The sequence below is a fragment of the Sinohyriopsis cumingii genome, chromosome 5 (genome assembly GCF_028554795.1).
Source record: "Sinohyriopsis cumingii isolate HCF-2022 chromosome 5, ASM2855479v2, whole genome shotgun sequence".
Taxonomy (NCBI): Eukaryota; Metazoa; Mollusca; class Bivalvia; order Unionida; family Unionidae; genus Sinohyriopsis; species Sinohyriopsis cumingii.
The window spans coordinates 26,630,551-26,702,639 of NC_142965.1; the positions used below are offsets into that span (position 1 = coordinate 26,630,551).

At 34.6% G+C, this 72,089-nt stretch overlaps 2 protein-coding genes across 2 annotated transcripts; both read right to left on the reverse strand.

Annotated features, from left to right (window-relative positions):
• Window positions 1-3,545: 3,545 nt before the first annotated feature.
• LOC149798831 (transient receptor potential cation channel subfamily M member 2-like) lies at window positions 3,546-23,660 on the reverse strand. Its single transcript, XM_089957725.1, has 8 exons — window positions 23,493-23,660; window positions 22,226-22,382; window positions 19,875-20,080; window positions 16,429-16,552; window positions 15,286-15,415; window positions 13,725-13,787; window positions 13,150-13,257; window positions 3,546-9,388 (listed from the first exon to the last, which is right to left on the reverse strand). Exons 1-8 carry the CDS (start codon window positions 23,509-23,511, stop codon window positions 9,368-9,370), a joined length of 828 nt encoding a protein of 275 aa, XP_089813851.1. The 5' UTR covers window positions 23,512-23,660; the 3' UTR covers window positions 3,546-9,367.
• Window positions 23,661-24,023: 363 nt separating this feature from the next.
• Window positions 24,024-58,702, reverse strand: LOC149798832 (transient receptor potential cation channel subfamily M member 2-like). The gene is made up of 10 exons (XM_089958093.1): window positions 58,583-58,702; window positions 56,185-56,294; window positions 53,586-53,686; window positions 45,610-45,835; window positions 40,184-40,255; window positions 35,778-35,857; window positions 30,957-31,074; window positions 29,431-29,559; window positions 28,929-29,183; window positions 24,024-24,032 (listed from the first exon to the last, which is right to left on the reverse strand). Exons 1-10 carry the CDS (start codon window positions 58,665-58,667, stop codon window positions 24,024-24,026), a joined length of 1,185 nt encoding a protein of 394 aa, XP_089814219.1. The 5' UTR covers window positions 58,668-58,702.
• Between the last annotated feature and the right edge of the window lie 13,387 nt (window positions 58,703-72,089).

The following is a 72,089-nucleotide window of genomic DNA, read 5'->3' on the forward strand; positions in this document are numbered from 1 at the left end:
TTATCTGGACTTCAAGGTAGCATTCAAGGCACACACTTCAAAACATTGGAATATGATCGGGATTTATCCGGAATACCAGTGTACCATTCAAAACGCAAACTCGAAAAAATTGGGATATGATATGGACTGTTATCGGAACTGTTCTGCAGATACCCACAAGGCTGGTTGCACCTCGGCCCATTATGTACTTGTGTGTGCGTAAGTCTAATTGTGGGTTTGCAGGTAGCGACAGAACACATTCAGATAGGTATATTGACCAGTATTTGTATTGGTTTCTTATGACTGATAGAAATTGAAATCTTAATAATTATACATCAGTATAGATTATGGCACAATTTTGAAATTTTAGTTATTACAATAATGATGAATATATCAGTTCATTAGGCCACCAAAAAAACGTTATGTCTCATTCACATCCTTTACCTCAAACAATAAATATCAGCAACACGAACTTTAAATTCACACAATCAGTACGAAACCTAGGTGTTACTCTGGAGAGTACTCTCACATTGCACCAACATGTCATGAACATATGCAAGGCTGCATATCTTGACTTGAGACGCATCAGTTCAATTCGCAAATATATTTCAGTTGATGCCACTAAAACACTTGTACTTTCACAATGGTCAAAATGATCATTTACCCAACTTTGAAAAATCGTTGTTGTGAAAATCTTGGCCAAATGTATGATTACTAACCTATTTTTAATTTTACTAAACGCAACAAAAGCGAAGCTTCCAGAACTAGATATTTTTCCATACATTTGTATGGGGTAGTGGAAAAGATAAATTGAAAAGGAAAGACTTATGTAACGAGTATTTTGAAGGAGGTTTGCAAAAGTGAGATATAAACATTCTTGTTCATTCGCTTAAGCTCACATGGTTAAGAAGACCTCTAAACCTAAATTGAAAGTTATTTTCACAAATTCCGCACTAAATATAGACTTGTTTTTTCTTCTCCTTTGGAATCAATGTAAGAACAAAAGTGAGAAACACTTTGAATAAATTCAGGACTGACGTTCGAATTGCATAATAAATTTACGGTTGAGGATCTGAAGATTTTCTTAAAACTTAACTAATGATGATGCAGTGGGTGAAAAGGGAATTTTGTATGTAAATTATTTACTTAATAAAAACGGTTCAAGTATTACAATAGATGATGTTTGTAATAAGTTTGAAATGCATGTCAATATCATAGGATTTCAAAACATTGCTCAGGATCCTTCAGTTCTTTCCAATAAATTTCATATAAACCTTATGTCAAATATTTCTGGCCCGTTTTGTTTACAGTATGCTGTAAGGTTGCTCATTAAGAAAAAAGGCTGTTAAAGTGTGCATCAAAAACTAAATGCTAATAATTCTAGGCCAACATCAGTATTGAACTGGTGTCAGGAATATGAGCTGATAGATAATAGTGACTGGAAGAAATAATTTTGCTTTCCTTTTAAAATAACTATGTATCTTAAATTGAATGTATGTATGTATGTATGTATGTATGCATGTATGTATGTATTTGTATGTATGTAGGTAGGTAGGTAGGTAGTTATGAATGTATGTATGTATGCATGTATGTATGTATGTATGTATGTATGTGTATGTATGTATGTATGTGTATGTATGTATGTGTGTGTATGTATGTATGTATATGCGTATGTATGTCTGTATGTCTGTATGGAAGGACGGATGAATGAATGGATGGAAGGTTGGAAGTGTGTGAGTAGTTGTGTGTGTATGTGTAGGCATGTAGGTATGTGGCTACATATATATAGGTTTGTGTATAATTATATGTGTACGTGTTGAAAATGGTTACAATAAATACTTTCTTTTGTTCTCTCTCTCTCTCTCTCTCTCTCTCGTAGCCATTATTAAATTCTGTATTTGGTTTAGAACTAAAACTATAGATTAGTGCTAATCATTATGCCGTGTAAAGGAATGTGCACTTACACTGAAATGTGAGATAGTCAGTACAATAGTTCCGCGATCTACTGCTATCTATATACGGGGAATAATAAACATTGAAAACTACGTGAATCCACAGAGGGATTTTCGCCTTGTCTGTATTTGAAAATAATCAAAGTCGCCAAATAAAAAATGCAGATTATATGACAAATGGTCAAATCTTCATTTGCTTTGAATTTTATATGATGGTTGCGGTTTGTAAGTGTAATTGCATCCACTACATAGTCCAATCACGTTAGCTTGTAGAATCTTATATCATATAATGTTTTAATACAAGAAGTTTCCGGCAACTGGGCCAAAACAGAATGCAGCAACATGAAAAGCTGTGTAATTCTGTAATTGTATTTTACTTATAGAATTAATTTCTTTTTGACACATTTTCTAAACACTAGTTTAATCAGCGTAGCTGGTAAATTTAACCAATGTAAGATTGGATTATGTGTCAAATGATTGGCTATCATGTTTAATTCGGGTACCGATAGCCTACGGGCACCGAAAAGAACACAATGGAGCGACACTCAAGTCAAGAGTTTGCATGTTGATTACTATGCATATTTATAGAGTGACGCTATGAATAGGTTCTATGTAATTATATTTTGGAGAGTTCAGGGGTGAACGCTTGTTGCATTAAAGACGGACATTTCAATGGATGCCATGTTATGGCTATGACCAGAAGGAAAATACTCGGATTATGTTGAGAGTTGGTGTTGGTGTTGTTGTGGTAAGGAAAGGCTCTCAATCTGTCTTTACTTCATAGATTAATTTATTTTGGAATGTTAGGTCGGGGCATATTACTGTAAGAATGAAGTGATAGACAGTTTCTGAGTTATTATTTAGAAGCCACTTTCGAGGGGTTCGGGACGAAAATCAAGCGTCAATATGGTTCTTCCTAATTACACTATTATTTTATGCTTAGAAAGTGTATGTACCGGAATGCATGATTTGGATACCAATGGGTTTCAAGTTAGTAGATGTGTTTGACTGCAGGGGTAACGAGGGACATGGATGCATGATCTAGGAGCAATGTTGTTTACAAGAAATAACATGTAAGGGCAATATTTCCAAGGTAGATATAAAGATAGTTGCATGCTTTAATGTGGGTGGGCATAACATCCTTCTCAAATATACCGCTCGGATGGACTAGTGTTTAGAGCGTCAGCCTCAGATGCGGGCGGTCGCGGGTTCGAACCCCGGCTGAGCCATACCAAAGACTTACAAAAATGGTACTAACAGCTGCCTCGCTTGGCGCTCAGCATAAGAGGTTAGTGTTAGGACTGGTCGGCCTGGTGTCAGGATAATGTGATTGGGTGGGACACCATGCTACATGTCTGCGGCATGATGCTCCAGTGCTAGACATCAATATAAACTGTCACACTGCAGACATCGTAGCGATATGACTGAAACATTGTTAAAGCTACGTTAAAAATCTAAATCACACACACACACACACACACACACACACACACAATCCTTCTCAAATACATGTATATATCAATTAAATGGGTTACATTCCTCCTCCCCCGCCAATGTGGGATGAGATTTATTTTGATGAGGAAAGAGCAAATACCATTTCCTAAACATTTAATGAAGCATGTTTCATCAAATCCTTACATATATTTATATCTTTAACATTGGGTTGCCACCACAATACAGCCGCTGACAACATCATCGATTGTGATATGATGCCAGTTATCTGAATATAGATATGTTTCTGAAATAATCAATTTTTATGAAACAAAACCGAAAATTTAGTTACTGCTAAGTGATTTTATTTCATCCACAAGTTTAGTATTTAATGCAAAAACTGTTAGGTTTATACAAAAACTGTTAGTATGCCATCGAACATTATAGATCAGTTTATAGTTTGCTACACTGTTGTTGTAAAATGTTTAATTAGCTTGCATAACATTTTGTAAGTTAGTTCAAGTCATGACAAAATATAAACTGACCCATTTCGTTCAAGCCTTTAAACAAGGACATCGAGCAATAAAATGTAACTACTAAAGTCATCCAATTCAGTCAATTATTCACGAATTTCACTCTAGTGCTGGTGAATATTTCTATACATAATGTGATAATAAAACAGTTTCAGACAGGTACAAAGGTAATACTTGCTGACAAATACATAGTGCATCATAAATGTTGTGCTAGTTCTCTAGATCTGGTAACAAGACCATGCAGAGGCACTGACAATATACGGAATATGTGGAACAAAGACTGAGATGTGTAAATTGAACACCCCAATATCTATTGTAAATTAAAGTGCAACATTCTAAATGTTACATATGATAATTGAATTACATCTAGGTCACTGATATTTAGTCCTCAACCGGATTATTCAAAACAATTCTGAAAGTTCTAAAAAAGTTACAAATTATCAAATGATTAGGGCGTTGACCCTGAGCTAAAGGTTCAAAGTGAAAATGTTTTGAGATTAACAGTACAAAGCATCAATTATATGTAATTTAGTGGTAGAGACTTCCCATAAAAGGTGGCAAAATCCATACGAGAAGTCAAACCATAGCTGTTGTAAAGGATAGTCACTCTTTACTGCGATAAAATTGGCTGTTTGATTTAATACGTGTCATATGTTGACACATTTTTTGCCATTGGTAGAATAGGCCAATCATAGCTTACGTATCACTAGTGGTTCCAAGGATTTCCAACCCAAGTGGATGATCGTGGACCAGAGCCTTGGCAAGAAAACAAATAAAAAGGTAATGTTGAATGTTATTAAATAGGACGCAGCCAATCCACAAAAAAGATTTTAGTAGTTTGAAATACTAACCAAATATTATCAATTGAGCATTAGTATGATTAGAATCTGCGTACAAATTAAAATTGCGCAATTATTTTAAAGGACTTTAAGTTTTAAGGATTGCACCTTAAATTTAGAACCTGGTAAACTCGAAGAATGTGATATGAAAATTTTCTGGAATCTTTAAAAAAGGTATAAAATATTTATTAATGGTTAAATTTGAACAAAAATATTACAATGTACTCAATAGACTTCTTCTGAACCAACTGTCCCTCAGACACTGGTAATACATGGATTGGGTTAGTTATGTCCACATGAAACTTGTAGCGATCATAGTATTTGGAGAATGTATATTTTCAGACCTCATACGTTTTGTCTGATAATTGAGACCTTTTTTGAATAGACTGAATACGTCAAACTTAATTTTTTTAAAGTACTTATATTTCTGACGTTTCCTGTTTCTACTGATTTTATAATTAACATGACTGTTATTCGTTGATTGAATTCAGAGTACAAAATAACTAGATGTCGAATGATCAAAACACTTTCACTTCTGAAAACTAATATGGAGTGAATACTCTCCTCTTTTGGTATTACTCTTTCCCAGCATTTTCTTTATTGTAAACTGAAGAGGGGCTTGCATCTTATTAATAATTACTGTGCTTCATTAAACAACAAATTATATATACACCCAGAAGTACAGCGGGAAGTTGGTGCATACATAAATTATGTATACTATTAAAATTATATTTATTTTTGATTGACTCAAATATATTATCCAAGAAACAACAATACTAATAATACCACTACTGCTAATACAACAACAACAACAACAACTACTACTACTACTACTACTACAAATATATTCCTAAAGAAAGCATGTCAAAAATGAGTTCAAGCAATCATATAAAGGCTTTTGTTTTAAAATGTAGTCATAATGACATATCAATAAATATGTAAAGAATATTAAACACAGTCTGAATAGAAGAACTGAGTACTACAAAATATCATAATCCATAACAATACTTAAATTAATCTAAAACAATAATATACGGTATTTGCTTCTAGTTCTATGTTATCAAATAAATCAGCATATTAAGTATTAGATTTATGCTTAAAATAAAATTCTGGGATAAAATCCATAAAACAACTTGGCATAGGAATTATAACACAAAAGCATGCTCAATTTTAACAAAGAAGTAAACAACTATATAACTAGTACATTACGCAAGTAACATATTCATTTAAATGATGTTAACGTTAGAACATCCAGCATCTTTTTAAATATCGTTATGTATGCACCAGTGAACAATCTATTATTTAGATTTTCATACATGTTCAAATAATCAAACTATGATAGGTTTTGTTTTGTTTTCTGAGTACATTTTGCAAATTCTTTATAAGAAATATTTCTCTGTATCAAACAGTAGATTCAAAAAAATAATTCAAACGGTTATGGATTGATGATTGTTGAAAACTTATTAAGAAATACAGGATAACAATAGGGTTTGCTTATTTTTGGAATGCATCAATAAATTAGAGTGTGTAGCGAATTACAGTATGGGGAGAATTAGACAATGCAGAATAAGTGTATGACACGTTCGATACATTATATAATATCAATGGAAAAAGACACAAAATAAGAAAATAACTGTAAAAAATGAAATAGTGAAATTTGTAATAGCATACACCTTCTGGCCAAGAACACTTGCTCATAAAGCAATTTTATCCACAATGTTTTATTCCTGATCCATACTCTAATTAATGAGCCTTTACAAACTGATTACAATATTGTGTTCCTTGGTAAGTATTTTCGTATAGTTTATACCAAATATTGGTGACATATTTTTATAATACAGACAAGAGAAAAAAATATAAGATTGGTAACGACAGCTACATATGTATAAAACATGTATCAAGTACCCTCAGTACCAAAATATATTAAATATTAAAGATTGCTGAGAATATGTGTCTTGTCATTTGGACATATGCGCTGGAAAGACCTTATCATTATTGCTGCCACCACCTATGCTACTACATTTGGTATCATGCTTCCCATGGCCTGTGTATTTCTTTAAGAAAGGTTGGTTAAACGTATATTTACATTAAAACAAATTAAATAAACAAGACGACTTTTAAACCTAGAATCCTTGGGATAATTATGTATTTTGTATGTATTTGAGCAACTTATGCACATATCATCATGTGGCATATTAGTAAATGTTAAAATATTTAGTATTTCCCTGCATGTCTGAGAAACATTATAGTTAAACCTGCCAGAATGGACACATCTATAGGAAATATACCTGTTTAATAATGAAAACTTAAAAGCACCATTCTTTAACATAAACTCCAAAGCTAATATCTACACAAGGAATACATGTCCACGAAAAAAAAAATCTTAATTTCCCATGTATATCATTGAAAAACATTCTTCACCGTATAATCAGAATATCTAAATATAAAATGATCTGCATGATTGTATTAATCCTGTTATTGTACGATAAATAATGTTCACTGATGAGGGTTCATAGGCAGTAGTATCCTTTGAATTTGATAGGTGGCAGCACTAATAAACGTAATCCAGTATTATATCCTGTCCTACGGATAATGGATGTTATCTAGCGGAGTTTATAAATACGGAGAGCTGATTTATCTGAGCTAATGATGGAGTTAATCGATTGGTAAACAATATTAAACATCATCACATATGCTCATACGTTCATAAATTATGAACACATTTATTTTCACACAAATTGTTTTCTTGTCTAAAATATTTTGTTAACAGATGCATTTTCAGACAATTATATAATTCAGGAAATTATCAACGTTTTGGGGTAACGAATTCGATCGATATTTAATTGATGGTGGAATATAGGCTTTACACATGTTTTCATCTTTCATGAAACTGTTTATTTTGAATTAAATGAAATAACGTTTCAAACATTTAAAAGTGTTACTACATATTTAAATGAAGAAGTAGCAATTTTGAAATATATTTGTGTGTAAAGAGACAGACACATTTCGTTTTGATACAAAACCAACTGTAAAACTGTAAGGACTAGTTAGTTCTATTGCAGAGATTATCGGTTGTTGCTATATATATATTCTGTATAAGTACCTTTTGTGCACTTCCAGGCTTGATGTTGAAAATTATTATTTTTCATCTTCGATCCCAATACATTTTCGTGTTTCGTTTTCAAAGAAACGTTTCTTCAGCATAAGATAAATTAACAAATTAATGAATGTAAGAAGATATTGACAAAAGAATGTGCAATTTCATCAGGAAAGTAAATAATAATAATAATAATAATAATAATAATAATAATAATAATTCATATGAAACATTAAACAATATGTCTACTTTGTAGAGATTATTTTTACTTATTGGTGATTAACTTTTCAAGTTGTTGCAGGAATCATAACTTTGATTCACATTTTGAAAATGATTTAGGTTTTAGATTAAAAGGGTATTATTATCTTTAGTAGGAAGGTTATGTGTCCTTAATTAAAATGGGCATTTGACTTGATATTATGGCCATACATGCGTGATCTTAATAAATTGTATTGATTTGATTTAAGAGACTTTCAACGCATTAGAGTGTTTTTAGAACAGGGACGTAGAAGAACGATAAGGAGAAATCTGACTTCCCTATTCTTAATACAAATTGAGGATAAGAAAATGAAGCCATTAGCACTAAATTTTGATGTATAATAGATTGGTGATAAACTGGTAGCAGAATGACACAACATTATTAAAATATACTTTATTAAAATATACTTTATTAAAATATACTTTTTATTATCTAATGAGCTGAATTGCAATTTTAGTGGTTTCCAGTACTAATATAATGTTTATATTGGGTCTCTGAATAATATAAATAAAATTACTTGTTTTCGTTTATGTTTATATTATGAATCATTCATTCCTAGAGATAATAAATTACTTAAAATCTGTTCCTGCGAAAGATTAAATTTAAAGAGAGACCAAATATGTCGACCAGATGTTTTTGTGTATCCACCTATAAGGAAGATAGCTGGCCATGATTCGTCATTGTTCTTATGTATGAACAAATAAAATTATAATTGAAAAGAAACATACGCAGTAGTTATCAAACAAATGTCATAGCTGAATGACCCTTTGAGCGATGGGGTTTATGATCCACACATAAAATGCTGATGGGGTGACGGACACATAGAAAGAGTTACAAAACGATTGCATTATCTTCCGATACGCATGGATTTACTGGAGGAGAAGAAAATCACGGTGAGTCTGCTATGTCCAAAATGCTCTAGAGTTCAATAGATCACTTTGTACTGACTGCCTTGTTTACTCAAAGTAGGGCATAGTCAGTCAGCAGCAAAACGTAAATGGTTACATAGTTTATCACATAATTTGGAAGCTCTTGGAGCCATATTCTAATGTCCAATCGGTACTGGAAAAGTCGTCTTGGCCACCACTGAAAATACAGTTTCTCTAAAAGGAATACACGAAAATGCCTTCTATTCCAACCAATGTCTCATCATTATTTGACAGGTTCCCTGTGTAAGTTCTAATCTAGAAATCCTTGAAAGTTAAGACATCCAACGTTTCTGCCACCAAATTCGGGAAGTTATTATGATCACCTTGAAATGACAGCGCCCGAAGCAATCAATCGTTTTCCGATTGGACCTGTAAAAATAATAATAGTAAAAGTTAAAAATATTAATTGCAAATATTCACATCAACCCATGTCACATTATTCTTTCCTAAATATTATACATCTCACTAAGTCACTTGTCACCAACAGGCCAATACACAGGGTGATCTCACATAACTGGCAAACAAGACCTTGCTTTCATCTGCACCAGTGAGATCAAATATGCTTTTAAATAATATCTCAGGAAAAAAGTAGCTGCATCACATATGCAAAGGAATTAATAATTTCCAAAGTGTCTTTCTTTAAGTGATCCCTGTAGCATCTGTATTTGTTACATTCTGCACCTTCGTGTCATTTTGCACATGAATATTGGGGAAATTGTGGTAACACATTGTGAATGCAGCACACAAAATGACCATTAATGATGTTTGCAATCTTGTACTATTTGTTCCGATTATTAGACAACTTCAGTAAACCATTAAGAATCTTGAATTTAACAGCTTCTTAGTGGTTAACCTTAATTCATGCTTTGGCAGAGTTTGCCATAAGCGAGTCATTGGGTATAAAGGTATATCGAACACTTATCTGAATCCTTAAGTGAATATAGATTTATGACATATGATCCGATATAAATGCAAACCAATGTCGATGACATTGGTGTTCTTGCTGTGGCATGAAACATAACATTTCAATTTTTATTTCATTTTTGCAAGTGTGCAGCAATTTAAAATAAAATATTCATGATGGAAATATATGTATGTACGATGACTGCTTTGTCGCAATATTTAAATGACACGTATATTAAATAAGAATATGTAAAAGTATTATAACGCCATGCGAATAAGTAAATAAATAAGTTCGTAGGAAAATCTCAAACGCACGGATCCCTGACAATGAGAAGGGCCACCTAAATTCCACTTAAAGTTCAACTGGTTAGGACAGATATAGAAACCACTTGTTTTACCAGCAATATATTCAAATGCATGACGCATTTTGATAAAATATGAAAGTAGAAGACGCACGAATTAACAATGTCAAATTGTATTCAAGAATATTGAGTATCTACAAACAGGAACTTGTACATGCGACGACTGGACAATCCCGCAACGTCTCAGTGTCATAATGCATACGATGGGAGTAATTCAATGGGAGTGAAAACATAAACGAGGCCAAAATTGCAGAGGAATTATTCTGCACGGCCTGAGGCGAAGCCAAGATCTGTTAATAAATGCACATGCTTATCCCCGTACTGAATTTTCTAGAGGGACTATCAGTGTAGGTTCTATACAACTGACAGTTAAAATTTTCTTACAATAGTGAAACGTAAATGTCATTGTGGTTTTTAAGGCTAATCTTTGGTTAGATACATTTCACCACAAAAGGCTTCTTGTTACTGTACATCATAAGACATAACTGATATCAAATAAATAAATAAATATAAGTGTTTGTTCGTTAGTAAAATATGTGAACAGGTCTGTCATCTAGACGTTCTTTTAAAGAGTTTTAAAGTTAACTGAGCATCATGTGCAAAAGATCTACTGGATGTGAGAAGCACCAGGCTGCTGCACATGATAACAAGGAATACGCGAGGTATCTTCAAATCCGTCTTCGTGTATAAGTCTATGTTGCAGCCAAGAGGACAAAATCGTAAACCGATGAGAGTATATATTCAGTGACATTCAGCATTACGAAATGTGATTTTTTATAACACGGAATACTAATTGATACTGGCTGTGATACGTAATTTATCGGTGTCATAATTTGATGCCACAAATATCATAAGTAATAAAATGTTATAATACTTCATTTGTAACATCACAAAGCAAGCGTCCTTAGCAATGCAAACAATACATGTGAAGCTAGACTATTGGCACACTTCCACCTAAAAGCTCTATTCACTGCAGATGAATCCAAACTCTAAAATCACTGAACACAAGTGCTAAGCAATCACAAATCCTGTTGGCTAAATGTTTGATGTCTCCATGTGAAACACTGCATGACACATGTCGCTGCATTGTGAATGGATACATGGATCGGTTGTATCCCACAACCACATCTTTTTCTCAGAAAAACGTGTGGATACTACCTTTTGTAAATCTTGGCAATATAACATAAGTCTGAGCCTTTAAATGGCATGCATCTGTACAGGATTTGCATTGATCAGCTCAGGTAATAGGTGATGTCGCAAGGTGATTGGACGTGATATGTCACGGTATGACATGTGATACCAGGCCGTACAGTCCTAACACTAACCCCTTAATGCTGAGCGCCAAGCCAGTCAATCACTAGAACAATTTTCATTAGTCTTTGGTATGACTCAGCCGGGTTCGAACCCACCACTACGCTCTAGCCCTTTAAACCACCGAAGCGGTCCATAGAAAGGGAAAGGCAGACGTAGTGTGAGAAAGAAAAAGAGAAATGCAAATGAAGTTAGAAGAAAGACAAATGCAGTTGAAGTAAAAATAAGATAGATTGGACAGGTGGAGAACTCTCTGCGTATACGTATCAGTTCAGGTTTTGATGTGATCAGAAAAATTTGATTTTAGTTCCCATATTTTTAATGACAAAACAGATCAATAATATTCTCATTTGGATACAATTACTGATAATTTTAAAATCGACCTTATTATTACAATATATATATTTTTTTATCACACATCGCGAAATCCACACGTCACTGATGGTACTAGAAAGTGCAGATTATGCTATAGTTAAGGAATACATCTCAAAGAAGTATGAGCTGGTAACTAATGCATATCAACAGAGGTTTATGGATTGTAGAAAATAAGCTACCCACGCAGATGCCTAATTTGCAAGGGAAAAATAACCAATATTTGATAGGTGGTGCTCAGATAAGTATGTTGTTCAAGATTACGATAACCTCAGACAGCTCATATTTGTTGAAGAATGCAAGAATTGCGTTCATAGTGAGGTCAAGCCTTTCCTTCATGGACAAAATATAGAAACTTTGTAAAATGCTGTTTTACTGCTGATCATTATTGACTGATTCATAAGATTTCATTTGTCAGTAAGCCTTCCTCTGAGGAGATATTTGGTAAATTGCCATCTCAGTCTCGTACGAGTTCTTCCAAATCTTTATCTGTCTGAAGTGTTAGGAGCTAAACGTCTGATTAAACACATCTGAATTCCTTATCTCTTCCTACATACACATATTGTAAAACGAAAGGGCACATTATTTCTGATTGTTATAGGTTGAACAATAAGCAACAACATAAAGACATAGCTATATAAGTACTCTTACTTGTAAGACGCCAAAATCACGATGAAGCAAACTTCTAACGATTTGAAAACAAAATAAAATGTTATCTAAAAATAAAAGCATGACGGAAGGGAATATCTAAAACTATCATCATTATTTTGCCTTTTTGTTACGGACGCACTCAACATCAATCTGTTCTGAGATTCATGACGGTCTCAATACTTGTTAATCAGTTGAGATATTATTTTTGAAATATATGTATACTATTGGCGAAATGTTTCTTTGTGTTGCATGTTCTCATCCATATAGGTGGAGTAGCAATAAAAAGATTTTGAAGATGACCATTGTCGTGGCAATATCGGACATTAGATGAACACTTTATTGGCTGATATCTAAGCAGACAATCGGATTATTGTTTGTATAAAATTTATTGGTAGTAAGAGAGGGGTAGTGATAACAAATGTATGCTATATGAAGGACACACAACAGACGACGAATAGCAGACCAACCCACAAGATCTTCGGACATGTGATCAGTTAAATAATATGATAATATATTTTCTGCATCACTGACCTTATTAGCATCCCGCCTAGAACCAAGATCTTCTGCATCACTGACCTTAGGAGTATACCGCCTGGAACCAACAGTATGTTCCCTGAGTGAGTCCTTGATATACTGCATCTGTAATCACAAAACAAATAAGATAAAAATATGACATCACCTACTGTGTTTTCCTTCAAATGGAGTAGCCAATCTTTCTGCCCATTATGTTATGCTCTAATGTATACATGACCGAAGTACCTTCAAAATGTTTCCATGTGCATGTGTAATGCATACCGTGAAGGTAAAATTGTACAGATTTACTAAATACTATAAGGTAATGTGAGAGATTTTTAAGATGACCATTGTAGTGGCAATAAAGGACATCAGAGCGGCACCATCATTATTCGTATCTAAAAAATCTGATTACTGTTTTTATAAAGTTTGATGGAAACCTATCAAGTAGTGTAAGAGGGATAGTGATAACAAACGTGTGTTTAAGTAAGGGCAGACAAATGATGATGAATATCACACCATCCCACAAGGGTCTTCGAGTATGTGACCAGATGAGTTAAATAGTACTGTAAACTATCTTCCGCATCACTGACCTCAGGAATATTCCGGCTGGAACCAAGATTATGTTCCCTGAGTGAGTCCACGATCCACATAAACTGTAAGCACAAAACAAATCAGATAAAAATATAATGTCACCTACTGGGTTGTCCTTCAAAGTGAGCAGACAACCTTTCTACCAATTGTATAAATGACCAAATTACCTTCCAAATGTTTCCAAATTCATTTCTACTGCATAAAATAGGGCTAATATCGTAAGGATTTAGCAAATATTATATAGGTAATGTGAACTATTTTAAAACTAAGGGAATGCTATCATATTTTCTAAGGACATAATTTGTAATAATGTTGCACGAGAATAGTAAAGATATGCATTTCACAATCAGTAGTCCTAGACGATAAAAGATAAATTTTAAAGATGTTGAAAAGACATATGAGTAAGACAAATGAAGCAAAAATATAAAAAATCCAAATAAAGGGTGAACAGATTTTATATAAACTGCATTTGTTTAAAAAGGACACGATTGTCCCTTGTGGTATATACTACTGAAGATTCTTAATCGAGTTCACACATAAAATAAAAAGAACAAGACTTCAACTAACTGTCTGTATTTATTGCATGATTTGAATTGTAACAAGAAAACAATATTAGTTTTCACTAGAGCAAAATATCACAATACTGAATGGCAAATGGTACATATTTTTGGACACAAAAACATGCAAGAAATAATTAACATGATCATTCATAAATTGCATGCAAAGATAAGTAGGTAACCTGTTAAAAGCATTGAAAATTTTAGACATGATCAAATTATTATTTACTGGAAATAAAATGTAATACAATCAAATGCTGAGAAGAACTGTAAGGACTATTGCATATTGGAGCAGATAAGGACACCGGTTATCTTATCACATGTCAAAATAGATAACTGAAGTCCACGATATTGATATATGATGCAGAGAGAGCAAACGACAACGATCTATAAAGAGCGAATACTCCGCCAGTATAATGAGAAAATGCTTCGTTCAGAAGTCTTGTGAAGAGAATCTCAGTTAGAGGTATTTGTAAGATTGATTCACGGCATGCTTACTAGGTAAAAACAACAATAGTAGGCAGTAATTGATGGGACTTAGAACCAAATCCTAAACCCAAAGAGATATTACTCTCATTTCCCGTCCACCTCAACAAAACTATGCCATTTAGCTTCTCTTTGTGCTAAAACTAACCATAAGAGGTATTGACATGTTTATTTAACTGATATGACTGGCTTTATATGCTATTGGATAATCTCATAACTTATTAACATCAAGTAATGGATTTAAAGAAGAAATTAAGATTTCATAAGTTATAAGGTAACTGATTAACTATTTAACTGATTTGACTGGCTTTATATGCTATAGGATAATTTCTTAACTTATTAACATCAAGTAATGTAATTAAAGAAGAAATTAAGATTTGATAAGTTGTAAAGTAACTACTTTACTCACCTGTTTCTCCATACTTTCCAGGATAATCTCCTAACTTATTAACATCAAGTAATGTATTTAAATAAGAAATTAAGATTTCATAAGTTATAAAGTAACTACTTTACTCACCTGTTTCTCCATACTTGAATGAACATCCTCTATTTTTTCAGTCAATACTTGCTGCACATCCTCTATTTTTTCAGTCAATGCTTGCTGCTTCTTTTGCATCTTAGTAATTTTCTTGTCCAGCTGTTCGAATCTGAATTTAATAATAATAATAATAATAATAATAATAATAATAATAATAATAATAAATATCTAAGCATGGTAGCAACATACAGTGAAACCCGATGTGAACACCTGCCATTTATGAACAGAATCGTTATGATTTTGCAATACAAAGTTCATATTCGTGAGCCAACACTTCCTACTCTAGACAAGCGACCAAGATTGTTTGGAAAATATGTATTTGAACCCCTCTAGAGTAACAGTAGCATAACAATAGATTAAACCCTACATACATACATGTCTTGTGGGGGTCACGAGTGGCCGAATGATCTAAAGCGCTCATCGTTACGGATCACTGCCATCACCTCTGTCTGCGTGGGTTCGAGTCTTGGGCTGGGCCAATGTGGGTATGTGAGAAATCTTACCAGTAGCTTTTCGTGGGTCGGTGCTTCTCCCGGGTTTTTCCTCCATCATTTATACTGGCCGCTCTGTATAGCCTATCTTGTGCTGAAAAATGGCGTTAAACCCAACAACAACAACATGTTTTGTGCAGAGTTTGCACGTTGAGTGCAGATAGCTCCTGGACCTGGATGCGCACCAAAATGAAGCAACATGCTGAGCCTGGTAACTGGACTGATCTGCTTTATGATGTAAGCTGCAGACATCAAAGCACTTTTATATGCATGACACAATCATCCATTATAGTGCAATAGTCACTAACATTCATATTATGATACAAAGTTCAATATTTAAATAATTAACAATCATGAACACACAGTGAGTACCACGATTCACATTGCTTGTTTATCTGTTGTAAAGTCCCTCACAATATTGGCAATAAGATAATGAGAGATCAGAATTTTCCTCGAGTCGCTTGTCTTTGGAATTACTATACATATTGACCAGAGGAAAAAAATTTATGCCGTTTCCTCAGAACACGTTATGCAGTATTCTTTTTTGTTTTATCGATGTTATTGTCAGATCACCATATCATCAAACGACTCATGACTGATATTTGACATAGAGACAATGATCTTAACTTACTGCCAAGCTGTTGATTGGTCCGTATCATCTTCAGTTCCTTGTTTCCTGAAGTAGTGAAAGTTGTCAGCAATGCCATTTTCCCACTCACGTAGATCGCTTTCTTTACTCTCACTCATGTCGTTTACTATGAATAAATTTTATATTTTTAGAATGATGAGCAGTGTATATTTAATTAATCATTTAACTGTGAAATTTCAACCATACTGTATTTAATTATAAGGTGGTCACTATAAAGTAAATGGAAGGGATTTAGAGTCTTTCTATCTATCTATCTATCTATCTATCTATCTATCTATCTGTCTGTCTATCTATCTATCTATCCGTCCGTCCATCTGTTTGTCTGTATGTCTGTCTATATATATAAGGAAATTATATTTGTGGTAACTTATTGTAGGTGCTTAACGAAAAGTAACTATTTTAAGGGAGATGTAATTGTCTCACGAATTAAATTTTACTTCTCGTTCTTCAAAGGCACCTCAAATAATAATGTTAATTCAAAGTATCCTTTGAAGACTTTTACCTTTTATTTGGTTCACGTGCTAAATCAGTACGCAATATCTGTACCAAGTACAATTAACTCTACCTTGATTAACTGTATGATGATTGCAAATACTAAACCAGTATACTAATTACAGTATGATAATACGTATATGCTTGCCTACTTATATTGTTGCAATAGTAACTCTAGGAAAAAATGGACTTAAATTGACTTAGTTGAAATTTCTGTAGTTTTATTAGGTAGTGAACAGAAAAATGTCTATGCATTTTAATTATTCTCATTTATGTAAATCATTTTTGTGATAGAAAATGATAATGCAAATGTGATAAGGAAAGGTATATGAAACTGCAGTGATTTCTTATCTGATGTGAATCATCTGTGGAGTCCTGTGTCATGGTAAAACAAATCTCACCAAAACTCATTTTTGTTTGAATATGGTTTGAAAGGAGGATGAGATCCCTAATGTGTACACATTTTTGAGCTTAAAATACTCATTTACTTTTATTTCTGAAAAATATACAACATTAATAGTATGTTTTTACTACCGTTTTTATATAATGACCTTCTCGATGGGATATATATCAAGGTATGTGTTGCGCAAGAAACAACATACTTACACATATCCATTTTTTAACTTGGGTAATTGTTTTGTGCATATTGTGTATTTAAAAATTGTGTCCATGATTGTAGATTCTAATAATTATTCTGTAAACAACATATTACATAGCTAAGTTGCATTTGTGATTTTACAGTGTATTGTACTTAAGATAATGTAAATATAATGAACGCTGGTAGTAGCAGAATTATTAATTTGCATATACCGAAAAACAGGATAGTCTGCCTTGGCTGTGTGCAATTCGGAGCCGTCAAGATTGCTTCAAAACAACATATTCCTCTTATTATCTCGATTATTGTCGACGGCATAGTCAGCCTCTTATACACCCCGTGTAAAAGTCACCAAATGTGGGAGGTTGGCGCCGAAAATAATTCAAACAATGAGAGCAGATCAATCAGATATTGTCGACTTGAGGGCTGTATTTGAATAGGGGCGTGACCCACAATTTAAAATGAAACAGGCTACACTTGTACAGGTTAACTTCACTATTATTTTGAGACTGCTGAGAATTCTGGAATCATACAAAAGCGGGCGTCTGAGTTAGATCATAGTGTTCAAGGAAAAGGAAAATGCATGGTTTAAGTGTATTCTAAAGAAATGTCACTCCCATATTTGTGGTGTCTTATATCTTTAAAGAGAATTGAAATTTGAATTTAAAAAGTTGGTAAAGTAAAGTAAAATGGTACAGTAAAATGATATCTTGGCCGAAGTTTCAGCTTGATTTGATTCAAGTAGAATGTATTACCTCAATTACTGGAATTATGTTTTGGTGTGGATTGTATTTATTAGAATAGAACAAATGTGAAACAACCTTAGATTGATGGTTAAGCGAAGCTGGACCGTAAGTTAGATATATATGTTTTAGTTCTGATTAATATGCTGTTGGTTCTCGCATAGGATTATATCAATATTCAGATAGTTTGTCTGTGTGGGCCTGTGTGTGTGTTCGTGTGATTGTATTACCATATTCATAGACATCATATTATTCATGTGTAGTAGAGCAAGGCATATATGTGTTATGCAAACATATATTTGTGCTGCAAGTTTGACCTTATAAGTTTGGCAGCTCATTAATCTGACGGAAGGTATGTGACAGAGTGAAGAATTTCCAGAAGTTAGAGTAGGTGTGCAATAATATTGTCCCTATTGTATTTTTTCGGAACCCTCAATAGTGCACATACGGGGCGGCAGAATAGTAGGAAAAGCTGGACGTAGGAAGAATTAGAAGGAAGGCGAAAGAAAGAAGAATGGATGAATAGGAAGAAATAGTATGAAGGAGGACGGATGGAAACGGTAGAATGAAGGACGGTGAGAAGGTGCAGATAGATCGAAGCAGAGGAGTATGACAGGAATAGTGACTCTCTCACATGTAGATCGTGAAATTCCAAATGACGAATTAACTTATTAAAGGGGGATTGGGTTAACATTGTCGCTTACTGTATCAAATGTACTAGCAGGAATTGAAGATTTTTTTGTTAAATAAATTTATTTCTTTGATTCTTTACATTTCTATATAAAAATTGTTTTCACTGAGTTTTGAATTGCGATATTCATTCAGAGCGTCAGCTTTGGTTCCTGGGGTTCTAAATTTAATAATGCACATCTGCGATGTTATTTATAATACCGTAGATGTGTATTTACAATAAAAATGCTGACATGACATTTTGAATTTACCAAATTATAGAAGGTTTATTGCTTTTGGCATTATTTGCAAGATATAAATATATATTTTACCGATGATTGGTTAAAGATCGGGTTACCTGAATATATTATTGTGATACATGAAGACTATCAACACAATATCAACACATTAGGATATTCAAGGCCACTGACACATCAGCAGTTTCAATACTGAATTAATTCTCAAAAATATTTTAATCTAGCACTTATGATAGAAGATGTTCGATCACTTAGGATTTGATTCTTAATACTGTAAGTTCTCTCTAAATATTCCCTTTGGATTCTAGGGAAATACATTATTTCTTGAATTTTACTAATCTTGTACTAATCGATTTACTCTGTTCATAAGTTTAAGACCACAGAGTTGCAAAACTATGTAAACAAATTGCAAGCTTTTTAATATGTCAAACGCTCTAACATTTAATTAGCGATTATTCTTAATGAGATGCGGAATATTCAGCATAAAACTAACTTTTCTTCTTCTTGAAAAAATTGCGCTAACAATAAACAAACATACGCTTTATGCGTAACATTAAAAATTACTCATGAACCTCCTTACATGCAATGTAAATATTACAATAAATCAGAAATATTAATGAAAATATTCTTAATCAAGTAATACCCGCTTAATGTAATTTAAACACAACTTACAAAAGGGACCCCTTCTTGGAGCAGAAGAATTATGTTGTGAACACTTTTGACAGTTTTTGACGATGAATACTATCAGCCGGTACACATGCTCAATGACGGTAAACGGAGGGGGCAAAATTGAACGATTGCCATATTCATCAATCAGGTTGTTCAGTTGTAGATTCCAATACAAATCAGTTTTGTACTCCTGATCCCCGAATGCTTCACTGGGTTAGAAACAAAAGAATTGATATTGATTTGCATCATTATGATTAATAATGTTTGATAATAAGTTTAATGTAACTAGTCATGACATATTTAGTACATACTCACATTTAAGTTGCATTGAGTCCAGAAGTTTGAATTTGCATAATACGTCCTGCATTCCAAGTTTAATACTACACTTTATTTCCATATTAATAAAATCTATTGAATACGGAAAATTATAAATAAGAAAAAAGCACTTCTACGCAATGTTCTTCGTATGTTCATCACATTTGGTTGAAATGGCTTGAATGACAGGATAAGTAAGCTCGAAATGGACAGACATGTTATATACTCCTTCTGTTGCATACCGGTCACGTGGGACGAAAATAATACCACATGGAAAAGGGTTTCGTTAGGTTTCGTTGAGTAGTTTACGCCACAGCAACACAAATATATTTAGTGGTTAGAAAACCTAATCATCGCACGTTTCTTTCAGACTTTAATTTATAAAAATCAAAATGTAATTAAAGCATTTTTCAATTGTGAGATGATAATATTTTCCTGCGAAGGTATGCTGCTGCATCAGAGGGTTGATTATTTAAGATGATTGTTTCGTTTTCTGTGGTAAACAGTATTAGTCAGCGGTAGGAGTCCCTTGTCATGTAAACGAAATGAAATCTCATAGTAGTTGAGAGAACGTAACATGCATCAAAATCATTTTAACACAGCAAAAGCATAATGCCTCAGCAACAAAAATAAATGACATTAAAACCATTCTATAAGAATGTTCAATATAATATGATTCGTATACATGTGTGTTGTATTGGTTGATATCCCATGTTAGCATAATTTACAATGTTCCAAGAGATCAAAGACGAAGCTCTGAGATACAATAATGGGCCCGAAGATCCGTACCAAATCTTGACACTACGTAGTGTGCCAGCAGATCTAAAGATCCCGGTATGAAATAGTATTTTGTGAAGGCAGATTAAAAAGTTTTCCCAGATCTTACAATGCATGATGTGTCAGCAGCCACAGACGTAGATTGTGCACTGTATGATGTCGCAGCCGGTCACTAATCCAGATCTGATATTGTGTGTTGGAGGAGATTTGCAGTTAATTCTGAACACCAAAGACTCAAATCTGATTCCATGTAATGTAGGCCTACGTATAATATGAAGGAAATGTACCAGCACTCAATCATGAAAACCATGGATCCAGACATAATGCCACCCAATGCACCTTCATAATACAACTTATATCATATATTGTACCATTAAATCAGCGATCGATCCTTAACACTAACAATCCGAATCTGGTATCACATAATGTTCAAGTACGTTATACCCCTATCCTGAACATCCTTGACTTACCCGGATGTACTAGCACGTGTGTCAGCAGATCAGCACTTAATTTATATTCACCACTGATCCAGACCTCACATAATCAAGCCAGTAAAATAGCACATAGTGCATGAGCTCACGATTACAATTGGACACAGCTGACATTATATATTGTGTCAGCAGATTCAACAACAAGATATTCAATTGAAATTAGAAGCAGAATGGATAACGAAGATGTTTGTTCTGAAAGCACCATACGTATCGGCAGATCTGCGACTATGTTGTTCATATTAACGTTTGAATTAAAGTTTAATTCCATCGAATACAAATATTTTACCGACTAGTATAATCATGTTCTTCCAAGCTCTGAATTATTACATTTTCAGGATCAGACGATGATTCTGAGGTCAGCAATAAAATCCTCGTAGAGCGATATCATTGGAAAGCAATCAAATCATCTTAGAGTGCTATGATTTGACAACGACAGTATATTTTGTCTATACGTTAATGTGCCAACATGCTCAATTAATACTGTTCTGGTACCTCCACTGGCAATTGTTTAAATGCTGTATCACATACCTGACATTCATTTCCTCCTCCATCCCCAGCCCCACCTACATTTTGCTTTCTCCCCTATGTCCCACCCTAGTGTATATTTGTGTACAAAATGTTTCATTATTCTCTACTGGAAGAGAAAAATAATTATATCATACTAATATTGCAATTATAATTTGTTAAATGGTGCAATAGATGGTGCTTTAAATACGAATACAGTAACATATGCGGGTAAGGTAATAGTTTAAAGGCATCCATTATATTTACGTGAACACAGCGACCAGCAGGTTCAGCAGCAAGATGTTACAGATTAACATGTACAATCCCATCAGCAATGGTACAAAATATTTTCCAGAAACCGTTGGACAGCGAGAATAGGTCCCATTTCTATACAATTCTGCATCATTTGTACAGTCCGTAGAACCTTCCGAAAATATAGAAAACATTGTTTAATTTCAATTTTAAATATTTATCTGTCTTAAAATGTGTGTAGACTAATAAGCATATTTAGCATACTTGTAAGAATTATATTGAATGATAAACGTTGCTGACATGAATATTTATTGCAGACAATTGTTATGACATGCAACAGCTTAAACAACGAGACAAAATAGGTCATGAATAAGTGGAACTTTGACACATAAATTAATATATAAATGGAGACCAAAAACACCAGAAAAGAGCTTCTCATTAATGCAGTAGTGGATTTTCCGTGTGACCAGTTTACAGTATAGTATAACAAATGATCAAGTACTAGTGTCGACGATTTAAAAACATTCATTAATAAGGCTTGAAAGAGTGGTCTGGTACTGCAAAAGCAACATTATGTTCAATGAAAAAGTGTATAAGCACACTTTGGTTTTAATGAAGTTCTGTTATTTTTAAGAAACTGCAGTTCTAAATCAGGTTAATGACATCTGAACTAGAGTTATTGTCATGTCTTTGTTATTTAAATATGGGCAAAGAACATGCGTCCTATTATGGAAACAAACTAGCAAATACATGACACGAAGTACAATAAAGTTATTTCTCATCTTTACTGTTTTAGGCGCGTAAGGCCAGACATCTCAATACACTTTGTGCTAATTGTGACGGTTTGGACGTCTTAAATGGCTGAATTTCCGGATCGACATAAACATGATTTTAATATTTTGGATAATACTTTCAGAAATGGTATCATTTAGGAAATATATGCGTGATCACATGGGTAGCGTAAGGAGTCTCGAGTATTTCCGTGATGATACCCTCATAAATTGAAGCGTTTAAGGAAGCTACAGTAGAATTTGGCAGAATGAACCGGTATGGGTACTTTAGTTTGGTTCTCTGACCAATGCTACTGCAAATCCTGATCCGGTCCAAAATACCAAACTTCATAGTACCAAATCTATTTTATATTATTTATATTGCTCCAAATGTCTATACTGTAAGAGCCATTTCAATTAACCGTACGGTAAAATCATAATGGTTCCCAGGTATGTGTTTAGGTACACGGTTCTGTAGAAAAATGACAAATAGGAAATAAAAAGAGCAATACCGTCAATTTCCTCCAACATGAGTTCTCCGTAAATATTCCAGTACGGCCGCCGGAATATAGCAATCAAAGAGTCAAGGTTGAGTTCAGCATTCGGGTACAATATACCATAGGAAGCAACGGCATACGCCACAATAAAAAGCAATATTATCACGAAGAAGTAGGCCAGACTTTGAGCCTGTATAAATAAAATTGTAGTCAATACATGTCTAGATTCACGTAACGTATCATAATGTAGTATTTATTTTAAATACAAACTTAATACTAAAGTTTGTTTCAATCTATATTAATTAAAGAAGTATATTGTGAAGACGTTGAATTTATGGCAAAATTTCTAAATAAATACGTGCGTATAAATTGAAGACGATGGTAAATATCATGTAATACAATGTATACGCCGTCCAAGGAAGATAAAAAAGAGAATAATCTTTCCTTATTTTTTATGTGCCTTAGGAATCAGTCTGAGATCAAGTCATTTCAACTGCAGCCATTCGGTATAACAGTTGGAGGGGGGGGACTAGCTTGGACTTGTGACTAGATTCCCTGAAAGGGAAAGTGATGCAACACTAGCAGGCACTTTATTTGCTAGCATAAATGCTGATCTGCAGTATTTTAGGTATCCATTAAAATATGATTGTTTGAATCAAGACATTTATCTTGGTAATAGTCCTAGCATGGTTCTCTTCGCATTAATGAAGGAAATATATCAAACACTGAAGTTAAAGTTTTAAACCATGTTTGTTCTCATTAGAATACGCATGACAATTATTGATCTTCAGCCTGTTCTTTGTGGCAAGTAACAAAGCGTTATTATTACTTCTGCATGCACAAGCAACACATTTCCTAAATATTCAAATGTATGAACTTTTTAGAAGCAGTATCAGTAACATGATAGTTCAGATAATTCCAGTAATCCTAAAGTTTTTATCCACATTTATGACGTATTTTCCCTTTTATAATGACATGCAAATACTGTCTATTTGCAGGAAACACAGATAATTCGGCTTATATTAAACTGTACGCACTCATTATCGCATATTATGTTTAAATAATGGTCGAAGTAAAGGCACACATACTTGAATAACATTAATGTCAAAATAGGAAATTCTAAGTGATCGCACCACGCATTCTGGTTATTGGTGTCATAAGTAAAATTACCTAGCTGCGTTTGTAGTAAATGCATGCAGAAAGATTATTTATTGTGATTGGATAATATTACGGGAAAATAGTATTTTATATCAGCATTCAACCTCACAGACTCGTCATCGATATTATGATAGTTCCAACTGTAATCGCATCATACTCGATATCAGTTTGATGGATGACATGCTGCATAACTGGCTTACAGATATAAGGTGGCAACACAGTGAACAGTGCACACATATTGACAAAAGGATGAAAATGAAAAACGAATAACATATATTTAAATTAATTTAACACCAAAAAGAAAGAATGAACTATTTAGTCACGCAGTGTACTTGAGGCTTTATTTCCCGAATGTGACAACAATTTACCAACTCATTAGCAAAACCTGGTTTATAACCTGATAGTACTGGTGTAGTGTGTTATCAGTCATGGGTTGATCATCCGTCAATAAAGACGTCTTGAAAATCGGGATTTCTTAGATGCTATCGTCTTTTCTTCAGTCTAGTTATGCATTTATATCACCGAGATCTCAGAGACTTCGATGAAAAGCTAGTTCCATGCATTTTTTCTAGACCATACTTCTGATAGGATTGTAAATAACTTTAACGATATGCTTATAGTATTAACATATCGAACAAAATAGATAAAGAGATATATCCATGTACACTAACGATGTAGTATTGCATCTGAATTTGTTACCATCCCCGCAACCAAGTTTGTGATCCAATTTTTATCAGACTCAGAATATATCTTTACATCAAAAAGATTTAAAGTTCGATAACGCATGCCAATGAAGTATTATGGCATCTGATTTGCAGATGTTATCGCTACCCTGAAAGACAAATTAAATATACAAGTTTTATCTAAATTGAACTCAATTGAACTATGACCCTGTATCACGGAATGGAGTCCACAGTGAATAACATATATATGCAAATGTTGCTGATGTAAATCTGGCATCATACTGACAGCTTTTAACCACTTGTAAGGCCATATTTGTGATCTGATTTTGACCACACTTAAGATATATGCTCATATAATTTAGATCTGGAAACTATGCATCTTAGTGATGTGATCTTGCATCTGTTTTATAACAATCGACAATTAGATTATCAGTATTAGTAGTAAAGCAACTGTTCTGGTTGGAGACCATATCTAACCATTCTCTCATGGTTCATTTAAAATCATCCACTAACAACACGAACTTCTTTCTTGGCAATATAATGCATAATGCAGAACATTTAACAATATTTTTCCATATGCTAAATGTAAAATCCACAACCTGTTACACGCGGACTATTAATTACAAGGGTGTTTGTGATGAATATCAGCACCAACTGTTGCCATATGTGAAAACAAACTTGATAAAGAAATCATGCAAGTAGCGGCAACATTAATAACACGAGGCAATTATATATATATATATATATATATATATATATATATATATATATATATATATATATATATATATATATATAATTTTCAATTTAGTTTGGATAAAAGAGAAAGAACAAAACAACCCAGACCTTAAATAAATTAATATACATGTTCAGTAGCATGAAAAGTTTATTACTGATTAATTAAGTGCTACTAATGAAACTATTCTTCATTCTATTCCTGTTCCGGTTCCGATGCTCATCCTGTTTCTCCGAAGTTCAGAATGACTCTAAACAATTTCCGGAACCATTTGTCTCAGGGACCTTTATTCACGTTGAAGAGAGCAGGACGCCCACTTTGCATCAAGATCGTAAATACATATTGCTGGGTACTTTTCACGTCAACGGAAACTTTGTTCGCTTAATATACCTAGCAATGGATGAATCTTTGCTTGCTGTTAACATGGAACATATTCCAGGGGCCTTTTCTTCAAAAGTTCCCTTGACCTGTGATCCACACTTTTTCGATTGACTTTAAATTCCCTTGAAACTTGTGAAATTGTCATACTTTGTTGCTTCACAAATTCATACCCCTTTGGCATCACACACAATTAAATTTGAATCTGTTATTTTATTATGTTGTCTTTACTGTTATGGATACCAGTCATCACAAATATATCATCTTACTTTAAAGTTTTCATGCTGCTTCTTTTGCAAAATATTGTATTATTTCTCTATATATCTCTCCTGTCATGTGTTGAAATTATGAGAATAAAATATAATAAATCACAAACATATACAACATTCTACAAAAAACCCAAAACAACAATATACTGAGGAAAGAGCCTCAAAGATTCATAATTAATATTTGCAATAAAAAAAATTATCAGCTGAATAGTCCTTTCGTAGATTTTTCATTCATATTTTTGATAAGCAAAATGACCATATATATATATATATATATATATATATATATATATATATATATATATATATATATATATATATATATATATATATATATATATATCAAATGCGAGTTTGGAGGTTATTTATGTTCATAAAGGTTTTAAAATGGTAACACGTAATAATAACAAGTAAATAAATAGTTGTTGTTTGGACGAATTCCCAGTTGCTTTCATGTAATATTAGCGGTGTACACTGTTGCACTGAAGAGGAACACTTGGTATTCACTGTAATATTTCTCAAAAGGTTATTTCCCCATTATGGGAAAACTAACAAATCAATTTTCCCTGCCTATTGACCCTTGACATTTCTTTGCAAATGAAATCCTGGGGACACTACGAGTGCTGGAGGAGTAGGAAAACGTTTGATTCGCAATGCTTCATTGTAGAAAATATGGATTTCTCATTTGCAGCGTCTGTTGTGGATGTGGGACCTACATCAAAGTATTGTTTTATGATGTAATTCTTGTTGACCCATGTATGCTAATTGTACAAAGTGACTCACTGCTTAAGTAATTGGGAGCGTAAAAGGCTAAAGTAGGCCGTTTTGTTGCTGTCTTTACTTCAACAACTTACCTAAGGCTTATTGTCGCTTCGACTCGTCAGCTACTATCAATATCCTTATCTTCTAAACAGGAAACATAACTTTGCGTGCAATCGCGAGTCATTATTACTATGGCGACAATTAGTACGCGGCAAGAACTGGTCTCTAACCTGTATATCTGTTTCGTTATAATGTCCAACTCAATGGTATATCTGGAATAACTTTTTAAGATTTGCGTTTCCGTTGATATATATAATCGCTTCCTCAGCTAGAGTATTGGATTAAACAAATATTAGCACAGAATCGGCAATGGAGAGAATTCCAAAGGGCATGAGTTAAAGTGTTTTTCGCCAAGGCACTTGTTTTGCACCTGCAGTACGTACAAAATGTTGGGATTTGTTCCTAGTCATCTCCGCTACAACAATTGTTTGAGATATGATGTTTCATTCACTAGGAAATCACTACTTCAAAATATCTCCATTTGCAGGCACGGTGTCAAGGCCATGATTGCCATTTCTAAGATTAACTTGATCCCATACTTTATATTTATTCACACCTGGATTTACTTCAATTTGATTCCAGAACCTTTTTCAAACAAACTTTGGATTGATCCCAAACTTTCAAGCTGATATTTCACCAACTCATTTACTATTAAATGTTTTGAATTAGGTTCCCAGACATTAATAATGTCTAGGCAAACATGGATGAATAGCCAAAAGCTTCTCAGCAAGAACATTTTAGATCGATCCAAACATACATGTCGTTGATACAACAAAAGTTTGTGTTGAATCCAAGAATCAATTTGTTTGAAAGAAATGAATCAATCAAACGCTGTCATAAATTTCAGTCTTAGCTAGAATCGTATACCTCGTAAACATGTGATTAGTGAAAGCAAATCTCTCTTATGAAGTGGTGGGTCGATCCTAAATACGACCATACCAAAGGCCTATTTCAGGTAAGCAATATATCACAAACTTATATTGTCAATTAATTCACTCATACTCACAAAGGGTAGTTTTCTGATAGATGTTAGACGCATTCTCCATGCAACCTATACTCGTCCAGGCTGTCAGAAATAGCTTGTTTCTATAAGTTTATGTATTTTTGAAAAATTGTATCTGCAGTAGTTTATTGCTGGAATTAGTACCAAACTATGAGCTATTTAGGCGCATCAGAAGCACATAATTATAATGATTAATTTGTTTTTAATGTACATGTATCTTGAAAATAATTATTCAAAGGAGATATTAATGATTTTAACATCGGATGAAATATAGTGGGTACATGTATGTGAAGATAAACTTTGCTAATAACATGTTTTTAAAGGAAGTAAACATAATACAATCAATTCGAAGTTCAGCTTAAGTATGTTCGGATGATTCGTTACACAATGTGACTCACATACCGCTCGAATAATCATCATTAGCTTTGGTCCAAACTCTTTATGTACGCGAAAAATATGCAGCATTTTGAGATAGAACATGACCAGGTCAACTCCAAGGAAGACACGGGCAGCTTCAAGAGTACGTGGATGAGGTATAAGCCTCAAAGTTAGTCCAATAACAAACAGCAATATCGTGATTACGTCTAATTTATTCCAGCCATCCTTTATGTAACTTCGGAACTTTGTCTTCCAGGATCTGTATGCAGTTTTATATACCTGTTGAATAAAAGGGATCTCTGAGTAATGCTGAATCACGGATTCTGTATATTTGAAAGGATTTTGGAAATTAATTCTTGACTAAGACCAAGATAATGGCAAGGACTTTCAAAAATCTTAACATTAAATATCATAACCTTATTGATACTAAAAATACTTTATTAAGAAGTTAACAATGATTTGGGCAATGAGGGTATGTGACAAAAATGAGAGCTCTGATTAGGTTTATATACTTTCCTATACGTACCTGTCTGAACTCCTCAGAAACAAATGTCAAGACCCACACAAAAAGTAGATATTCCATCTTAGATAGGTTTTCTTCAAGGCGGAAGATTAGAATGTAACTGTACAAGCACAGAAAGGCCATATAGGTTATCTGCAATAAAGCAAACATAAATTTTCAAGTATGGTCCTTTTGTTGGTAGAAGCTGAATAGCGTTCTCCTATTGCTTATCTATCAGTTTAATTTTGCATTCTCTATTGTGAGTTTAATATTGGATTCCTATAACAGTTCTATTTCTTCAGTTAACTTTTGAACAGAACGTAAGTATATTGTGTTTGCTGATGAATACTTTGCGAACAGTACAGAGAGTCTGCAGCTGAAAAATGTAAAGTCCTTCTCAATATGCTTATTGGAAATGCTGTTACATGAATATAATACTGAAATTGCCAAATCAAAATAAATTAATTGTAAATGGTGATTACATGAAGTTACAGGTGTTTTAATGGTAATTGTGTTCCATTTCGAAGTATAATTCGTGCTAGATAATGTTAGATGCGGAAATTCACTTTTTAATTAAAAAAACTGTAACACCAGTCATACCCAACACTAACAGGATGCAGACTTAGAATGACATGGCCATGCACAATAGAGTATTTACGCTCTATAAGAAAAGTAGACTGCCTTATAGCTAAGGTCACAAGCTTATGAGAAAAAGCCAACTCATGTATATCAGACAGGTCTTGCTGAATTCGTATTTGGCGAATTAACCCAATTTTAATAATTACAAATATTACAAAGTGTATTTTAATGTACATTCATTTTCATATGTGTAGAAACATATCAGAAAAAAACATAAAAGTGACATGAGATAGACTTAGAGTCATAGACCATGAAAGCCCGTATCTTTGTTCACTTCTAAACAATTATATAAAGTAGAAGTATGACAGTCCAGTATTGTGACCATAAATAATAAATACAATATTCATCTTTGTTACAACTTAGGCATGAGATGATTATGAAAGGTTAATGAATGAGCTTTACATATTATTGAAAGTATGCAACTATAATTTATTCGTATTATTATTATTTGGTAAATGCGATCCGTAAGCATACGTGTTTTATAAAATATCAGCCATATACCTGAGAAGAGATTGTATATGGTGCATCAATACTAACATATTTTGATGTATTGCTGTTTCCGACATTAATTTTGTTCTTCGTACATCATTAAAGTTGTGGTACATTTTAAACTTATCCATTTTCAGCAACGTATCTCTACATTCCTTGTCCAGATGAAATATATTATTCAGATTTATCTGGAATGCTGTAAACTGGCTGACAAATAAAAACCTTATATGAGCATTGATTCTGTTTTGTTGAACTTTGGATATGACAAAGGAATATAATATTTGCAATCAGTAACATGAAATTGTAACTAAGGTTGGTATAAATTGCACTGGTCTTCTGGTGCACAATGTATAGCACAACTGGGTTTATGCTGTACATCGAATTTGGTAACACCCTATGCATTGGACAACATTTGATCTTACCACATTATGGCAGAAAACAACCACAGGAGCTCGGTAGAAATATAAGAACTTCTTATTTATACTGAGACATTTGGCATCTTCGTTTCTGTCATGCACTGAATCATCTTTATTATCCGGCCTGGAAGCAGCATAAATGTTATTTATTACCAATGTATTCTCTTGAGTTCAACTGAAACTACACATAACAGATCTGCCATAACTTGATGTACAGGCAGAGCTGCGTCTGTGTACTTTGTTAGGAGTAATTAGTATATAAATCAATGGAACTTAGCTGCAACATATATATATATATATATATATATATATATATATATATATATATATATATATATATATATATATATATATATATATATATATATATTAATATGATTAAGAAACGTTATTCAATGAGACAATTATCATCATATCTAAATTTGACAAATCCTAGGAATTGCGTTGAGATAAAATACAACGACGTAGGCAGGTTTATGTTGCATCAGTTGACTGGGAATGATACATAAGTCATGAGCTGTAATTACCTAGTTCCAAAAGTTAAAATGCGAAAAACACATCGCATGAGCTAATTTTGTCTTGCATAATTAAAACTTAAATTTAAAGCAGACTGGTTAACATGTCATCAGACTTATATATTGTGTTTATAAAGAAACTTATCTTTCCATTCAAGCTTGAGTCAGAATTTAAATTATGCACTCAAATGTTGTGTATTCCAAAGGCTAACTGATGATGTACATATGTTGATATGGTAAATACTGGTATATCATTTGTTAAATGAAGTTTGGAGATATATTTACGACCATGATAACATTCAACATAACTCTAGTTGACTATTTTGAATTGAAATAGTAACAAAGCACGAATACACACACACACACACACACACACACACACACAACTAACGATACTTATATGAAGATATTGCAGTTGTTCACTGACAGCTTACCTGGTAAAATATCTTAGACATATGATATAAAAGCTAAAAACATCAGGCGATGAGCCCAAGTGTGCGGATCTAACACCCACTGGTTACTCCATCATGTTGTTCCCCCATAACTCTCGGGGATGTGGAATTGCTGTCATCACGAAGAACTCCATGATCAAACGTCTTAACCACACCACAACATTCAATTTCGACCACACATCGTTTGAACGAGTCCAAACCATACTCACGCTGGAGCAAAGGTCAGTCTATTTTGTCTGCCTATACGACCTCCTCCTAGTAGAAAAAACAAGCTGACTGAATCTCTCTTTTTGGGGCAGTTTCCGAATCTCCTGGAGTATGGAAATTCGATAGGTAGCAACCTGATTATTCTTGTAGATTTTAACTTTCACTTTGACTGTCCCGGAAACCCAAACACATCAAAACTCCTAGATTCCATTAATGTTTTCAACCTCAAACAGTCAGTTAAACAACCCACCCATAAACATGGTCACATTGTTGACTGGATTCTTCATAGACCTGATGATACCATTCTACGGTCCTCTCTGGTATCTCATGAACTTCCATCAGATCATCTCTGCATTATATGCCATCTTGACGTATCAGTCCCTACCTCTCCACCACCTTTACCTGCTACTAGTAGAAACCTCTTTATGATAAATAGAACCAAACTAATGCTCGATATCCAAGAAAACCTAACAACCTGTTTACCTCCTACAGCAGAACAACTCGATAACTGCCTGCGTTCATTGCTCGACAAACATGCCCTGCTACCAAGTGCAGAGTATCAATTCAAAAGTGTTCTGCGTGGTATAGCAGTGTTAGGGACCAGCTTCGCACTGCTAAAAGAGACCACCGTAAATTGAAATTCTTGGCTTTCCACCAGACTCACTATTCAAAAGCAAATCTATGAAGCCGCTAAGAAGTATGTCACAAATATAGTCAATGCAGCGAAAGCAGCCCACTACACTACTAAGATCGTGGAAAGTTCCAGCTGCAAAGAGCTCTTCGAGATTACTAACAAGCTAATGTCAAGGAACAAATCTACACCACTTCCAACTACCTTCTCTCCAGTCGACCGTCCGGACATGTTTGCAAATTTCTTCCGTGACAAAGTACAAACCATTAGAGATAAGCTTGACACCACAATTTTAACTGACTCGTCGTCACCATACAGTTGGGATGCAGAATTTGAGCGCAACTATTAGAAGCATTTGAACCTGTCTCTATGGATTTCCTGATGAAGAGTGCACCAACGTCATGTGAACTTGATCCTATTCAAACATCATTGCTGCCTGAGTGCTTAGATCCAGTATTGCCTTCACTAACTGATGTTATTAATACATCTCTCTCATCACGGGAATATCCATCATTTTTCAAAACTGCCATTGAAAAGCCTCTGTTGAAGAAACCAACACAAGACCATAAAAAAACTATCGCCCGGTTTCTAATCTCCCATTCATATAAAATATCTTAGAAAATGTTTTTCTATCCCAGCTTGTATCTCATCTGAATTCAAAGAGTCTTTTAAGCAATGCACAATCTGCATATCGCCCTTGCCACAGTACTGAAACTACTCTTCTAAAAGTAGTTAATGACATTCTCTCTGCTTTGGATAGCGGAAAGATAACAGTCCTCACCCTCCTTGATTGGTCTGCAACTTTTGACACACTAGACCATGATATATTACTTCACCGTCTCCAGCATGTATTTAGCATTAATGATACAGCCTTACTATGGTTCAAGTCCTACTTGGTCAATCGAACACTAATTTTGTCTACAAATGGAATACCCACCAGCCCAGTTGATCTATGTTGTGGTTTTCCACAGGGGTCTGTTCTTAGACCTGTTCTCTTCATTCTATACACTCAGCCGCTCTCAAGTGGCATATATCATCATCTCACCATGTGTACGCTGATGACAGCAAAATATACAAATCTAGCCAAACAACTGAAGTTGATGCTAATATCCAAGGTGTAGAGGTGCATTTCTGATGTGTAATCATGGATGACATGTAACAAGTTTCAGATGAATGATTATACAACTGAGACCATTCTGATTACAACACAAAGACATTCTCAATCACATCCTTTACCTAAACAATAAATATCACCATCACCAACATTAAGTTCACACAATCAGTACGAAACCTAGGTGTTAATCTTGACATTGCCCTCACATTGCACCAACATGTCATGAACATATGCAAGGCTGCATATCTTGAGCTGAGACGCATCAGCTCAGTTCGCAAATATCTTTCAGTTGATGCCAGTAAAACTTTTGTGTGTTCATTAGTACTTTCAAGACTGGACTATTGTAACTCAATTATGTCTGGTTCGTCTCAATATCTACTCCAAAAACTTCAAAACGTTCAAAACACAACTGATCGGATCATACTTAGAGTACCGCGATCACAGCACATCTCCCCGCAGCTCTGTACCCTACACTGGCTATCCATTCGATTCAGAATCAAACACAAAATTTGTTCTCTGTGCTACATTTCACTGACGGACTCTAGTCCAACATACATATCCGACCTCACCTATGTGTACAAACCATTAAGATACTCACGCTCCTCTTCTGACAATCGTATATTCGTTATTCCCACTATGAACAAAGTCATATGGACAGCGTTCTTTTTGCATAACAGGATTCAGCAACGTGGAATGAATTGCCCACTGAACTTAGACACAAAGACACAGTGATCACATTCAAGAGTGCTCTCAAAACTCACTGATTTCAACTGCAAGAACAAACTTAAAGACCTAATAATGTTTTCTACCTTAAATATTCTCAGCATGTTTTTTGTTCTTTCTATGTTTTGTAATTTCATGGTGTTTGTGTTTCTAATCATGTCATTAAATATATTTTTTATCTTGTAGGTGCTGTCTAATGTTGTAAAGCGCTTAGATCTTCTAAAGGTTAGGCTCTATACAAAGTCCTCATTATTATTATTATTATTGTTATTATTATTATTATTATTATTATTATTATATAATCAATGCCGAGATTGTTGGTCTATATTCTGTAGTCTTGAGACAATATTTTGCATCTTAATGTTTAGTTCGAATCCCAAGGTAACCATGCTGTATGAGATGAATATTATATTTATTAGTGACATTATCTATCAAGCTTCACGATAACCCACCAATGGCTTAGACGAGACGGATTTGTAATAGTTTAATCTTTGAGGACACTTACGAATCAGTCTAGAGTTTTACGCGCCTTAATCTGACACGAGCAAACAAGTTGTGATTCAGACAGCAATTAGTATTCTTTGTATCTCCTTTCCGAGCACAACAATAACTTTTTCAAGATGTAAATCGAATGTCACTGAGCCTTCGAATAAGATGTGAAACCCCTATTCTAGATCAATGAAGCTGTTTAATCTCACCTGCGAAGACTCTTCTGCAGCCTTATTAACATACAACCAAATAACCTAATTGTCTTGATTTCTACATTAGATACCAATACATTACTCCATAAATCCTAAACCAACAAATCATACCACACCGACCTAAATCTTAACATCTAGATCTCCACATTTATTGTAATATTTTATAGCAAATGAGAGACATCATTAGAATGCATTAGGACAAGTGATACTTGACAGCAATATGTACCATTTCTAGATACAACATCTGAAATCGCGGACCTCCGGCATAACATTTAAGCAAATAATCCCTGCGATTTTGACTTGTGGTGTCCCTGTACTTAAATATTTCCTTTCCCTTGATGCGTCAATGCGTAAAGTTTGTTGATGACCCGATGGTGCAATCAAGGAATAAATACACTTTAAAGATTGTACCAACAAGCTCACAACATACTATGACATAATTTGTTCTTTCCTGACTATGAAAAGAAACGACAAGAATACTTACGCCTGTAGGGAAGAATTACTTTCATTCAAACTCGTATTAGACGTGCATCTAATAGATTGCTGCTTAGACATTTGTGTTTCCTGGAACAGTTGAGAGAAAAAAGTACCATTAAGTTTAGCTTGATTTGACTTTGTAAACTCATTGCTTACCACACAGACTGAAAAATGACATTATCTTCGCGTTATGACCTAATTGATATGTCGTCAGTTTTTACCCAGGTTAAAGTAAAGCTGTTCATTCAGTAAATACTGAGCGGGAGTATTTGTGGATTCTTCTACTTTCTCTTAATAAATAATGTACAAGAAAAACATACAGTTTTGAAAACTGCGATAACACGAATGCTACAATAAAATCATAAAGTCATATTATAGTACATGATATCGTGAGAACTCATTAGCGCTTTGTAACCTGCCGCTTTCTTAAGTTGAGAGTTGATGTGAGAACACAAGAGCCTAGCCATAAGTATATTGACTAATGACCACACATTCAACATGTGTATTCCATACATTCCATGCGAGGCCTTCACAATTTGCAATCAGGACATTTGGTCCGGAAAAACTGTCTTATTGTGCAAAATTATTCTCTTTTTATTATTAAATCCTTCAAATATGCCTCCAAATAAACTGGTTTGTCTACATCCATGTAAAATATATCTACAAGGCTTAGTCCAGATATATTACATGGAACTAATGTTTTTTCTCAGAAACTATTTTACTTTTTCAGTCACCATGACCATGACGGTTCACGTCTTGAGCCCAAACTTTATACAGCTCTTCCTTTTCCCGTGTAATATCGATAGTTTTTAGCCGTGCAGTATATGCTCGAGAACTTGAGTTACTGTGTGGACAGATTTTGCTTCTTTCATTCAGCGGCATTGACCTTATGTGTATTTTTTACCCCAAAGTCGATAGAGTTCGTCCTTGCCACATGCACATATCTTCTGCAAGGGTTGATAATGGTAGATAGTGCATAATTCAATTTAGTACACATAAACTATTTTTGTTCTTTAATTGTTCTTACCGTTAAAACTGTTGAATTTGGGTTCATCCTTATCCTAACTGCTACCTATACACAAAACTGGCAAATGTACATGAAAGTTCAGGGAGGATATCTGAAGTTATCATGCAGAATCCAAATTAATTTGAGGCAGGCAGATGGACAGACAGTACAAGATAATATAGGCATGTAAAACAAGAGATGTAAACATTGAACTTGTATTCTACATCTTAAATGCTATTATTACTACAATGTGTATGAAAAATGTCAATTACATCACTGAGGTATTCTTTAAATTGATGGATTAATCTTGATTTGACATTGCTATCAATTTAAGGCAAATCAATTTCTAATATGTTCAGTGTCATTTAACTCACACGAGTCAGATAATGAAGCCCATGTACATTTAGTTTTGGTACAGTTTAATTTTCTATACAACATTCGTCGTACAGGTAGAGAGACTTTGAAACCGATTCAATTAAAATCGAAAAAGCTAACATCTTTTCGAGGATATGTATCGGAAATAGGAGCTAAAACCATGAAATCAGTAATTTTATAAATATCGTAGAAAGGGATGAAAGCAAATAGAATGCATAATGAATTTCATGGAACTGAATAATTACCGCAAACAATACGAAATGCACAATGTAAGCAAATTAAATATCGAATTCATTTTGTAGATACCAGACATTGCAATTGCTGAATTCACCATGATAATAGTTGAATGAAAATGAGAGTGAATACATGGATACAACCATCAATTATATTCAAGATTCTGCAAACTTTCTAATTCAAAAACCCAATTACATGATAATATATGATCAGGGTTTTAGCACTGGCAATCTGTTACGCCAAAAAAGAGGTGATAAAACAGACAAAGCTGTGATGAAATCATCACTATTGATTGTATTTGAACATATTTCTTTGAAACAAAATGATATAAGAAATGACAAATACTCGAAAAAACACCCTTTGATACTTACTGTAGTTTCAATTGCATTATATAATTCATTGACTAATGTCATCTACATTTAATGAAAAGGTTGTTCCAAATTGAGACTTTTAAAATACAAGATACTAAAACAATATTTTAACAGCAACGTTGTCGAAAACGGAAAACCTTGAATTTATTATAACGGTTTCTATTCCATTATAACTAAAAAGAATATGATTATGTGTGACGATGAGAAACAAGATAGAATCTGAATCCATTCCTGAGACCATAGTCAAATGCAATGCAACAGAAAGAAATAAAGCATATATTTGGTAAATAAAGTTGGTAGGTATAGTGAAGGAGACTTGTTTCCATACTCTTCTAAATAATCACACTTTTAAGATACTGAACTAGGATCAGTTGAACGAAATGTATACCAACCTATAAGTGATCTTCATTAACCGAAAGCATGCGTGCTGCAAACCGTGATGCCTGGATTGTGATTGTGGAGTAATATTCCTTTCATGACACAATATGAAATCTTATCTTATATCTGGATAAAGGACTTTCAACATGCTAAATGCTAAAATGCAACCTAAACAAATTAAATGAGAAAGGTCACAATGACTTTACAGGTGTGGTACTAACAGTGATATACATACTCGTCTACTTTAATGATGTTATTAAAATACAACACTTAACCAAACTAAAGTCAGTGAAGTGTAAATTATGCATAAATGTGACCTACATTTATGATAACACCTATGATTCACCAATATGAATGCAATAACCATATTTCGTTGTTAAAGGTGCATACGTAAGTATACAGAAAATAATAAGACTATGTGATGATGATCTGAAAGATATAACCCAGCATTATAGTAGCAATGTAATCTTTGTTGTTGCAATAGTGTGGTACTAACATAGATGCAAATAATAATCTATTTTGATAACTTTTGGCAATCTACTATTTGGATAGCGTTAGATTTTCAAAGAAAAGGAATTTTCCCGGTTTTCCGCAATACATATACAAGCTATTTATAAAGATCTTGTATATCTTGGGTATCGTTAAAAAATATATTTTAATTTACTTTATATTGGTGTAAGTCTGATGGGTACACTATGAGTTTTAGGGTATACAGTTGGCCTTATTTTACATGTTACACCTATCAACAAGTTGCTAGCTACTTGTGGTCACTTTCACTTCCTAGTCTTCAGAGGTATAATGTAAAAAGAGAATCTGAAGCTATCGTAGTAACTCATTCGTTGAACGTTTAGAAGTTGGTAGTATCGGATCGGGCATATTTATCTAAAGACATTGTACTTTAGAGTAATTTAGTCTGACTTTTGAGAATATTGGAGCAGACTGTTTTGTTAACTGTGTGCTTGGATCATGTGGAATGTCCACTGTTGCATTATGCAAAGACGTTTCAGCCACAGCACATAAACTAAGACAACATTCTTACCATTGTGCATATAGCAAAGGTAAACAACTTCACCATATACCTGTCATTATCTCACCAATTCATATCTTATCCCGCAAGTATAGAGAAGGATCAAAGAATCAAAGTTTAAGCACAGCTAGAACATATGACTGAAACTTTGAGCATGCGTAACATTGAACTACTTTTGGGATCTAAGTGCAGTACTCATTAACTGCATGATCTCACCAAGGATATTTAGATATCTGATCGAGTGCAAAATACTTAACCATGAACGTGCGAGTAATGCATATATATATATATATATATATATATATATATATATATATATATATATATAATCTTGGCAAGTTTAGAACCATTTAGACGGAAACCCACTACAAGCTATTATCTAACGCATACTAAAAAGAGAATGGTTGCGATGCTGTGAAGCTGTGTATAAATATTATGACTTAATATTTGCCAACGTAATACATAACTGCGTTCTTCTGCTTTCATATAGGAGACCTAATAGTGCATATCATAGCATTTAGCATAACACAGAATTGTACCAAGTGCTCTGGATTCAAAACTGAAATCGACAGTTTTAGTACCTATACGTTTGTGCATTACCACATTTATTTTTACGTAAGCAATCTTTAACCCAAGCCCACAGATCCCCCTCCCTTTCCTCCATCGGATAAAACAGACTTTGGGACGTATTTCCTCTCTAGTCTGTATCTGCATAGTTCATATTTTAAAATGGTGCAAATTTGCAGAAAAGTGAAGGATTTAAAGTTATAGGTTTCCAGAATCTAATTGATATTTGACATTGAACTTTATATTTTGTTTACAAATTTGCAAATAAATAAATCGCGCTGATGTAATATCATACTAACATATTGAGACGATTATGCAGCCCCTGTTCCCCCTTAAAATGTTCGATTTTGAATATTTGGTTTGATGAATTGTGAATTTTGTATACAGAGAAAAAGCACTCTTTGTCAAGTGTTCAAATTTGATTCCTTATGAACTAAATTATAGATTTAAATTACCTGATCATCTTCAATCTCTTTAAATTTAGGCAACAGTGGAATCAGAGGTGGAATGAGAGCGCATATAAGCAACTGAAAATGAAAATAAATCAATTGCTATATGGTGTTAAGTATGAATCAGATCCATGTGAAGTAAATGCATATCCTGATCTACTGTCATCATAGTATGTTCTCGCTGTTCACTTGTAACATGATCTGACCAAAGCTAAATAAACCATGATCCACCATGCCACACTACTTGAGTAGATTATGTTGAATTCGATTACTGGTATCAGAAATCGGACAGCACAGACCCTGATCTGCCAATGGATATTGTATTATAATTTAAACAACCTTCAAATAATGGCTTATAATGCATATAATGCGAAAGTATATCTTGGTTATACGCTATTCACAGCTGGTGCAAGTCATAAATTGATAAATATCGAGTTACTGCAATACAACTGTTTAAACATGGTGATATATTAAAGGTTGATTATTTAACAACTTCTACATTTTAACTAATCGCTAGTAATTTAAATAAAGTCTTTCCGGTATAAATTTGAGTGATACTTTAATTTTTTTTATTAACTTCGTAATAAGTTGACCAAGTTAAAAAAAGGGTGATACTTTAATAATTTTCCCTTCGATAAATATCCACCCTAATCACTAATTCATTTTTTTCTGTCATCATATCAGTGCATTTGACCTGCGCAGGAACGCAAAGGCCATCTTTGCCAGCCTAATGTCAACTGTTTTGTGTTATTATTGCGTAAAATGTTAGAGCGGATAATGGAAATTTGTCTTGACATTTTGTTACTATGATGTTTTTGAAAGTCAGAATATTCTGTTTTGCAACATAAAATATGTATATGGCAGTTGTTGTATAATCCTTCGCTTGTCTTTCTTTCTATGCATTTCGTGTCAAATTTATAAAGATCCTCTGTTCATCATATGATCCTGACAGTTAATAATTGTTGTTAACTTATTGAATCAAAATGCACCAGTGCATGAATTCAGAGTGGCTTGTAAAGCCTGCCATATGCCTTGTTTGGCCGGCCTGTTTTGTCAGAGTGCAGGAAGAACTGCGCGTTTACGTCGCTTTAACTTCTTATCGACGATTTTCATCAGAGGAGTTGCGAAGTTTGATCGGAAGTCGGGTAAGGGGACTTGTTTTCATGTTTATTGTTATGGTGTAAATCACTGATATAGATAAGCTTGACATAACATGACGTGGAAAATGAGAACCCATTCTTGTTTTTAATAGTACCTGCGTTTGTCTCACTTTAAAAAAGTAACTATGAAATATTTAGTCCATAACAAAACTGTTAAATATAGTCATTCACAGTCTAGAGAATTATACACTTTCAACAGATGTTATTCTGAATTATATTTATTTAGGGTATTATATCCTTGTATCATCATGAACTGGTCACTGCTAATGGTTTTAAAAGGAAAACAACCGGAATCTGTTTTCTAGAGTAATTTTATAAAGATGTGTAAATGATAATCACGTCATCGATGTATATAGGTAATGTGGAAATTAAAACATTGAGACTACTTCACTGTACTGCCTCTATCATAATGGAGTGTGAGAAACAAGTTGTACCTTTGGCAAAGGTTCGTAACTTTCGCATAGAATATGCTCACTTATTATGATGCTAGTTTCTTTCTAGAAGTTCACATTTGTGCGGCACAATCGTGGACAGATCAAAACGATTGAAGCTACTTTAGTTTAGCTGGATAGGCAACACATTTTATTTATGCGTGATTTTCATCAAAACCAATGTATAGATTATGACTCTTCGAAAGGTTTGTTTACTGATCAAGTTATATATGAATAGTGTTTATGTAACCAACCTTGTTAATCTACCAATCTCTGCAAGACAAACCATATGTACATTAAACATATTCCAAATTAACGCCTGAATTCTAGACCAAGATCACGAGGGTCGTGGACACATGCAAACTTTATCCCAGTGTGTAAATATTACATATTCCAAATTAAAGCCTGATTTCAAGACCAAGTACATGAGGGACGTGGACATATGCAAACTTGTACCAGTACCTGCGTAGAAGTATTTCCCATGCATGAGTGGGCCATGAACAATATTTTGTATCAGTGATTTTTAAAACAGTGTAAAACAAACAAAATAACACCAAGCTGGACCTTAGAGAAATGTAATATAAATGTAGGTGCTTATTCAGAGAGATACCCACACGAACTGATATTCGTGCATGGACATATCTGGTACATGGATAGATGAAACAAGTGAATTCTATATCATACCCATTATTGAAATAGGGGTGCTCTTCAGGAGACACATATAATAATGACGTCATGTTCTCAATAGTCTCATTGATACCATTAGGAAGGGATTGTATATCCATATAAACAATTATATTAAGATGTTTTAAATCACGAGACTAATATCATCGTTAAAATACATCACTGTATGATCAGAAATGCATGTGTGCATGCTTCAGACACGAGACTTTGTCAATGTTACATGCTAAATTATGATCAGAAGGAACGAAGACAGAGTGTTAAATATAAGACTAAGTTCTTAAATTCCTGAAAGAAAATTGATAGTCAAATCCAAACAGAATTTTGTGAATATGATAAAGTAAATTTCAAAGACATAGCTATCTCAAGATTGTGTTTCTCACTTCTCTCTGGCGCATAGAATTGAAAGCAAAATCTCCTTTCTGCTGGAAACCAATTTGAGCCATTTCTGCAGATTTTGTTAGATTATAAATGTGTTGCAATTACAGTTTAGCTTGATCTTATATCAACCAATGTGTGATATGCTTGCAGCATATTCCCCACCAATGTTCTCACTGGAAATATAGAGAAATGGGAGAAAATCTGTAGATGCGGGCCTCTTGATTTTTAAAGAAAAAGTGTACAAATCATAAATTGTCTTATAAGCAATGAAAATACGTTAGAGAATAAACTTTCGGGAACAGAAATCTTGCTCACAGTCACTGACACAAAGAGTTTCCTGAAATGCCCACATACTTACTGTCAGTTAAAAATGTGCTAAGAAAGCTAGTAGACGATTTATTATCTGTTATATAGAAATAAAGAATAGAGATTTATACCATTATTATATCTTTATATAGACTCAAGATTTCATCCGGCTTTCTAGAAATCGGGTCTGGAGTCAAGTGGGTCCCATCACGTCTTGAACAGACATATTTTAAGCTCAATAATTACGGAAATATAAGCCAAAATGAGAGGTCGTTAGCATTGTCATCAATTTTCTACACTGTCCTGACTGAGTATGTCTGATTCAAAGGCCGCAAGAACAAAGATCATTTAAATTTATTTTATCATACCATTAGAACTAACTTTATTCTTATGATTTTTCGGTTGCGCGCACACTCACTAACATTCTTATCCTGATCTTGGAGAACTTCTGTGTCCATATAAATCACGCATGAAAAACTGAAGTATAAAGGGTCATTTTAAAACTTGTTTTAATAATCGATTCGTGACTAAATTTAGCAAAGAACGATCATTAAAACACCCGAAGAGACTGCTCAGGAGCCATGCCATTAGCAGTTGGTTTATGCAGCTGTGAGGAATAAAAATAAAAACGTCTGCAAGGACAGTATATTCACCCAATGTGACGCGACTTACTTCCCATCTGACCCTGCTCCAACATGATAGAAACATTCTTACGATAAACTATATATTTAGGTTTAATGTAGGAAGACAATCACAAATTAAGACCCCGAACCAGAACTCAGTGGCATGGTCTCTACGTAGAAGTGTAGCAGCGAACGTGAAAGACGTCAAAAGTTCAAATCCAAAATTTCTACCGCTTTCCTTTTCAGTAGTTTATATGCAGCCATTGGCAACATATTGGGAACTTCATTTTCCACTGCCTTCTGATAATCTACATAAAATCTTAAATCAAGTCCTTATGATAAGTTTGCACAGGCAATACGAGGATGAGATGAAGTTGATTATGTGTACCCAAGGCATGGCTCGTTCATGTTTTCTAATTAAATTACCATCAGTTAGTGCACAAGATTGTCATTGTGTACCTCCAATGGCAATGATGAAAAATAAATAGGTAATGGAACTGACAAAAAGTGCAAACTACAAACAAAATAAGTCGCTATATAAATGTTTTATCCGAAAAACCTGTGACATTCAATAATGACATCAAAGTGGATGAATAATTATAAAATCCATACAACAAGATAAGGAAGATGATATCCTCAGCGAATAAGTCCACACTAGGTGAAATATAAGAAACATTAAATTAAAATATAGACTTCCGCTATGCATGTTTGTATAGACCTTATATAGAGGAAAACGAATCCTAATCTTGCTAAGACCCCTGGATTTAGGGGGTAGCATCATTTTTATTTTATTTTAGCGTGATCTTATAAATATTTGTATTGTATACAATGTGGATAAAGAAATCTTCTATGTCTACATCATTAAGAATTTGAAAAGCTTACCTAGTAAACACAATGTTTAACCGAGGTGTTCCTAAAAAACGTGTTCGGAAGGCAAACTATACAAGAATTTATGATTTTGCGCAGGTATTTCTCCAAAGCATAACTGCAAATCACTGTCTCTGATGCATATAAAGTTGGTACTAGAGCATACGTCTAAGGTGGTTGAATAGACCTCATAAAGATTACAACATTTAAGTGCAACATACATGGTATAAACGCACCAAATGTTCGGGAATATGAACATCAACACATTGTTTGACTTACTAAGCACATGCATACCTGCCTGTCGTAGTGTCATCATTTATATCATAACATAATGGGGCATCAAAACATACCATATAATATTATGATTCAATGCAAAATGCAATAATTACAAAAGGGAAAAATATTATTAAACGAACCGAGACTTCTTTAAAAGAAGAGCTATGTTCTTATGAAATTTTGAAATAAAAATTGTAATATAATGTTTGGAAGAAACACGCGTTTATCATGATGTATTATAGTTGTTATATAACTATATAGTGTGGTCCTGTCAAAAGAATATGGATTTATATTCATGTTAGTTCGCCCACAATGTACGACAATTTATTTAATTGTTCACGATATATGTAGCTATAAATGTGGATATCCATTCTTTTTTGGTGGCAAAGTGATATCTGTGTAATTGTATGTGTTCACAGTCAAAAGTATACCTACCAGTCATTTACAAACTATCTTCATCTAGCTGCATCTACATGCATATCATTAGTTTATAAGACTACGCGTCCATAAACAATTTACATTTGTTTCTTAAATCAATGTCTAACTAGCCAAAATATGGAAGGTACAGTTCCAAGTCTTGATCATATTTAAATTGTAGAGATTAAACACCCGTGAAAGCTGCCAAATGCCATTCCACGACTTGATTGCATGAAAATGATAGGTATCGGTTGTTCAAATTAGATGTAAAGATGAGTGGTTTTACTAACCCTCAGAGTTCCATTTTCCTGTTTCATTTGTCCGTTCCAGATGCTCCTGAAGAGATCCTGGCATTCAGGTTGAGAGATAAACTGCTCGTTTTTTGCTTCCACAGCAATTAAAATACAAGATGTATTTCCCCACTCTGGCACTCTACGAATTAGCAGGCGATGCGTTTTATTCTCCTTTTCTTTGTGGCATTCTCTCAAAACTTCAATTGCTAATCCAGTGAATTCGCTGTAAATTCAGTAAAATAAAAATGACATACAATTAACTGACTCTGTAAATGGTATTCAAAAGCTTACTCGTTAATGATCTTCTGTTTAATGAAAATGCTCTATCGAAATATGTTTTTATATAACAAGACTATATATAACAATATAATGCAATGCAAGAAAGTTCAATTTACTATGCTATGTAACGTTCGATTTGCTGTGAATAACGTCCAGTCAAGCACATGGTGAATGTCATTAAAAATTGTGTCAATAAACATAACAATTAAAACTGAAACAATGTTGACCAAAATAGGGATACCAAATTTGATTTTAATCTGTTGTCTCCTAAAATAGGCTTTGGATAAATTAAATTTATGACATTAAGGGATGTAACAATATGGATAACAGTATATGACCAGCCACAGAATATAATGAGACCATATTAACTATTGCAATATATTATTCATGACAATGGTGGTGGCGTGGATCATATATTGAGGTGGAGCAAATATAATACCAGATTAAAATATCAAAGGACTCTGTACAGTTGTGACGACAATATTTCACTGTTACTGGGTGTGAAATGAAAAGGTCATTACCATGTACTCGAAGCAAATATAATGAGATTTCATTTACTTATCCGTACACAAACACAGAGCATCTACTCAAGTAGCCAGACCCTCTTCAGATGAGTGAACTGTGGCATGTATACATATATAGCTATTGAAATAATAATGTAATACTAAATAATTTGTGATATTTTCATTATGGGTGAAGTTATATATGACACAAAGAACAACTTTCATTTTGACAATGTTTAGAGACTATGTGGGTCTAATTTTCCTCAGGAGCATACAATATTAGAAGATGCCAAATTGTGCAGTACAATGTTTCCAAAGACATCATAAGTACAATGACTACTTTGCAAATGAAGTCCTCTTAAGCTTACCGTTAGGTGGCAATATGTCAAAAGTGATCTCCCAATGGCCAGACGGTTTGCCAAATTAAATTAATCAAAATTAATAATGAGGTGCTGACTCTGCGAAATTGTAATGCAACTTAAGTTGGAATGGGAAGGTGTATACACATCATGATATCGGAAATATTATGGAAAAATATAGTTTTCTCCAAAATATTTCATCCTTTTAAAATGTATTACCGAATCATACTACATTACGATAATAAGTGTGCAGCAGAGGAATTAAATTCCCCTACCATGTAGAAGACCCAGTTTCGTTCCACTAATATAAGCGAATGGCTTCAAATATTGCTTCTTAGACTTACGTCCTGGGAGCAGCATATAGAGATGTCTTTACATGACTTGTTGTGACCATTGTCCCCGTGCAAATTCGGCACAGATTGTGTAGTCATGTCATTCTGAATCTATTCAGAGAGGCATCCATTTGTGATGCTTCAAAAGGACAAAATAAGTTACAGTGAGTTACAATAAGGTACAATGAGCCAGCTGGGAATAAAGGCACCGTGGATGAAGCTAGACCTCCACCAAAACGCTTGGTTAATATTATTTAAGGACCATGTATGCTTCAGTGCTATTATAGCGGCTGATGTGCTGATCTGATGGACTAATAATAACAAGAAACTCAATTTTTCAGTAATTAGTTAGTTAAACTCAGAGTGAATAAACATCATATTCATTTAATAATTTAAATGACAGCATACATCAGACCCTATCTTCTCGTTGGTTAAGTGTGAATCTCATTGAATTCGTTAGAATGGTTAAGAAACGATTGTTTATAAAAGTTTATAATAAATGCAAGACAAGGAGAGTACAAGTTTGAAAGGTACTCCATTCTGCCACTGCATGGTCCAGTAAGGTCAACATTTGTACATTTCGAGAGAAATCTGGAGTCACCAGTAAGTAGGGATACATTTTCAAGACCACTTGTTCCGAATATACCAGTCATGTCCTCATTTTGAATCATTATGCCCAAACGAAAAGGTTGAGTGTTCTTTAACTGATCATCGGCCAAAGCATACGATTGGCTTCTGGTACCATAATCAGTCGGGTATATTTTTGTTTTTTAAACAATCTATGCAGCACGTTTGGTGAGTAGATTACCCATCTTTTGCTGCAGAGGTCGACGCTGAAGCAATTGACGCTCTTAACAATTTACCCTTTCATATGACTTGTAACACCCGTGGACCATAAAGACTAAATCTTTTCTATGCTGTCAATAATTGAATGCATTTTTTCCCCTCACAATGATGTGTGACAAAGTAGGGATGGCCTCTACGATGCTCGAAAAAAAACGAATCTTTCCCACCTTAGGCATGCCTTATTCGATATCGTGTCTTTATGTTTCTATGATAACTATTCAGGAACACGTGCTGATCTCTAGAAGGTTAGGAATGTGCGAGATATACATCTTTGATACCCTGTTTCTGAACATCTGGTTCATGCGAATAGACGAGATGGTTGAATGACAATGGCTGTGTTTTAAGCGACATGTTATTGTTCTATATAAGGATGTCCCATGTTGACAGAACGGCATATCTTTCCGCAAGATGTACGCTTACTGAGACTGCAGTGGAAGTGTGTAATGTGCTGCATGTTTTAAAACATGTTTCAAAACATTCGCCATTAGCTTGACTGACTCTGAGCCCTAGCAATCTTTGCTATCGATAGTCGCTGCAATTTTGTGTTGAGACTCCTGAAATATAGTATTATATACCAAGTGGAGAATGGGTCGGTTTGCAACGTCATTTCAAACCATTTGTGTGCGGCGAAAGGATGTCTCATCCATATGAAATTATTCAGGTTGTGGCATACCGAGGCCTACTAAAGTCTTTGTTAAACGCAGAGGTTTGAGCGTCATAACCGGCATATGCATCGTATTCAAAGACTTGTATGTATATGCATATATTCTATGTTTGACTCTATACATGAATGTAGATTGTAATAATCGATTGCCAATAACATATTACATGACTAAGAATTGTACATGACTGTAGATCGTATTTTTAGATAATGCTGATTGGTAAGCATAACGTTTACTTGTGTATGCGTTCAGGACATTATTTTGCTCATGTAGATAACATAATATGGCATACCTGTCCGCTAAACAGAATTTACTTTGTTTACTTTGTTTCAGCAAGATGAAGGAGTATTTCCAGAAAAGGTTATTAAAATATAGGTCATTTGTGCATGTACACAAGGTTGTTTACATCAAACATATTAATCCATGTTAACAGCAGTTTGTTTGTTGAATCACCTTTAGCTGTGTTCGGGTATGATTTAAGAAAACATTTAAAAATATCCATTGGAATTACAGTGTTTATTGACGTTTGGTCCAAAATACTATTCGGGGTATATTGTGAACCTATTCGAAGACATTCTGGTTTAAGTAACTGTGAAACTGCAAGATTCCTACGAGGGTCATATTCAAAACAATTGGTACACAATCACCTTCAAAATTGGAATTCATGCCGATATCGCATACCTTTGACTTGTGATATAACTTTACAGTTTTAGATTTATTTCAAATCATAGTAATTTCCTCTTACATTTTCACTTTTGGACTTTCATAATTAAATTAGGTGTTGAATTTTACTAAACGCGTTGGTTTCACTCTTTTATCTTACTAATTTAAGACAATATAGTCATCACAGAATAATACAGCTTCGTCCGGGAATCGAATTTCTTTCAATTACTTATGAAAATTCAAACTGCTTTAAAAAAAATTCGGAATGTTATTTGCCTTTGGTAATGCTTTTAATTTGACGGATTTAAGAAATTGTTAGTAAGCCAAAAAGCATTCACGATGTCCGCTAATGTAGTACACATTCTTTCAAATCCTATATAGAAAGGGTTAGAGTCTCTAACAAAGGACGCTTTTCATGATCTTGCCAGACACTTTTGAAGAAAAGAAGCTTATCAATGCTTTCCTATGAAAACTGCAGAAAGTCTGAATGGCTACGATAGCAGTCGACTTTGTTATTAGAAATTATTCTGATTTGCAAAATTCGCGAAGACCTCACATCTGTCAATACAAAAAGGTGCTGATGATAATCTGGAATATAAATTTATTTCGAAGACTTATTAGATGGTACCTGATAATATCAACAATGGTTTAAGAATTACAGAAATGAAACTGGATACACTTGTTTCGGATTTGCAAGGTTTAAAGTACAACTATTTGTTACGATATGCTAATACAAATAAGTTTGATCAAAACTACAATAACCGCAGACAGTCAATATTAGCTGACTAGTTCAGGATTTGTATCCACAATGATGATAAGAAATCTGCTGATGTTCAAAAAGTAGAAACTTTAGAAAGTGTTGTTCGCAAATATGACACATATTCCTTGACTCACAAAATCATTCTTGCCAATAGCTCATCCTCTCAGTAGTTCTTTTTAGTAAAAAAAGTCATCTCAGTCTCACACGAGCACTTCCAAACCTCAAATTGGAACAACGTTCAGAACGAAACTTCTGACAAGACGGATGATAAATCATTACCTATTCCTTCGCTTTCTTACTGTACGATGATAGCGCATGCTATTTATGATTGCTACATATCGAAAGAATTCATAGAATAAGGCACAGCTGTTACAAAATGCCATTATTTCTAACTGGTTGAGGATATGACCATGTATTAAAAGCAATAGATGTATTGGGTCAAACAAACCAAGGTTCTTACATTATTATGGACAATTAAAACGATTGATTTCAAAGAGTTCTATATTACGTATTCATGACTCTGCCAAGCCATACTATTAACAAATTAATGGATTCATGAGCTTATCGGAGTCTTTTATTAATCGGTGCCTTGCTTTTTTCTGAGATTACTACTAGTGAACGATTTCAAGTGGTCTTATTCAGTGAATAGAATGTGGCTTTGCTAATGTTCCTCTCCATTGTGTCATTTTTCGTCATACTATGTCCCAAGGGGAGTAATTTCTTTACCCAGTTAGAGTATACAATTATTACTAGGCAAAGACCTAAGATAATGCTCTGGTTAACCCACTTGTCACTGACAAGTCTTGTTTGTATCTATAAATTGATCGTATTCAAAATGAAATCCCTGACACATACTTGGTTTTGTGTACTCTCGAGAGTGTTGGAAACATTAATTTGGCTGACACAATTATTGGACAGTGCTTTTGGTTGGAATAAGTTTGTTCATCGCATTGATCCGACAAGAGGAATTGATGAGAGTGAACCTCTTTTTACTAATCTTTTTCTTAATTCTAATCAGAGTGATTAAAATAAATCACTTGTTATCGGACACGAACAAGATCTTGAGATACTCCTTTTTCTCAGACGGTTATTAGCAAACTTGAAACCACAAAAGACCCTGTGTGGTACTTAGAAAAGAAAATATTGAGTAATATGAATATGGAGACAACCTGATGTAATTGCTTGTGATGAGATGTCAGTGAGCAATCTAACTGTTGATCGTAAGTAATAATCAAGAGGAAAGTATAGCTCTATAACATGAAAGACCCTTGGCTGATCATTTAGGATTGTAACAAGATTCTAGACCAATTTGTTGGCCGAAAATTAAAAGTAAAGTTTGGAATGTTGAACACTGAGATCCTGATCTTTATACTTTTGACTTTGGGTTAAACAAACTGCATTTGCCAAATTAAAAGCAAGCAAAGTCTTCAAACTTACATCCAGACCTTCCATTAGAGCAACAAATATAGGCTTGTAATGTCTTATAGTTGCAAAATCATTGAATATAATGCATATTTTATGATGTAAAGGTTGCACAGAAGAAAACTATTATTGATACAGAGAAAGAGACAGACACATAGATGAACAAGGGATAGACAGGATTCTGACAGATGTTGGGCATAAGTCATTGCCCAATAAGTTAAATCATTACCCGCTTAAAATGGGTCTTATATGAATAATCCTACTAAACGTGTGTGCAAAAAGTTGTATCAACCTATTAATAAAACCCCAGTATTGAGTTATTTCCAAAACATAAAACAATGACCCTTGTACCTAGACCATTGACTATGAACCACACGATTGTTAATGTTATTCCTTGTCCCTAATGCGAAAAATCTGATAATCTTGAAAGAAGCATGTAGTGACTTCTAACAACCAAATCTAATATCTAACACACCTAATTAGTTCCAAAGAGAACAGTTTACTAAAAGGCAGATGTGACAGAGACCTTGTTCGGTATTGTAAAGTTATGTGCCTTCAAAAAAGGGCAGATGCATGGTAAGATGAAAAATGAGTCAAACTTGTTCTGACAATGGTCACGGTCAAAGTAATGAAAATGGGCTTGAGGTTCACAGATAATTCTCTTGATTTAAACTAGTCTACAAAGACAATATAACACTTCTTTGCCAGATAAATTTGGATGAAAATAAATATCACCTGATCACTATGCTGCTAGAGAGTTGAATCATTCAGACATGTTATGAAATATTTCCACAAACGTGTATTTAAATCTCCCAAGATGTGTAACCAAACTGAGAACTACTTTGTTACTTTGGCTAACGAAACATATGATTATTCCATGAGGCCAGCATGAAATATAAGTTTTGTTGCTTATGTAATAAGCAACGTATCTACAGACTTTCATAAAACCAGGTAGGTGATGTAATGAATATTGGAAATACGTTATATCTAATTTGATAATAAGTATGGATAGAGGTGCCAAGATGTTTTTATTTCATAATTTTAACATGTGTAATAAGGAAACCTCATGGTTGAGAGGGAAGCCGCCGAATACACTATGCTGTCAAGGCTTGATTATAGTGATGACTAGTTATAAAAGTGATATAAACATACATAAACAAAATGATATTTCCACCTAGCAAATACGGAAATTATACATTTTTTTATGATAGCTACCAAGGAACACATAACTTAAGTTTAATATAAAATGTAAGGAATATGCCCTAAATGTTTGTTTCTAGCTGCTTCATTGCGCTAGAGATAAAATGGATACATAAAACTACACGTTTACCTAGTTGCCAAGGAGCCAATTCAGTTAGTACAGGATCTAATAACATTGAAGTTTCGCAGAACATGCCTCTGACAAAAATAAATCAGACTTGGTTAAGTACTTTTGACACTGATATTACAAATACCATTTCAAATGATTGCTATCTAAAACAAATAGTGGCTTATGAAACCATCAAAGCATAATAAGAAACGTTCATCTACATTGATGTGGAATTAGTTGACAAAAGTTTAGCATGTGTCAAAATGTGCGTTGTTCCAATTGCTAAGGAAACCAAATGTCTGCAACGGAGTCTCTGAAAGCAAATTTAATAGAACATACCTAGGGAGCATTTTCAAAGTATGTGATCAAACGTTTTCCAGTGTTTTGAAGATGCCTACTATTTTATACAAATATATATTTTAGTAATAAACATGTCCAAAGGAACAATCTTTCAAAGTTGATAAATGCTATGCCAGTGGGATCAGAGAATAAATATAAGCGATTGTACTTTCCATCTGGTTGCTTTGGTAAGCTAATTAGCAAATGCCTTTACAACAGGGCAGAAAATGTCACGAGGAACAGTTTGACAAAGATTTATCAATCTTGCTGTTATGGTTTTAAAGAATATATCGACGATAAACTGATTGCTGCCATGACTGGGTATGATAAATAATCCTACAAAGTTTGATTTAGATTGGATCAGTAATTTTAAAAATGCTACTTATAATTAATAGGAACACGAATTCCTGATAATGCACTACTGGCACAAGACCATACGTTAAGCTCAGACAAACGTTACTCAAGTGACAACTAGATTAAGTAATGTGAAAGATCTTACTCCGCATTTGCTGTATATTGCTCAATTAACTCCTTGCTGTCAGTTCGTCGTGACATGGCACACAATAATGCATGTGCCACTAGTGCTGCTGCTATAGCATCCTGTAAAGAGAATCAGTTTTAAACAATAATATGGAGTGGATATACAGAGGTTTCTTTCTTATGTATCCACCCATTCTGATTTCAAAAAGCGGCCTTTTGAAATGTTTTGCCTCTCCTAAGATAAAGCACCATAGTTAAAACAAACATTTATGAAGTCAACCAAGGTGATCGTATAAAACGTGTTATTTCAAGAAAGAGGAATCAATGCATATGCAAATGAGGAATGTACCATCCGAATTTCATAAACTTTGCTTGTTGAATTATTGGTCGCGTGACATATACTGAATGTACAGATTGAACTGGATTATTTATACATGCAAGCTTCATCAATGAAATCATGTATCTATCACATCAAAAAGAGCTCTGTTTGGCGTTTCACCCATTATAACGCCAGATTAAATTCTCAATTCACCTGCTACTGCTTTTGCTCTGGCGTATTAATCAACTAAACAGGACACACATTCAATGTTATAGCAAATCACATATTATCTGGATCCATTGTCTCTGGACGTCTTGTAGTTTACAGCTACAGTGGTTATGAAGGTTATTTAAATATGAAGCAACTTGAGTACAAAGTATTGCTCAGCAACACACCATGCTAGTAAACACAGTAGTATATAACATATTTAATCAAAATATGTGATCTGGATAATTGATAAATTTATACAGAATAAATGGACAATAATGGGACAGTGCGCTGGTTTGTAAAGCGTGCAGCGAAGAGATGTCAATATAACTGAGAATTTGCTACATTCAGCATTCGCAAGGAAATGATACTAATCTGTGATTAAGGTATTCGGCTAGTGAAAAAAACATCGCAGATGCTATCCCCACCATTGAATCAACATGGATAATATAATGTTTTGTGTTTTTAGACAGGTACATTCTGCTATTTTTCTTTATAATATATAAATGAAAATGTCTCTTTACCATAAGGCACCGAAAAAGTTATGAGCTCATGTATATATTGTATTCAATCTTGGAGCACTCCGTTTTTATTAATTTGTGGATCTCAGAAGCTTTTGAGACTACAAAGACATTACAAGGTAATATAGGATCATTGTTTGTTTACGTTTTTCTTACAAATATTTATTTTATGTAAAGCAAGCTTTCTATATTATGTTGAACTCCAGAATGGTGGAAAATTATTGCAGTCAATAAATCCATACAAAGAAACATATTAACATGGAGACAATAAAGTTGCCTATTTATGTTTCTAATATAAGAACAATAATAATGCAAAGTATGATTTTGATAGACCAAATAATTGTGCACGTGTAACAGATGAAGATAATTGTTTAGTCCGTATGTTTCTTCGATAAGGAGTAGAAGTCACTGATCAATCCCTCAAAAACTGATTATTAGTAATAAAAATGGTAAGTATTCTGTCCAGTGGAAGTCGAACAAGAGCAATCTCATTTAGAGGGATGGACACTACAACCTGTCCATATTTTAGTTACTAATGTCACAGATAAGCGGGATCTGCCATGATTTAAAATGTCGCTGCAGGTAGGTTGGTTCGGTGCAAATGTAAATTGATTTAGTAAGCGTTAATGCAGAAACATACTTAACTTCAAATATTGGGTGAGCAATGTATGCAAATGAATAGCAGTAATTACAATTAAAAAATGAGGATCGTAATTAATCGCTCAAGGATGTGTCAAGAATTCATTGGACTTCCAAGAAGGAACTGTGTTGGGTGAGGCTGTGGAGTACCTATAAGTGGCACCATTAAAATTGAATCAAAATTCATTTCGGTATTCGGAATTCAGGGTTTTCGGATTTATGGGGGGAAATGATATTAAAGATTTATTCGGGACTATAAACAAATTTCAGTTTTATGAAGATTTCAAAGATCAGTTAAGAAATAATAACTTTAGTGATTTCTTCTGAATTATGCCTGTCATGTATTAGGGATAAAGCAAATAACTGACCTCTGAAAGATGATTATGAAAGCGTACTGAACCTCTGCACCATATTTCGACTTGTACTGAAACTAGATCACCCAGGTGTAATTGTTTGAGCAGATGAGTCGAAACTAATAATATAAAGCATACAAAAACTTTCCATTTGTCGTTCTGAATGAGACCACTGTGTTATGGCAAGGTAGTGCGTCTTTTCGCTATACATGAAACATTTTACCTCTTCTGTGTAAGTGGAGAACCTAACATGATTGCATGTTGTCAGTCGATACATATAAAATATAATGCAAAAGCATTTATGTGTGTGGCCAACAAAAATGATAGTAAAACAAAATATCAAGGTGTCAGTTAGTGCAAAATAATATGAAAGAGAAGTTAAAACCGTATTCACTGCTCATGGAGAAACAGGCTGGGTTTTATCATTTTATGGTAATTGGTACGCAGGGAAATATCAAACTGTATCACCGAACCGAAGCAAACAGCACACATATAGTGCTATCATGAATATCAGCAAACCATAAATCAATTTATACAAACAGTGAAAGCTGTGTCAGCCTGCTTGCTCACACTAATTACCTTTCCTTCCTTCCAAAAGAATTCTGCCATCTCTCGTTGGTTGTGCAGCACTGACCATAGGAATAGCTCTCGCTGAGGATTATCAAATGTTTGTACCGTGGAATTGGTATCTAAAAAATATGAAATGTATTCAATGTGCCAACATCCGACAGGTTTAATTATTATTTTCAATGGTTCAGTAGTGCAATATGAAAACAATTATTACATTTACGTGCTCCAGATATAGATGTTATTCAAAGAAATTGAACGTGATGTTCACAAATTATAACGCCTAGCTGCAAATTGTAAGTATATAACAATGTTCCACGTTTGAACGTGTTTGCACAGCAACCTTTGTACAAAACATATCTAAGCAGAGTTTCGTTCCAAACAAACCTTTATGATATGCGTTTCAGCTCAAACAAGACATATTTCCCCAGGTAAACGTTTAAAAAAATATCTATAACAAATATAATAATAAAATAAAACTTCTCACCTGAGAGACCCTAGGAATTTATTATCATGGAAACTTTAAAGTTTTACAATTATGTATATCATAACATTAGTTATCTAATTACTATTTCAAACAGTGCGGCATGAAAAACAGAGTTTTCCATGAATTAAGGTTATCGATATACATCGAGTTTTGACACATACTCTGGTCTATAATTAGCCGCAAATTATTGTTTCACGGTTTTACATTTTTATACTCAATATTTAAACAGTTTCGATGTAAGTAAACCTTTAAGATAAGCTCTAACATATTGGATCTATAAAAAAACGACGAATTTCCCCATCTGCACTTTAAACAAACAATATTCTCAGGAAACCAAAACAAATTCAATGCGTTTATTAGCATGGATCGAGATAAAAGCTTGATATTTTAAAGATATGTATATCACATCATTAATCGACAAAAAGAGGAATGATCAGCACTAAAGAGCACTTTACCCACATAAACCAATACTAACCCAAGCGCCATATGCCCATGTAGGCATGGTAATATGGGTGACATTGAATTTTAAGTATCTCATGACCTAGCTAAATTGTCATTTTAATAGTCTAAGTTTCAAGTTGTATGTTATTATGCTAAAACTAATTGAGAATGCATGGACTGAAGGACAAATAGACCAACAATTGTACGGTTGAAGGCAACAACAAAATATACATCCTCAACTTTCACACAGGGGAAGAATTAAAATAGTATAGCCAATACACTAGGGCTGCATCTGGGATTCAACATTTTTGGGCACGGCCCCCCCCCCCCCGCCCCCAAGTTTGAAAACAGTGGGCCAATCTAGAACCAAGTGGAACCAATCTGTTAAAAAAAATATAATCAATATTCTCTTTCTTTAGTTGATGTTACACTGCTTTTAGGTTCTTCATATTTGCAAGAAATAAGACTGTAAATTGGCTGCATTTCATCCATCCAGTTATTCACTCAAATGGCTAGCTTTTACTATTGAAGCAACACTGGATGTTTGAACTTTGATGTCACACAAAAGTATACAGGAAACGATAAACTGCCGAACCGCATAAAATAGAACAACACATCCAGTAACTATTTGTTCATATAGCTGACCGTCATCTATCATTATTGTAGCATAATTTGTTGTATTTTTACAATGGTAATTCCAGTGCATCACTTAAACTAAACGACATTAATTACTATCTGCTGACAAGCTGTAATATTGTAGGATGGTACTCCTAGTCCGATAAAACACATGAGCCAGAGATGGGGATAGGCTGGGGGTCATGGGCCGACTTGTTACTTTAATAACCTTTTATTTTAATAACAATCAGTGCTGTGGAATATGGTTACAATTACAATGAGTGGTAAACTGGCTGTCGAAATAGTAAAACAATATCTCATATGTTTGGATGCCCATATTAATAATCGAGTAAATCCAGTCACAATCTCGTGGCTACGTTTTACAAGATAAGGTGGATCGCCATATGATTTCCTTAAAGAACAATTCTACCCGAGGAAACTTGAGGCTGGTTCCGCAAGGGGCTCAAGTCCTAATCTGAATCTAATATGTATAATCACATTCAATCTAATTTGGCTGGACCTGTTTATTTCGTTTGAAGAAACATCGCTGGGATTTCATCTTAAATTAGCATTCGCCGGATACCATCTCTCAGCCAAATCAGATAGTGGTCCACAATAGCAACACCACAGAGGATAAAAACCTACTTCATTTCATAAAAATAACGAATACATAATTCGTGGTGAATTTCTGAGTCCTTAAGCTATGTCTTTTAATGTCTATAAGCACTTAAGCGTGTATCATATATACATTCCAGGCTAAGACGTCAATCCGACAGGAAAAGTGCGTTTATTTCACTCCCACTCCGGTAAATTGATCTCCCCTTTTAACTTTCCTTAGCTAAAGTAATAACAATACACAGTACTAACTTGAATCTGATGGAGTAGCGTCTTTGGAACTCTGAGAGCCGTCAGCCAGACTGTTATCCACCAGTTTATTAGACCTACAGCACATTTTTCTCCCAAGATGCACCTTTTTATTTGCAGGCCTTTTTTCAGAGATGTAATGTGAGTCGTAGTAATCACCAAGTAAATTTTTCATCAGCTGTCCTACCATCCATAGTGTGATTGTCTTATTGCTCTGCTGAAACATATTAAATTAAATGATACAGCTTTACCTGCATAACCATTCGAGTGTTATAAATCGCATAATTACAGACAACAAATACCTACTTTCAGAAGATCGGTACTGCTCCCGAATATCGATGATGATTTGTAAATTATACACAGAAGTTATATTGACTGATATCATGAAATACAAATTCGCTTACGCTATCGGGAGCAAATGAAAATATCTGAGTCAACTGAAATGTGTTATTTATAAAGTACGTAGATCACCAGCCGTTATTTTCTGAACATTTAAAACTGTTGAATTTACAATTTTAGTAAGAAGGCTGGCAAAGGGAACGACGAGTTCTGTGACCTGACACATATTTTGTTAAAGCAACATTTATTTTTGCTAAAGCTCTGTAGAAAATTATTTACTCTGTAACGGAGCTCCGAAGCAAAAGCAAAGTTTGGTCAGCTCTTTGACTGCATCCGAAATTAATTGTTTGAAAAATTTTAGTCGAGCCCTTAACAGTCAATGATATCATGGACGCTCATGAACGTTGTCAATATCTGACCCACAAAAGATAGTCGCAGATCCGAGGTTTACTGTAAATTACAATCCAAGTTCAAAAAGGGTACTACTATTGTTTCATTCTCTTCAAAATTCAAAACCACCACAAACTTTAAAAAGTCGTATCAACAATAGAAAGGTTTTTTCTATTTTATAATATTGTAAAAAAACATTGGAATGCAACCTTTACCTTTGGTGTGCATCTGATATATATAGAAGAAAACAATGTGCGAGAGTGTGTTTGTGTGTGTAAATTTAATAAAGGGAACATGAGCGAGAATAGACTACAAGAAACTGGAGACACAAATTGCAAACAAGGACTCTTCTGCATAGAACATTATTTTGTACAATTTATTTACAAAAGTCATATGACACATGTCATTCAGCTAAATATGTTGCAATAATATAAAACAATAATAATATTTGTAAATACTAGTATACGACTAGAGTCTTAAACTATGTAATATAACAACAATTTGAATATTCAATTAAATTCCAAATAGTCCTAAATGTCTTTCTCATGTCTCATATTATAGAATTCCGAAAGTCTTGAATGGTTGATGTACGAATACTCTTTAGTGTTTTCGTGTACCTATAGTTTTTAATGTTTTGATTTTCAGAACTGTTACAAACCAGTATGTGTTTGAATAAGTCCCGCATAATAATAAAGTAGTGTTTTCGTGTAAAATTCAATGATTCCTTTCTAATTCCAATGAATAATATAAACACACAATGCTCATCAGATTATATCAAGCAGCAGAGAGACTGAGCCCACCGACTATTCCGTCCAACAGAACCCTCTATCGAGAACACTTTTGATAGAGGGTCTTATTTCACAAAATAAACCCTCTATTCAGAAAACTATGATAAATAAGCCTTCTCTGCTGACTAGAAGAGTTATTTCATGAAAAATAACTAACTATAAAAATACTTCTTGACTCCGGGGTCTACTAGACGAAACACTTGGTGGCTCAGTCTCTCTGCTGCTCAAAATACAAAGTATTTCTAATCCTAAAGGATTTCTAGTTAAAAATTGTATCTAACCCAACTCGATACCGTGTCCGAGGATCATGTAAATTTATCGTTACAAATCCGTATGGTTTTGCCTGAGCACGACTAAAGAAATTTCTTAATTTATTTATGTCCATGTCACCGCTGCACCAGGTCTGATGAATATTTCGTAACGTGTGTGCGTCAACGCCGTTAAATACCGCGAGAATGTTACAGTTATCTCTGATCATTTTCGGGATTTGTGTATACCGTTGAGTTGCATAAATCACATCAACGTTTCTGTGCCTACCGCGGGAAAATATTCAGGCAGGGTTTGATTGTTTGTCCAGCATGATATCGTCATACACATCTAAATTATTAATACCCCCATCAATATCATCGATACTCGGTGCTTCATCAATATCAGTTATAAAATCAACAACATCTTCTTCACTTATCAATTTTGCACTTTCGTTAAAATATTTTAATACCCGAGAACATCGCTGATCGTCCACTGATGGTGCTATCAAATATAATTTATCCCACTTCATCCACTTCATTATTAAATTAAGTAACAAATGTGTCTTACCCGACCCAGATGGGCCTATAATAATCATTCGAACAGAATTTGGTAGCACTGAGTTATGTTTGATTGGCTCTCGTCGCTTTGACGCAGAAAAGTTAGTGATCTCCATTAGATATATCATAAAATAAATATGAATTTATATTGTGTGAAATGCCGAGCACGTACCCCTACTGCGGATATGACAACAATTACAACAAAAAATAATCGACTAGCGCTTACAGGCAAGTGTGAACGATGCGGTATAAAAAAGTTTAGATTTATTATAAAAAAAGGGAGGTGATATCGCAGCCAAGTTAGCCAAGTTACCAGGGGCTCCGTGGGCTAAATATCCAGGAGAAAAACATCTTCCAGGATATAATTACTGTGGTTCAGGAACCCGACTTGATATCAGACTTGATGGCCAAGATCAACCAAAACCAGGTGAGTATCCGATAAACGCTATTGATAAGGCGTGTCTTGCGCATGATGTAGCTTACCGAAGCAAGGATTTGCAACAGCGCCATCTCGCGGATGTGAAATTAATTCACGCGTTAAATGCCATCCCTGATAAATCTTTCAAAGAAAAGTTAGCATCCTGGATGATAAAATCCGCAATGAAAGGTAAATTAGCGCTAGGTGCTGGTATATAATGGAGTCGATTTATTATTCCCCAAGAGGATACTGGTGAGGTAGCGCAGCAATTAGTAAACTCGCTGAAGTAGCAAAAGTTACAAAAGTTGCTGCTAAAAATTGGTTATCCCGACAGGCAATATGGCAAATTTATCTGCCGCGTCCTAAACAAATTCACTTTGCAGATTTTGATGTTAGTGTACCAAATGAGGTTCATCAGGCTGATATATTATTTCTGCCACATGATACTATCTGAAGACGTACATACAAGTACGCGTTAACTGTAGTTGATGTTACAAGTAGATACAAAGATGCTGAACCGTTAACGACTAAAACAGCATCTGAGGTTGCTTCTGCGTTTAAACGAATTTATCAACGTGGTCTACGTTGGCCAAATTTATTACAAGTTGATCCTGGCAAAGAATTTCAGGGTGCAGTATCATCGTTGATGAAGCAACATAACGTCACCATCAGACGAGGGCATACTGAAATTCATCGCGATCAGACAATTGTTGAGCGATTCAATCGAACACTTGCTGAGCGGTTATTTGGATATCAATACGCGAAGGAATTTATTCAGGATACGAGATCACTCGAATGGGTTGAAAGATTACCAAGCGTGATAGCTGCACTAAATAATGAAATAACTCGAACAACCAACATGAAACCCATTAGCGCAATTACAAAAAAACATATACCCGTACGACGTGATTCTTCAGCACAGCCGATACTGGGTAATGTTACAGTTAGATATTTATATGAACCAGGTGAATTTGAAGGTGGTAAAAAAAGAGCAACTGATCCTGTCTGGAGTATTACCACACACAAGATATCCACCGTGACAAGATCCACTGGTAGACCAGCAATCTACAGGTTGGATTCAACTGCTCCTCAACGCGGATTCACACGTGAGCAACTTCAGGTAATTCCCGAGGACACACAATTACCGCCAAAATCACTTCAGTGATTTCGATCACTTAACTAGCACCCCGACGTCGATTACACTCAAGACAGGTCAACATGATATTATCACGTGTATGACCGCGATTGTTATCTTTTCTGTCTACGGTAAATTGTCTTGAATTTTTATTCGAATACTGCCATAGCATTATATAATTACAACTCGCACAGTGATTATTCTGCTGTTGTTTAACTCAATAATAAAGTCAACATCAAGGTCGAAATCGCGATTATTTTTTTTTGTCACTCTGTTTGTAACCGGCGAGTTTTTTTTCTTATTACATCACCATCGCTGTTGTTTTCATTATTAATTTTATCAGCGTTTGATTCATCCAAGACAATCCTTCGCAGTTGAGATATTCTTCTGACTCTGGACACAGCCAAGTAGACCAAGTTTGACCATTCGATTCGATCATCAACAATCCAGACAGTTGTATCACTGATAGTTAGTCCTTGAGATGAGTGAATTGTCATTGCGTATCCTAGCGTCCACGGGGATTTATTCATTTTTAGTGCATCTTTGACAGCATTAATATCATCAACTAACACAATATCATTCAATACTAAATTCTGTTTCTCTGTTTTTCCAGGGATATCAACATCTATATTCTGTAACCGCGTATCAGCTGGTCTATAACATAACGGCACTGGCAGCATTGGAAACTTTTCCTGTTGTAATTGAAATAGCTGTTGTTGAAGTGTGTCTCTGACTATCTTTTTACTTGCTACTATCAAATCGTCTGGTTTCCACACATCCCAAAAGTCGCTCATCGAAGTTTCACATTGAATTTTATTCGGTTGTAATCTGATTAATGTTTTAAATTCTTTCAACGTTGCATCAAGTGTTCGATGATCATCAGACACTTCTTCGTAATAATCAACAAAATCTTTTAACCAATCATGTGGAGATGCTCCGACAAACGGAGGTGGTTGACCGTGATCGCCGCACATAATCACTGCAGTATTTTTCGTTAGCAGCCAATCAAGAAATGTTTTTAATGTTTCCAGCGGCACCGTACATATCTCATCCCAAATTATTTTCTCGGGAATATATTTTGTTCCCATTCGGTCAGGAATCCACACACCGCCGCTGTATTTGAAAAGGCTGTGCCAAGTACAAGAATTGACTCCTCGATGTTTCATCTCCCTGGCAAGCCTGTGTGTAGGTGTTAGCACAATCATATCCGATTTTCCAAATAATTCAATCGCTCGAGTTGTTTTACCAGACCCTCCCGGCCCGTTTAAATAAACGGTTTTGTGTCTAGTGATTGGATCATACACAGATGGTGCGTTCGACATTTCTGACATTTCTGATAATTTACAATAATCATCCTTAATTGCAACATCAGCGGATTCACAATATTCGTGTAACATCTCCGCTTTTATTCTCCACGAACTCCATGATTCATCAGTGCTTGTAAAACGAGCCAGTGATTCTGGATATCTTTTATTGATATAAAATGAATCCGTTGCAACTCTAACTGCGGTGTCAGGAAATCGATTTATCATTGATAGCAAATTTATAGAAACATAACCCAGCATTGAAGATCTTAGATGTGTGTACTGAGGCGATTCTCCGTCGATATAACTTGCAATTGTGCCCAACTTTTTCCCGTCGGACAAGAACACATCCTCCCGATTACAAAATATATTTCTCGCAACAGCGTCAGCAATTATAAAATCCAATTCAGCATCATCGATAATCAACCGCGAGTGATGCATTTTATGATCAAATGTTGCACCCTGAGTAAATTTACCAATTATTCTTCGTCCGAGATCTTTTGCTATTTTTTCACTATTGCTGAGTTTGATCTTGAGAATTTTAGGAGCCTCACTGACAATGACATCCATCGGGGTATTTGGACTCTCTCGTGCATACTCGCTAATAACTTCATCTACACTGACACGCTCCGGTGTTGGCAACCAAACTGAGGTCTGCGGTTGATATGATATCATTGCTTCACTGACAGTCAACGATACCAGTATTCGGCTGTCAAGTATATATCGCAATAACACTATTGGTACCCAGCGGTTTTCACTGAAGTGTCTGCCAAACCAAACATAACAGCACGGATGAAGCCCTTTAGCAAATTCAAACGAAGTCACACGAGCAAATTCTGTCAGGTCAAAGTCGGGTAAAACGCCGTTTATAGCAACTCTTGTCATCAAGTTCGTGGGATGTCCAAATCGCTTAAAATATTCGCTGCACTTGCCGTTCCCGAGAAAGCTTCCTTGGTAGCAAGCAATCATATCCACGGAAATCATATCCCGGTAGTCATACCGGGTATTCCACAACTCGCCATGCCCTTACTCGACACAACTTAATTGTATATCCGAGAGAAACTGACTTCGGGTTGGTCTCAACGAATTTCTTTCTCTGGCGGCGTGAGCGGCAACACTTGGAACTGTAAAACAATTAACCAATAACTGATCAATGTCTTCGGAAACACTTTGTGTTTCCACACTTGCGTTTCTCACATATTTCTCTTCGACTTTTTTCATTTGTTGTTGCAACGACTCCGTCCGGTATAATTCCCCGTTGGGTTTTACAAATTGATCATATTCGCCATCTTCGGAACTCTTAAATAACCACACTGACACAGGGTCGGTTTTACTCAGCGTGTAAATAGCATCAAATATATTTCCGGAATAAAGTTTGACAACACGATCTCGTGGAAATATTGTAACTGCATCAGTCCAGGCATGAGAGTTATGATCAATAATTTGAATCGGTGATCCTGACTTTTTATAATGTTTGGAATTATATAATATTTCCCCGGTTAGTGTTTTTACTGTTATTGAAAATTTTAATTTACTTGATAGCACAGCAACATCATTTATTGTTGCCCCAGTATCCTTGACTTGCTCGGCCCATGCTGTTATTTTTTCACGTCGCAGATCGGTTAAACCGTTTCCTCGTTTTGCGTTTTTAAAATGTTCCATTACTCACTCGGCTACACAATTCAGCACAAATGACGTCTTCATCGGGGCGAGTTTATCAATTTTTGTTTTTTTTTACCAGATAGATTCCATAAACGATTGCGGTTACAGGATACGCTCGAGCGTAATATGGTTTATCAATCCCGGTCAACATTCCTGGTTTGGAATGTTTACTTAACAGAATGGTCTTTCCGTTAGCAAGAACAGGGTCGAGTTTGTCACGGATAATCCATTCATCGGAATCTGTTTGCACAATAAATTTTATTCTGAAAAAATATTTCTTACTGTGTTCATCGCTTTGATGAATATCAAATAGATAATCAATAATTGTTTTTGCTCTGGCATCAGTCATTGTAGCATCGATGACTTCGTCAACATCGATGCTGTCATCGATGATTTCGTCAATATCTCGGATAATTTTAAATGACGACCATACATGAGATGCGCCGTCGTCGCGGAATTCTTTTTTGGCATCCCTGATAATATTAAATAGATCAGTTAGATTCCGCTGTCGTGAGTCTCTGTTTAGCCTGTCAAGATCGAATCTCTCGGCGCCAACTGCGGATAATTTCGAAAACACCACCATATTATATTTAAGACAAATATTTAAATAAGAAATATTATATATATATATATACAATGAATAACTGCAAGTGGTTGAAAGTTGGATCTGTAACAGTCTGTGGTAAGCCCTGCAGGAAGGAATTCTGCGGTGAACATATACAAAGCATCAAACGAGGAAGCGCAGGACCTATCCCATGCCTGCGATGTGGCATTGGTGTCAGGGGTAAAACACAATTATGTGCGGGATGCGGGGGGAAACGATACCGTGAACTCAAGCGATATTACAATAAAAAAAATAATGGAAATGCGCTGAAATCCGAGAGTGATTATATAACTAAGTTTTCAGACAAATTATAAATTAGACAAATATATTATTACATAAATGAATCAAGAATTTGTCCGACATCCAACCATCGAGAATTATGAAGCATCTCGTGAGGGAATAGTGAGACACTGTAGATTGAAAAAACCAGTTGGTGTTGTTACTAATGTTGGTTATCTAATGTTTGCTGCTGGAAAGAAACATTATCATAATCATAGATTTGTGTTTGAGGTATTTAACGGAGAGATCAAAGACGGTCTTGTAATTGATCACAAAGATAATAACAAACTTAATAACTCTCTCCAAAATTTACAAGCCATTACTCCGAGCGAGAATTCTGCGCGAGGTGACACTGGTAAATTTGCAAAAATTCCCAGAGCTGTCAGATCTCTCAGCAAAAATACTAATAAAGAAAATATATTTCGCTCAGTGAACTCAGCTGCGAAGTATTTTGGTATTAACCCCCGTTCGGTTCAACGTGTTGCAGAAAATATTATCAAATCAACTTTTTCAAGTAAGTTTGATAGCTGGATCATATTTTCTTATGCAGATAACTCTACAGCGACTGCGTGAAAGTCAATGATACAATTATTTCCCCTTGTCACCTTGACAGCGCGCTATAACACTTTACAGGTACGAGCAGACGATTTTCTGCACAAGGAAGCAAATAACTCCCTTTTATTTCCCCTTGATTTGATCAAGGTGACAGCACAAGAATGGTTTTATCCCTGACTTTGTCAGGGACAAACGCGTATTTATCTTTTATTACAGACAATATCACTATTTTATTACACTTGTTCGGGTTTATGGTTCATCTGTATTTTCCACACGATCATATTTAAGAAAAAACGTTTTAAACAAATCACGCTGAGCTATTTCTGAACTTCCAGGTATCAGTCGGTTTATATACAATATCGTCCTAATAATATACGGGGTTTTCGAAACCCAACGAAGTTCCACAACTTTCTCCGTTATCGCCCCGTTCAGGGGTGGGTCTTTTACCACCCAACGGGATTGATTTTGGGGGTGGGGGTGCAACTTCGTTGGACGTAGAATATAACCCCGCATCTGTCTGTGTTGTCTATATGTTTGTACCGTCCCTATTGTAAATATTGTAAATACAACTGCTGTAAATATGCTTCTACTGCTGTAAATATTGTAAATACAACTGCTGTAAATATGCTTCTACTGTAAATATTGTAAATACTATATGTTTGTACCGTCCCTATTGTAAATATTGTAAATATGCTTCTACTGTAAATATTGTAAATAATATGTGTTTGTGCCGTCTTAAGAAAAGTTAGAATTAAGTTATATGTTTGTACCGTCCCAAAGGATAAGTTATATAATTGTAAATACAACTGCTGTAAATATGCTTCTTGTAATCCGCTCCTGAGTTTGGAGGAGATGTGATTTTTTTTTTAATTTTAAATATATAAAAATATATATAAATATGAATCACGAAAATATCAATAATGTGATTGTTGCTATTAAAAAATTAGAAAAACAAGGATTTAATTTATCACTAAATCCTGAAACAATTCTGTCTGAATTTGAATCGTTATATGAATCTAAATGCGCAGGGCGTTATATTCTTCCTGCTCAATATCGATTCAGAAAGATGATTCAAAATAATTTGTATACATCACTGGCCAGCGTAGAAGAAGCACAAATAAATGAATTTGTTCCATTGTCTCGTGCAATTGAAAAGATCAGGCTGGCATTAGCAGCCGAGTATGAAACTAAAAAGATAATAAATAATCGAGTCCGAAAATTGAAACATTGTATGTCCGCTGACTTCGTCACTGACGAGGAAGTAAATACCTCACCTTGATTTCGTCATTGAAGTCAAATACTTGGAAGTGAAATCGAAAGTAAAAAAAATATTACTTTTTTTTTACTGTGTAAATTATGCAATTGTCCGATTTCTTTGATTTTTACTAGCAAATACCCTATCAAGATTAGCAACTTGGACAGTTTCACTGGTTTTTACTAGCAAATACCCTATCAAAATTAGCAACTTGGACAGTTTCACTGGTTTTTACTAGCAAATACCCTATCAAAATCAGCAAAATTGTCAGTGTTAAAAAAAATATATATAATATTTAAAAATCCTTTAGGATTTTCACTGCAGTATCTTATCAAGATGATCCCGTGAAATACACGAGTGAGCATAATTCATGATTTGGTCTGGAAAACATGTAATCGCTATGATATGATTTTCTTGTAGTTGTTTCAACTGCGATTCTGTCAGTAAAAAATCATCATTACCGTATTTATCAATAACTATTTTAACTTCACCTAATTTCATCATTGATGAAATCGACGACGCTCCGCTGAATAATTTTTTGATATATTCTTCAAGTGTTTGTTTGTCGTTTATGAAACATTTCACGTGCTGATACGTGCTATATTTTTTTTATCATTTAATATAATTTATTGTGACAGTGCTGTCATTGATGGTGATGTTACCAACAGTGCCATCATCGTCGTCACTGCCACTAACAATAAAATCACTGTCAGAGACATCTTCATCACTAACAATAAAATCACTGTCAGAGAGATTTTTATCATCATCATCATACTTCTGGTAATTCTTCGAATTTCTCGGAAACGCTTTGCATTTCTTGTAAGTCAAAGATTTTTGGGACATTATTATGATATGATATTATTAATTGAAAATCGTTTCAGGACTTGAAAATCGTTTTACGATGAAAGTCCTTAGGACTTTGCCAGCAAATTAATACTAATAGTTCCATTTCTCAAGTCCAAAAGTCTACCCTGTTGGTCAGTGACTTTAAAATTCATCCTTGTCAGCATTGGACTTAAACACTGCAACAATACTTGATTGATTGGCTCTTGTACAATCAAACACCCAGGTGGTTCTTTAGGAGTAAATGAGTATAGTATAAACCCTTGCTCGGCTTGATTTGATACTGTTGTGTCTATGTTGTAACTGCCATCGATTACGTCAGACACAAGATTGACCGCGACGACATCAGTGATATTTACGATTCCCGGAGAAATATGTCTGCCATCGCTCGCTGTGGAATTATCGTGTCTGAGGATAGTTGGTGATGGCAATATTCGCTTGCACTGGTCAAGTATGTCATCGAAGTATTCATCGACGATATTAGTAACAAATTTTTTCAAGATGACCGGGAAAACATATCCTGGTAATTTAATATTCGGTAGATCAGCTTCTTTGATTTTAAGTCTATCTAATGTTTCTCGGAGATCACACAGTCTATCTTCTTCCTTTTTTCTTCTTTTAGCAGCTTCTGCTAATCTAGCTAATGAAGGATTATCTCTCTTGTGGCATTCTTCACTTTCTAAAGCATCTCTTACTTGTGATTTTTGTTGTTCGATCGCATTGACCATTGCAGTAAATGCTCTGTTGTTTAAAATGTCCATGTAACTCGCGACTTTATTTAATACTTTGATCTCATTGATGATATTATCACGTGAACCTGTTATATCGCTGATATGTGATTGAAAATGCGAACGTAAACTCCTTAGTCGTTGATTGTACAATTCACGATAATCATTAAATAGACTAGTAAAATCCTCCAGCGAATAATCATATGTTTTATCGTATCTTGTCATCCAGTTGGTGCCTGTTCCTGGGTAAAAATCATATTGTGGTTCTTGATCAAGAAGCGTTATTACCGGGACAAAACGTCTTTCCTCATCTTTGCTAAGGTCATGATATTTCTCCTCGTCGGTGATATAATCAGACTTTTTAGGTTCAGGTGGTATCGGTGTATCAGGAGGTTTTGATTCAGGCCATCCTAATACTGTTCTGATTGAACTGTTATAAATGTCTACGGCGTAACCCGGTGAAGCGACTTCGATGATCGTTGACAACGTTGGCTCATGGGCGGTTATTGATATTTTTGCTTCTTTTCTGGTGATACGCTTCATTTGACGTTGTATTTCTTTGTTGATTTCTTCTATCTGATAAGACCCTGTTGGTAAATGAATGACGTTCCAATCTGGAGTACCGTCGGGGTTATTCTGATACGAAAATACAAATGAATTATCTGGCAACTGTCCGTGAAATGATGTCGACCTGATGTTGGGCCAACTGTGATATACTCGTAATTGTGCCAACGTGATTTCTTTTACTGGAATTGCAGTTGGAAAATTAATATTAAACTCTGGTTGCGTCGAAGACATTGTTATCATTGATGTTTTTACCGGAGCTGTGTTTGCGGCAATGTCGAGTAAAGCTCGATGCTGAAGTGGTTCTGTCATTATTTATCAGTGATGTTTTTAAATCCTCATATATCTTGGTGAGCTCGGTGAACTCGGTGGTGGAAATATTGCTGTCAGCGACACATTCCGATAACGCGTTAGAAAGTTTTGAATAACCCCGCTGAGTAAGTTCTAATTTAGTTGTGTATTCACGGAGTTTGTTACCAGCGCAAGATGATATTTTTTTCGCGATGATGCTAGCAACTCCGGCAGCCGTGGTTGTAACTGACACAGCAATGGTAGCAGCGATTGCTGCTGTAACCGGAGTCAACGCTGATAATACTACTCCGGTTGATGCAACAACCGCAAAAACAGAATACACTAACACATCTAACACGGTTACTCGACGTTTATATTTTTTTGCTTTTGCCGTACACTCGTTGATGACATTTTTTAACTCTGACTGGTATTCACGTACTTGATCGTATCTGTATTGTTGAGTGTTTAATGACTCTGTCATTTTATTATTTTACGCGGTAACCAATTGAGGCGTTTCAGCTACAAATTCCAAACACCACCAGTAGGATGTTGCGGTTAATTTCTTGTCTGCGGCTTCCAGTATAAATGTTTCTTCGGTTTCCTTGTTTAGTATGATAGTCACAACCCCGGAATATTTGTCGGTGGAATGTCTCCAGGGATATGTTGTAAAGATCTCAAACTTAGCGGCACTGAACACAGACAGTCTATACACGCCAGTGGCTGTTGCTTTATATTTGATAGTATTATTTTGTCGGGACCATGTTGCGAATCCCGATGATACCGTGTATACGATGTTGGTGATATGCCCGGGGGTAACTCCAGTGGGGACTTTAATCAAACTGGTTTTGTTAACGATCTCAGGAATACCCGATACGATATCTTGCTGTGTTTGTTTGATCGTGTCAATGTTATTTTCTATTATCTGGATTTGATCTGAAAAACTTCTATCTGTTCTGACTACACCTAACCGGGTATTAATCTTGTTGATATCGTTGGCGTTATTAGTAAGTTTTTGTTTGATTTCAGAAAGTTTCATGTCGATGACTGGAGGAGTCCCAAAGAACTTATCAATGGACTCATCAGCTTTTGCGAAGTTTCTTCGAAGTCTTGTAAACGCGCTCACGTGAACATCATACTCTGCCCGCAACGTGGTTAGTTTACCGTCAACGGCGCTAGCGATTGCGTCAACATATTGTTTGTTTGCGGCATCTTCCGGGGATGTTGGATCTCTTAAAACGGTTATTTTGTTACCGTTCATACTGATTTCACCCGTCATTGTATCACCGGTCTTCGCTACACGTTCTCCTGCGACTTTTCGTGCATCATCTCGAAGCGCCGCGATTGATATCAGCGAATCTCTGATTCTGCCGCTGTCAGTGAATACAATGATGTTGTCCGTGGTAGCTCCAATAACCCTGCGAATTATGTCATTCCACCTAATGCTACTGGTTTTTAGCTTGCCATGTCGATCTTGAAAAATTACAACCTCATCTGGGTCTATCACGGTCAGACTTAAAAGATTATCAATTTCATCTTTGGTCGCATACTT

What these genes read in the sequence shown, in the direction of transcription:
- LOC149798831 (XM_089957725.1), bottom strand. An exon ending in GACCAATCAACAGCTTGGCA is followed by an intron (nt 15,416 to 16,428) that starts GTAAGTTAAGAT and finishes TATTAAATTCAG; the next exon opens with ATTCGAACAGCTGGACAAGA. An exon ending in CCAGCCGGAATATTCCTGAG is followed by an intron (nt 13,258 to 13,724) that starts GTCAGTGATGCG and finishes TTGTGATTACAG; the next exon opens with ATGCAGTATATCAAGGACTC.
- LOC149798832 (XM_089958093.1), bottom strand. Translation starts at nt 58,667, where the DNA reads ATGTGCTGTAGGTCTAATAAACTGGTGGATAACAGTCTGGCTGACGGC. An exon ending in TCTTTTGGAAGGAAGGAAAG is followed by an intron (nt 53,687 to 56,184) that starts GTAATTAGTGTG and finishes TTCTCTTTACAG; the next exon opens with GATGCTATAGCAGCAGCACT. An exon ending in CAATATACAGCAAATGCGGA is followed by an intron (nt 45,836 to 53,585) that starts GTAAGATCTTTC and finishes CTGAATTTACAG; the next exon opens with CGAATTCACTGGATTAGCAA.